Source organism: Dendropsophus ebraccatus, chromosome 4, assembly GCF_027789765.1.
Source record: "Dendropsophus ebraccatus isolate aDenEbr1 chromosome 4, aDenEbr1.pat, whole genome shotgun sequence".
NCBI lineage: Eukaryota > Metazoa > Chordata > Amphibia > Anura > Hylidae > Dendropsophus > Dendropsophus ebraccatus.
The window spans coordinates 147,422,251-147,476,651 of record NC_091457.1 but is presented as its reverse complement, the minus strand read 5'-3'; the positions used below and the strand labels follow the sequence as shown (position 1 = coordinate 147,476,651).

General features: G+C 43.3%; 2 protein-coding genes across 8 annotated transcripts; one reads left to right on the top strand and one right to left on the bottom strand.

The window, feature by feature from the left end:
- Nucleotides 1-2,489: 2,489 nt before the first annotated feature.
- Nucleotides 2,490-6,374, bottom strand: LOC138788962 (14 kDa phosphohistidine phosphatase-like). 2 transcript variants are annotated; one of them, XM_069967404.1, is made up of 3 exons: nt 6,166-6,374; nt 4,245-4,423; nt 2,490-2,690 (listed from the first exon to the last, which is right to left on the bottom strand). In XM_069967404.1, exons 1-3 carry the CDS (start codon nt 6,308-6,310, stop codon nt 2,598-2,600), a joined length of 417 nt encoding a protein of 138 aa, XP_069823505.1. In that variant the 5' UTR covers nt 6,311-6,374; the 3' UTR covers nt 2,490-2,597. The 2 variants fall into 2 exon arrangements, with proteins under 2 accessions (XP_069823505.1, XP_069823506.1); XM_069967405.1 differs by having other exon boundaries at nt 4,299-4,423; nt 6,166-6,369.
- On the top strand, nt 6,065-48,238 carry FIRRM (FIGNL1 interacting regulator of recombination and mitosis). Of its 6 annotated transcripts, none has more exons than XM_069967393.1 (24): nt 6,065-6,694; nt 12,865-12,904; nt 12,984-13,072; nt 14,800-14,904; nt 15,123-15,263; nt 17,132-17,294; nt 17,475-17,556; nt 18,721-18,859; nt 19,824-19,904; nt 22,342-22,406; nt 23,130-23,278; nt 23,973-24,084; nt 25,490-25,676; nt 27,004-27,086; nt 27,194-27,245; nt 28,881-28,970; nt 31,935-32,120; nt 32,669-32,788; nt 33,726-33,821; nt 34,295-34,408; nt 41,402-41,506; nt 41,972-42,052; nt 47,047-47,169; nt 47,838-48,238. In XM_069967393.1, exons 1-24 carry the CDS (start codon nt 6,605-6,607, stop codon nt 48,030-48,032), a joined length of 2,688 nt encoding a protein of 895 aa, XP_069823494.1. In that variant the 5' UTR covers nt 6,065-6,604; the 3' UTR covers nt 48,033-48,238. The 6 variants fall into 6 exon arrangements, with proteins under 6 accessions (XP_069823494.1, XP_069823497.1, XP_069823498.1 ...); XM_069967397.1 differs by lacking the exon at nt 6,065-6,694 and adding an exon at nt 7,363-7,445 and having other exon boundaries at nt 12,877-12,904; XM_069967395.1 differs by lacking the exon at nt 6,065-6,694 and adding an exon at nt 7,367-7,445 and having other exon boundaries at nt 12,858-12,904.
- The last annotated feature ends 6,163 nt before the right edge of the window (nt 48,239-54,401 follow it).

The following is a 54,401-nucleotide window of genomic DNA, read 5'->3' as shown; positions in this document are numbered from 1 at the left end:
AACATCAGTAAGGGCCCTATTCCACTGGACGATTATCGTTCCCATAATTGTTAACGATTAACGATCTCAAACGACCGCTATTGCGAAAGACCTGAAAACATTGACTCATTTCCATGGAACGATAATCGTTACTTATGATCGTATTTGCGATCGTTTTTTCTTCGCTATTGCGTTCGTATCTACTGCGAACGACCGAACGACGTCTTATTCAATGCGAACGATTTGCGAACGAGCAACGATAAAAATAGGTCCAGGTCTTATAAAGCAATCAACGATTTTTTAAAGCGATCAACGATTTCTTAATCGTTAACTGCATTTCAACCGAACGATTATCGTTTAGATTCGAACGATTTAACGATAATCTGAACGATAATCGTCCAGTGGAATAGGGCCCTAAAAGAGTTCTGCAAACGCTTACTGACAGGATGGGGTCCCCTTAATACATGTCCCTGATGGGAATCCTTTTTTTAAGGGGGGGGTCAGATCTCTGTGGCCCCCGCCCCCTTTGTTTTGACCTGACTTTTAATCAGAGAACCCCTTTAAGAAAAAGATATTTTGCCACAGAATATAATTCATGCAGAAAATCACAACCGCAATACAAATGGCGGGAGGTCAGGAATGTCGCTGAACGCCACCTCCTCCAACTCTGGCAGAAAATCCGACTCTTATTATTTGTTGGGAGAGAAAGACGAGGATCTCTGCTATCCAGACAGTGACACTTTAAGGTTCCTTGGTAGTCTTCTCAACTAATATTTTACAGATGACCCCAATCCATGAAAAAGAAATTGTAGTGTATGAGTTCAGCAAGTAGATGTCAGAGTTCAAAGTCCATTGATAAGACATTCAGCAGGTTGTCTTCCCTTCACTTCACCATTAGATGTCTATTGTACCTATTCAGAACTATGTATATCAGGGGTAGGGAACCTTTGGCCATCCAGCTGTTGCAAAACTACAACTCCTATCATGCCTGGACAGCCAAAGCTAAAGAGCCAAGGTTCCCTACCCCCAATGTACATAATGATAGTCGGGGTGATCTCATTCAGACTGGATGGAAACAAGGTCTGGACTTCATACTACTTATAGAAAAACTTATTAAGGGTGCGTTCACACCTACAGGATCTGCAGCAGATTTGATGCTGTGTTCAGTTATTTAAATGAAATCTGCTGCAGAAAATCAGCTGCAGATCCTGTAGGTGTGAACGCACCATAAAAGAGATATACCCATGTGGCAATTCCAGCTCTTTGCTCCAGAAAACTGGCATGCAAGCCTTGATAAATTCCCTTCGGTGTTTAGAGACTTCTGTAACCCTGAGTGCAGAGACTGTTTGGCGATTGTTCAATATTGGAGACTGAGTGTCCTATTACACTGAGAGATTTTTAACAAGTAACGACTAACGATAAATGATCGCAAAAGAGATTGTTTATCGTTAACCTGAAATCGTTAGTTACGATTGTTACTATGATCGTTTATTCCTTCTGATCCCAGAAAAACAATGAACAATGTGCAATTACACTGAACGATTAGTGAAAAAACGCGGAACTTGAGCGAACAAATGTGGAATTACAGCGAACGATTAACAATAATTTTAGGTTCAGATCTAAAGAAACGATCAACGACATATGAACGATTTTTCGATCGTTGCCTGCAAATACCCAGAACGATTATTGTTTAAATTCGAACGGTTTAACGATTTTTTGCATGATAATCGCCCCGTGTAACAGGGCCCTGAGGCTTTTTTTATGCTGGGGAACCACAAACAGCAGCATGGTCTGAGCACCCTGACCACTGCTGCATATAATTCTCATATGGATGTGTACTGCAGTTGTAGTTATGCAATTGTGTTCAGTCACCTGCTTATAAGTAGAGATGAGAGAATTTACAGTACTAGTGAAGCGCTTGTCAGCCTGCTGCCTTTAAACTCCATGCCACTCCTCCACGGGTGCCTGGAAAAGCTGGATCCTGTCCTGGGAAACTTCCAGTTTCCCTGGACTGGATCCAGCTTTTCCAGGCAAACAGAGCGGAGGGGGAGGGGGAGCGGAGTTTAAGGCAGCAGGCTGACAAGCCGACCACCGAGCCTAGTACTGTACTGTAAATTCTCTCATCCCTACTTATAATTATCTAACCATAGACATAAAGCTGTAATATCACGGTTGGCCGCAACTTTTTCCAATATTTTTTTAATGGCATACTGTGTATTTGAGTTTGCCACCCCTGATTTAGGGCACGGTGTCCACCTGTGGTAATATTGTTGTGGCAAAACTACAATTCCCATCATGCCTGGACGGTAAAAGCTTTGGATGTCAGGGCATGATGGGAGCTGGAGGGCCGCAGGTTGGACGCCCCTGATTTAGGACAATTACACACACATCAATGAGGAGGCTTGGTATGGGTGAATTATATTTATACCTATAATAGGATTAGACCACTAAGTGTGCGTTTCTTCAAGGGATTTCAGAAGACATTTTCTATGGGGAAGAAACAAACCAAATGGATTTTCAGAAATACTTTTAGTGCAAATAATTTAGAATAAACTGAATCCAGTAATAATGCAATCTGATATAGTGCAGCCTATGGGCGGGACGGATCTTATAAGGCATCACTTCTTCTCATCTGACCACACCACTTCATAGTCGCTGTACTTGTTCCTCAGCTTCTCTGCTGTAACAGAGTGATCGGCTTTTCCATATCCCTAAGAGAGAAGACACATAGCTTTATTATACAGAGACTATAAGTCAGGGCTGGGGAACCGTCGGCCCTCCAGCTGTTGTAAAACTACAATCCAGTCATGCCTGGACAGCACATGATGGGGATTGTAGTCTTGCAAAAGCTGGAGGGCCGAAGGTTCCCCATCCCTGTTATAGATCATACAAAGACCGCAGTCTACACCACACACTATGGCGTGATTCTCTTTTAAGGCCCTATTACACAAAACTATTATCGTCCGTATTCGACTGTTACGGACGATAATCGGCTTGTGTAATGGAAGACAACGATCAGCCGACATGAACGATGTCGGGTGATCGTTGCTGTCGCTTGTTTTAAACGTGTTATAGCAACAATCTGCTGCCGTTGCTCAGTGGACTCCCGCAGCTCCCCGCGGCCCCCCCCCCTGCTCGCTGCTGATGTGTGCAATAGCGGCAGCAGCGAGCGGGGATCGAGGAACAAGCTAGCAATCACAGCGCTTGTTTGCTCCTCTCCGTCGCCCTGTGTAATAAGGGCTTTAGTTTATGTTCACTCACGGTAAGGACAACGGCCGTTGTATGGCACTCAAAAACCACAGCCGTTGTTGCACAGAAAATTGCTTTTATTACAATGTACGGCTGGACTTAATTAACGTGGCAATTATCTTGACAGCCATAGCGAACAATGGCTGTTTCATAACTTGTGTGGACAATGGCCACTGTTTGCATTGACTTACATGGAACACTTTTTTTTTTTTTTCTTTTTAAACAACAGCCGTTCTTATTAGAGATGAGCGAACCGGGTTCGGGTTCGAGTCGATCCGAACCCGAACGTTCGGCATTTGATTAGCTGGGGCTGCTGAACTTGGATAAAGCTCTAAGGTTGTCTGGAAAACATGGATACAGCCAATGACTATATCCATGTTTTCCACATAGCCTTAGGGCTTTATCCAAGTTCAGCAGCCACAGCTAATCAAATGCCGAACGTTCGGGTTCAGATGGACTCGAGCATGCTCCAGGTTCGCTCATCTCTAGTTCTTATACATGTTGTGTGAACATAGCCTTAAAGGGATTATCCCACATTCCAATCAAATTTATCAAATCTATTTTTCTATAGTTTTAACAAAATCTTCCTGTTTCTAAACTGTTAATGGCGCCCTCCCTCTTTCTTACGCCATGATCACACATGGTATTTCTGTCAGTCTTTTGCTCAGTATTTTTTCAACCAAAACCAGGAGTGGGTTGAAAACACTGGAACTGTGCAATTTTGTATAATTTTGCCCTCCTGGTTTTGGTTAAAAAAAAAGACTGACGGAAATACTATGCGTGAACATAGCCTTAGAATGTTCACCTCACCATATGTCAGGATTTCTGATCTTGACATAAGGCAATGGCTGCTCAGACCATCAGCAGTGACATTACACACACAAATTTTTGAAGCCAAAACCAGGAACAGACTATAAACAGGAAAGACTGAGTTTTCTCCTCTTTTCAAAGCTTTGGCTGTCCAGACATGATGGGAGTTGTAGTTTTGCAACAACTGGAGAGCCAAGGTTCCCTACCCCTGCTTTAGATGATTGCCAGATTGCCCTTGAAAAAGCCTGAGGCCTACGTACAGTGGATTCCCCAAATACTCGGATTTTCTTGTCTTTGCTGTTGTGATCTATCTTTCCTCCTCCGAGACATTTACACGTCAAGCCCAAAGCTTTCATCTCTGGATCCAATTTCTCAAATATATGATCTGTAATAGAGAGGAGATTGTAAAAGTCTTAAATACTTAAAAAATTACCCAAAACGTTCCACCATCACTATTATCATCGCCCAATAATAAACAATGTGTAACACTGTATAAAGCCAGATTAGCCTCATTGTTTCCATTACAGAACATAGAATTCTGTGTGCGTCAAAATAAATGTATACGTTTCAGTCCATTTATTTATTTTTTTTATATTGTAAGTCAATGGGAAATTTATTCTGCCAAGTGGCATACATCATCAATATATATGTATACGTTAAAGGGCAACTCTCGCGGTAGGGGGGGGAACTGACACAGAGTCAATCACTATTCAAAATTCCCGCCATTCGCAGTCCCCGTCAGCGTCTTCGGTTCTTCTGAGAGAAAAGGCTACTGGTGCGCGTGTGCATCAGCAGCCTTTTCATTGGCTGGAGCACATCACATGGCTTCCTGCTTGCTCAGCCAATCAGGGCTTAGCAAGCTGAAAGCCCTTTTCTCTCCCATTCATTACAGAGGAAGAAGCTGAAGAAGACCAGGCCCCCCCCCCCCCTACTATAAACAGAGATCAGGTCATAAAGGAAAGACTGAGATTTCTCCTCTTTTCAAATCCATTCCCAGCTTTAGCTTTAAATTTTTGGCAAATAATCTGTCAGATAATCGTCCACCCCATTACACAAGATGACGGTTGTTACTTACGGACGTTCTTGCGCCCTGTCTTTTCCTGGTTGATAGACCAAGGAAAGACCGAACATTTTATTAAACCAAGAAATGTTCAAACGATTGATGGTGAAAATGGGTCCAGATTCTATCACACGATCAACGATTTCTCATTGGTCGTTTAATAGTCGTCTGCTATTATACATAACGAGTAGAATTTAAATCTGAACGATTTTTTTTGAACGATAATCGTCCCGTGTCACACTACGCTGATATGGATATATTCCTATCACAATATTAGACGCACGTCGCATCCCGTCCCAACAGCGAGGTCTGGTGACCCAAACTGACAGCCAGTATCAGGCTAGTGTGACCACAGACTTATGCTGCGTTTACACGGAGCGATAATTCGCCCAATCGATCGTTTAACGATTTTAAAGAAACGATTTTGTTTTTATAACGATCAGAGTTTAGATGAATAAATTGTTAGAAAATTTGTAGGAAAAATCGTTATTGCGATCGGTTTAAGATCACTTACGCCCATGTCACATATAGGGTGAATCGGTGAAAGACTGTTTACACGAAGCGATCTGCGAATTTTAACCAGACGGCTCCAGTATAAGTCTATGGGGTCGCCGACAGCGGGAGGTGGGCTGTGCTGCTCCTCCTCCTGGTTGTTTTCTGGTAAGATGGTTTTATCTTCTTTTTTACAATACACTATAAGGTAAAATGATGTCAATGCAAAATATAATTTGTCCTGCAAAAACAATAAATAAAAGCCCGGGGGGGGAAATAAAAACTATGGATCCTTGAAGGAGGAGATGAAAAAAAATGGCTCCAAAGGGTTAACGAGTGTGCTCAGACCTCAGTGGGCGGGGCAATCCTACTCTATAAAAGCAAGCAAACCCCGCCCAGAAAGTGGGCGTGTTGTGGGAGGGGCCATTCTACTGTTGAATCGAGACCGTCCCAGGGGCGGGGCTAACGGCGCGCGAGAAAAAGTGACAACTCGCAAGTGTTCACCAGCAGGGGGCGCTGTATAACGCGGCAGTGACGCTCTCAGCTCTACTATCCCCTTAGCCAGAGCCACTTACTGTGGTACTCGGCGCTCTTAGTTCCCCGCACGATATCCCGGTGACGCTCCGGTTCCGCTGACTCCGGGCTCACCCGCACCAGTATATACTTGAACAACCCGTTGGGGTCTATTAGGACCTCGGGCACGGAGTCCAGAGCGGCCATGACGGTCGCCGCCGCTCACAAACACACAGCTCGCGAGAGGGGCGGGGCTTGTGTGATCACGTGGGGCGCTATTTCCAGAACTGCCATATAAAGCGGCAGGGAGGGCGGATAGAGAACCGCGCTCCGCCTGTAATTACAGGGGACCTGCGGTTTATTGAGTGTTTCTGAACCACTGAGCTGGGGTTGGATTTGGCGCCATCGATGTCCAGTTCTCGCGGGATTTCCTCATATCCCGCGAGAGCTCGGATGGACGCGCTAAACTTGGATCTTGCCGCTGACTGAATATCTGCCGTCATGTCGCAGGCCGGTCTGCTGGAAGAGATGAGCGGATGGAGCCGGGAGATGTGTCAGAGGGAGCTGCCGGCCGCGCTGCCGAAGCTGCTCATATCCTGCCCGTAGTCATACACAGCCAGACCGCGCAGCTAAGGGTTAACTGGTGTGAGGTAGAGTTATCACGGGCTGTTGCCAGTAGCAACCAGTCACAGCGAAGCTTTCGCCTTATCACAGCGATTTAAAGGGGGTTTCCTATCTAACAAAGTTATCCAGCTGTTGAAAAACTCAAATTCCCATCTAGCTATCCAGGCATGATGGGAGTTGTCATATTTAAAGGGGTTGTCCAGCGAAAATCTTTTTCTCTCCTATAAACTGGTGTCAGAAAGTTATATAGATTTGTAATTTACTTCTATTAAAAAAAACTCAAGTCTTCCCATACTTATCATCTGCTGTATGTCCTGCAGGATTTTTTGTTTTATCAGTCTGACACAGTGCTCTCTGCTGCCATCTCTGTCCAAGACCGGAACTGCCCAGAGCAGAAAGGTTTTCTATGGGGATTCATAGAAAACGGAGACAGAGTTCCTGTCTTGGACAGAGGTGGCAGCAGAGAGCAGTGTGTCAGACTGAAAATAACACACCACTTCCTGCAGGACATACAGCAGCTGATAAGTACTGGAAGACATGAGATTTTTTTTAATAGAAGTAAATTACAAATCTGTATAACTTTGATATGTTAATTTTCAAGAAAAAGATTTTTGCTTGACAACCCCTTTAAAGTGGATGAACCATCCTGGGCCTGGGCTGAAGCACCGTCATGATAGCTATATAGCTGGACTCCTGTGCTTAAAGGGGTCCTCCAGTGGTCAGTTTTTTTTACCTTTTTAGTTTCTTATGTGGCCCCATGGGAAAATGAATTGCCCACCCCTGCTGTACATGGTCGGGGGAAGTAATGTCACAAGTTTATTTGATAAACAGAAGGGAAGGTCACTTTAAAGTCATGTCAGTGATCTATGCAGGTACAAGCAGTTGTTCTGGAGATGCACTGTAGTATTTTACTTCCCATCACTTTTAAATCCAAAATAGGAATCTTTGAGAAATCACAGCAGGGAACAACTCGGTACAGTCTGCATAAAACGCATCATTTAAAAGTGATAGGTCCGATCAGCACCCCCACAACCTAGGGTTCTGCCGGGTGCTGATAGGTTATTATTACTAGGCCTCGGTGCCTGCCCCGGAAGATCTGCCAATATGATCTGCTTTAGGCACCACCAATCTAACTCATCAGGACAGGAGCATAGATCAGTATAAGTAATCCAGTCATTGCTTATAAAAGTCCTCTAGAGCAGCGTTTCCCAACTGGGGTGCACACTGGTGTGCCGGGAGAACCCGCCAGGGGTGCTGCGGGATCCCGGTGGGAAATGTGCGCTGTCTCTTTAAGCATCCCGAGAAGCTGCGGCCGCTCATAGAGAATGACGGAGCGCTGGACTCTCCTGTCATTCTCTATGGGTGTTGGACTCATCTCTCAGCGCGCGCGCCGGGCTGCAGCGGCTGAGATCTCCGGGACCCGACCGAATCCAGAAGCGGGACCCGGCGGGATGAGGTAAGTATAGGGGTCTCTAACGGGGGGTCGGGAACCTGTCACCCCGGTACGGGGGGTGACAGGTTCCCTTTAAGTAAGCAGAATATAGGAGCAGGAAGTGTCAGCGTCCTGCTCCTGTATTCCCTCCCATAGGCTGCCGGCGCTTCATGCCAGCAGCCTATGGGAGGCCGGGACATGACCTCTCCGGAAGGCGTGATGATGTGACGTCATCACGCCTGCCGGAGGTACCGTCCCCGCGGCTCGCAGAGGAGCCCGAAGAGGAGGAAGAGCTGCTGCCTGCACAGCGCGGATTAGGTGAGTAGGATGTTTTTTTTTTAAGGGGCAGAGCAGGGGGCATTATTAGTATATGGGGGCACCTCTGGGGGCATTATTAGTTCATGGGGGCACCTCTGGGGGCATTATTAGTTCATGGGGGCACCTCTGGGGGCATTATTAGTATACCGGGGCACCTCTGGGGGCATTATTAGTATATGGGGGCACCTCTGGGGGCATTATTAGTGTATGGGGGCACCTCTGGGGGCATTATTAGTTATGGGGGCACCTCTGGGGGCATTATTAGTATATGGGGGTACCTCTGGGGGCATTATTAGTATATGGGGGCACCTCTGGGGGCATTATTAGTATATGGGAGCACCTCTGGGGCATTATTAGTATATGGGGGCACCTCTGGGGGCATTATTAGTATATGGGGGCACCTCTGGGGGCATTATTAGCTCATGGGGGCACCTCTGGGGGCATTATTAGTATATGTGGGCACCTCTAGGGGCATTATTAGTTATGGGGGCACCTCTGGGGGCATTATTAGCTCATGGGGGCACCTCTGGGGGCATTATTAGTATATAGGGGCACCTCTGGGGGCATTATTAGTTCATGGGGGCATTATTAGTATATAGGGGCACCTCTGGGGGCATTTTTTAGTTCATGGGGGCACCTCTGGGGGCATTATTAGTATATGGGGGCACCTCTGGGGGCATTATTAGTTCATGGGGGCACCTCTGGGGGCATTATTAGTTCATCACAGCAGGGGATCCTACATACAGGGGGCACAGCAGGGGATCCTACATACAGGGGGCATCCCACATTCCTACTCGCTTTACTGCACATTACACCACACAGCGCAGTTACTTTGGGAGCCGACAGGAGGGAGAAAGGAAAGGAAGTTGCTAGAAATGTGCGGAGCCTAAATTGTTTGTCTCTCAGGTTCTGAAGAGATGAAAAGTAGCTGGAAGGAATCATCATGGCGGATGGAGAGGAAAAGGAAAAGTGACTCCTCAGATCAAAGAAGACGTCACCTGTGAGTCCCTGTATGACGGTTTTCTTATTTTGTAGAACATTATTTAGTAGGGGTGCCCCGAGGAATTTTTTTTTTTCCAAGGTGTGCCCCGAGGTGGAAAAGGTTGGGAAGCACTGCTCTAGAGGGGCGTAAAAAGTGTTTCTAAAAAATTCAATAAACAGCAGATTCTCCTCTAAGCCAAAATGGAAGGATTAAAAAGTACAGATCAAGGCCACATTCACACATTGTATTCTTACAATAAACAACGGCCGTTATTGCAAGTTGCAACAATGGCCGCTGTTTATTGACAGTGTGCAATTACATTGTAGTGTATAGAACACTGGCCATAGTGTATATACTCTGTATACACTATGGCCGGTGGTCTATGTGGCTACACAGAAAAACCTGACTTTTCTAATTTGTGTGGCCGCTATTCAGTGAACAACGGCCGTACAAAATAGCCTGGGCTCACAGTGTAAAATACCGCTCCTGGCCGTACTTTACATTGTGCTCTATGGCTATTTAGAGTGCAGGCACACCTGGCCAATACTGCAGTATTAGCCGGGTGAACATTTGAGACATCGGACGTTGTTTGACACATCAAACACTGGCCGTGTCAAACAACGACTAATGTTCTTGCTATGTGTGAACATGGCCTGAAATTGCAAAAAAAAAAAAAAAAAGACAAGAGTAGGGTCAGAATAGGGCGGTTTTAAGCATATTTATTATTTTTGAAGTTTTAATAAAATCTCTATAAGTGGGTATTGCTGTAACATTACTGAGCCATATAATAAAGATTACGTGTCATTGTTACATTAGAGCGCACTGTATAAAAACCAAAGTGCCCACAGTGTGTAATGAGGGGAGCGCAGACACCATGAGTTGTGGCGATGAGCTTGTTATTCCCTATCTTATGGGAATACCACTGTAGGTTATGTTCACACACAGTATTTTAGTATATTTGGTTATTCTTGTAACTAGAGATGAGCGAACCCGAACTTTCAGTATTTGATTAGTGGTGGCTGCTGAAGTTGGATAAAGCCCTAAGGCTATGTGGAAAACATGGATATAGTCATTGGCTGTATCCATGTTTTCCAGACAACCTTAGAGCTTTATCCAAGTTCAGCAGCTCCAGCTAATCCAATACCGAACGTTCGGGTTCGGATGGACTCGAACCCGAACCCGGTTCGCTCATCTCTACTTGTAACCAAAACCAGGAGTGGATAGAAAACGCAGAAACTGCAAACCTTTCCATTCTAGTTTTTCTCTGTCAGTTCACTTCCTAATTTTGGCTACAAATACTGACAGAAACACTGGCCAAAAAAACCGTGTGAACATAGCCTTAACCCTTTAAGGACGGGGCCCATTTTCGTTTTTACGTTTTCGGTTTTTCCTCCTTGTGTTTAAAAGGCCATAGCACTTGCATTTTTCCACCTAGAAACCCACATGACCCCTTATTTTTTGCGTCACTAATTGTACTTTGCAATTACAGGCTGAATTTTTGCATAAAGTACACTGCGAAACCAGAAAAAAATTCAAAGTGTGGTGAAATTGAAAAAAAAAAAGCATTTCTTTTATTTGGGGGAAATGTGTTTTTACGCCATTCACCCTGGGGTAAAACTGACTTGTTATGCATGTTCCTCAAGTCGTTACGATTAAAACGATATGTAACATGTATAACTTATATTGTATCTGATGGCCTGTAAAAAATTCAAACCGTTGTTAACCAATATACGTTCCTTAAAATCGCTCCATTCCCAGGCTTACAGCGCTTTTATCCTTTGGTCTATGGGGCTGTGCGAGGTGTCATTTTTTGCGCCATGATGTGATCTTTCTATCGGTACCTTGATTGCCCATATACGTCTTTTTGATCGCTTTTTATTAAATTTTTTCTGGATTTGATGCGACCAAAAATGCGCAATTTTGCACTTTGGGATTTTTTTGCGCTGACGCCGTTTACCGTACGAGATCAGGAATGTGATTAATTAATAGTTCGGGCGATTACGCACGCGGCGATAGCAAACATGTTTATTTATTTATTTATTTGTTTACTTTTATTTAAAACCTGGGAAAAGGGGGGTGATTCAGACTTTTATTAGGGGAGGGGGCTTTTTACTATAAACAACACTTTTTTTTTTACACATATACTAGAAGCCCCCCTGGGGGACTTCTAGTATATACACTTGGATCTCTCATTGAGATCTCTGCAGCATAGATATGCTGCAGAGATCCATGAGATCGGCACTCGTTTGCTTTCGGCTGCTGCAGCCGAAAACGAACGAGTGCCGAGCCGAGGACGGCGCCATCTTGGACGCGTCCCCGGCCGGCATCAGTAACGGAGATCGCTCCTCCGGGACAAGGTCCCGGAGGAGCGATCTCCCCCACTAGACCCCAAGGAAACGTTGCCTCCGGTAATCGGAGGCAGCTGTCAACTTTGACAGCTGCCTCCGATTAGCTAATTAGCGGGCACGGCGATCAGACCGGCTACACGCGGCACCCGGGATCGCGGCACTTCAAAGCCCCGCTTTGAAGTGCAAGTGAGGACATATGATGTAGGGGTACGTCATATGGTGTCACTGTCGTTTAATTTTATTTTTTTTTTTTGCAGAAATCAATAGTACAGGCAATTTTAAGAAACTTTGCAATTGAGTTTATTAGCCGAAAAATGCATTTTTATCATGAAAAAGCAGTTTGAAGCTCTCCCCCCGTCTTCATGATTTTCTATGGAGAGGGGAGGGGTGGAGGGAGATGAGGCACGAAAACAAAGAGTTAATTTACAGCTACATCATCGGGCTATCTCCTCTGGTCAGCACTGACCTCTGAATACTGGTTTCACACAGCTCCCACTGTGTAATTCTTTGTTCTCTGCTCTCTGCTGGTGACTAATCTCCCCCCTCCCCTCTCCATAGATTAGAGTCCGACTGATGTAAACAAGACGAGATTTCCTGATAATGAGCAGTGAATGAGGGGGGGGGGGGGACCTGGGAAAAAAAAAATTAAATGCGGATAATGGCATATTCTTAAAATCACCTGTACTATTGTTTTCTGCAAACGAAAAAAACAAAACAAAAGTGACACTTTAAACTGACTTTATTGCCCAAAGCGATCAGTCTCTGCGCACTAACTTTAATCTGCTTAAAGGGGTAAATTGCCAAAAATGCTGCTTCCGAACATTTTTTTTTTTAAACCTTTTTTCAGATAAAGTCAAAAATGTCAGGAAAAACAAATGCATGTTAGAAGTGCATATAACTAGCTATTGGCCTTGCTGCTTTGTAAGTACCACCATGATGCCTGGGACTATCAGCTGCTGTGTTACTGTCATTTGTTTTCCACACTGTGTGAATTGCATCCTTAGAGGTTTTATGTTTTGCTATGCCACCATTCATTGTCTTCCTTAATAGTTCATACTCCATGTTTCAGTGCTCGGATAGCTGGAAGGAAAGCATACGTGAGTACATAGACAGAAAAAACACATCACAATGATACATTTTATTTCTTTTTTTGTAATGTTTTCTTCCCTCTTTTAGGTTTGTTTAAAATTGTTACAGAGATGTTTCTGCCTCATGTCAGTGTGCTGGAATTGGAACAAGATATATTCTTACAGCTTCTGCCAAAGGTAACAAACCAAGTGCAAGTCCAACACTCTTCTTGAAGGAGAAGTCTGGCAAAACATTTATTTTTAAGTATTTTATTGCCCCCCAAAACTTATACAAATCACCAATATCCACTTATTGTGGGAAATGCTCATAAAGTGCTTTTTTCCCTGCACTTACTACTGCATCAAGGCTTCACTTCCTGGATAACATGGTGATGTCACGACCCGAATCCCAGAGCTGTGGGGGCTGTGGCTGCTGGAGAGGATGATGGCAGGGAGACACTGTGGGACACAGGGCACTGGAGGGACACTGAGCATCCCCCGCCATCATCCTCTCCAGCAGCCACAGCCCGCACAGCTCTGGGAGTCGGGTCGTGACATCACCATGTTATCCAGGAAGTGACATCACCATTTTATCCAGGAAGTGAAGCTTTGATGCAGGTAGTAAGTGCAGTTTATCTGTAAGTATGACTAAAGAAAGCCAGTGAGGGAATTTACTAAGATTGGCATTTCGTATTCTCATATCAACGAATACAGTTATACTTGTAGCTCTTGACAAATTAAACATTTTTGCAAATTCATTCATTCGCAAAACTTGTCTCCTTTTCTCTCCTGATTTGCTCAAATGGTGCAAATTACACCTTAAAATGTCGGAAATGCGAAGATGTGCCATTTTGATGGGTGAAATAGTGCAGCCACTTGTCCTTTCTAAATTCATGATGGTGTCGTTTTGCTAAATTTGACATGGGGGGAAAAATGCTCCACAGGCAAAAGGCATGAAATAGACCGCTTTCCATTTAGAATACATTTGATAAATTCCCTCCATAGTGTGTGTGTGTGTATATATATATGTATGTGTGTGTGTGTGTGTGTGTATATATATATATATATATATATATATATATATATATTATAATAACAACAAGCTGCCAATAAAAAAAAGTTATCCAGGGAAATCTTTTTATTTCAGATCAGAAAGTTATAGATAGTTATATAGATTTGTAATTTACTTCTATTTAAAAATCTCAAATCTTATACATATCAGTTGCTGCATGTTCTCCAGGAAGTGGTGTATTTTCTCCAGTCTGACACAGTTCTCTCTGCTGCCACCTCTGTCTGTGACAGGAACTGAAAAGAGCAGTAGCAAATCCCCATAGAAAACCTGTACTGCTCTGGACGGTTGCTGTCTGGGACAGAGATGTCAGCAGAGAGCTCTGTGCCAGACTGAAATGAAAACAGGACATACAGCAGCTGATAAGTATGGGAAGACGTAAGATTTTTAAATAGAAGTATATTACTAATTTAAATAACTTTATGAAACAAGTTGATTTGAAAGAAAAAGATTTTTTGCTGGATAACCTCTTTAATCCTGCAGGCTTACAAAGCCACACTCCTTTTTCATTAAGCCCCACCCACTTATAAAAAATGGCTCAGGCAGCATACAAATCCTCAAAAGCTGCTAAATTGTTCCACAAATCACTGTTATCCACCCTGTTTGATCATAACCTTACAGTAATCTAGAAGGAAAATGATTCCAGCAAAGGTTTCTGTGAGGACAGTGGTTTGTTCACCAATAGCCGCTTTAATCCCAGCAACATTGCACAGATATTGATGAACACTTGATGGCCATTGCCTGTTAGCGGTTGAAGTGGGCCGGACATTGCTGTGACCGCTGATTGGCTGACAGACTTGCGTTGGAAGCGCTCTTCATAATCATTTGCTTTTCTGTGGATATTTATCCCCTTTAGGCTGTAAAGCATTTTCACAACTTAGTATTTGAAGTCTCGAGTCAGGCGTCCCAGTTATCAAGTCAGAATATGGAACTGAAGAACACGTTACGGAACATCCTCCAGGTACGTGCCATACTCATTGCTCTGTTTCTCTGCAAAATGGATTGTGTGTTTTATCTCAACAAATTTAGTTTTCAAAAATTTTTAAAGTTGAAAAAATTCAATGAGTGATTTTGAAATACAGCAGAGTGGAAAATGACATTAATATGGTGGGAAGTGGACATGATGACATAGCAATATGTAGGAAGAAGCAAACCTGTGTTTATTCTTTGTATTTGCAGGACATGGCTCAGTGGATAGAAGCATTAACAGCTTGTGTGCGCTATGTCTGCTCCATAGAGGAACCGGTGACCTACGAAAATATTCAGTCCCTTCCTTCATCTGTGCTGCAGGTTCTTATAGCGGCTTTCACCCACTGCAAGGTGCGCTGTGAATATGAACAATGACCCAATAAATGGAGTGGGCTGTGCACATGGAGCCCATTTAACCCCATAGACGCCGCAGTCGTTGCGACCGCAGCGTCTATGGGAAGATTTGATGTGTACTGGTGATCGGGCGGCAGGAGGAGGCTACAGCACGTTGCCTCCTCCTGCCGCCACTGATGTAATGCTCCCCCCAGGCCCCCCTTCCTTCCCGATGTAGTGTCCAGGCTCGCCCCACCCCGACACAAATATTTTGGCACCGCAAGGCCTCTGTGACATGGTATAATGGCTAAAAAAAACCTGAAATAAAAACAGGCCCCAAAATTCACCAGTTCTCTGTCATTTCTGTGGCCTGTGGTTGAGTCAGGTGACGCACTGCGGCCACATAGGGGGATTTATAGAAACACTGGAATAATGGGAAAAAATAGTGAGTGGTATTTCTCAGTTAGTATTTGCTGTGTTAGAAGAAAAAATTAATTAAAATGTAATATCTGCCAAAAAAGTCTGAATTAAAAATTTTCCTGAAAATTTGAAAAATCGCTGCAGAATTTTGAAGCCCTCTAACATCCTAAAAAATAAAAGGACGTTCACCAAATGACGTCCTTATAAAGTAGACATTTTGTAGATATTGCATTAATAATTAGTTCATGTGGCGTGACTATCTTTCTCAGAAAAATAGAATTTTGAATATAAAGGATTGTAAATTTTTCTAATTTTTTCGCAAATGTGATTTTTACAAAAAAACTACTAAGTTTATCAACCAAAGTATACCACAAACATATAGAGATATATGTCACGAAAAAACAGTCTCAGAATAGCCGCGATAGTTAAAAGCACCGTAGAGTTATTACTACATAAAGAGACACTGGTCAGATTTGCAAAAGAGGCCCTGGTCTTTAAGGCCAAAACAGGCTGCGGAGGCAAGGGGTTAAATTGTGCTGAATTTAAAGGGGATATGCAGAGAGCATAAAAAGTCCTACCTCCACTGCCCTCCGGCGCACCACTTCACCCTCTGCCCGTCTGTGCTAATAACTTCTGCAAACAAGAGGGGCCCGCAACACGCTCCCGTCCCCTTCTCTTTTATGGAAGTTATGAGCACACACAGGCAGAGAGAGGATATGCAGTGCCAGAGAAAAAGAAGGGAGGGCATTTTCTGCTGTCTGGATATCCTCTTTTAAATAGTGAAAGAGCCTGAGTGCCCCTTCATGGCATCCATACACCTTAGTTAAATGTCCGCAACCATTTGCTGTGTATGGAGAAACCAGACTATTTATCTGATAGCAGATGTCATAGGAAGGTAGGAATGGAAATATTAGATTTCAGCATGCTTGATCCTTTGTTTCTGCAAGATATAAAGCCCTGCTAGAGGAGTCTGGAAGTACGCTTGCCTAAGCAGCACATGCATGTTTATGGCTGAGTTAAGGTGGCCATACACCTTCAATAACTGATGGGCATTTGTTATCTCTTCTGTCTCTCAGCTGTTCTGCACAGCTGAGAGATCCTGTGTTGTCTATGGGGTGGTTTAAGCTGCAGCCAGAGAGCTCTGCCTGCGGCTTATCTTTCTGACAACAAAGGGGTGATGCAGAGATTTTTCATCATTCCTGACCTCGATCTCCACTGACATAATTTGACAGTGGACGGTTCGGGAAAGTTCCATACACCTTATGCCAACAGCTGACAAAAGTATAAAGTATAGGGACCTGAACAAGAAATGGGCCAACAGCTATGTTAATTGTGCAGAGACCCTTACATACACCTTTTTTTATAACAATAGTGGGATATATTAAGTTTAAAGGCAAGCAATAGTAATCATTACAATTCTCTTACCTGTTGGTTATTTAATTATAACCCAGCTATGTGTTTCCTAGGATTGTGATTCAGTATATTATGGGAGACTCCATCTGGTTTCAGATTTACTTCAAGCGCTTTTCAAAGAAGCCGTCTCCCTTGAAAAACAATTGATGGAACTGCTGGATAAAACTACCCTGAGCGCCTCTGCATCAGCCGATGAAATTACAGGCATGGTCTCCGGTGGGTTTTGACAATTACATATAAATATCACATGACTGACAGTGCCTGATGGATATAAGGCTTTTTACAAACTTTAGCTCAGAAACTTTTTTACATGAGAAATTACCTTGACACAGTTCACCATTTATATTTACTGTTTTATGTAGCAGTAACATTTTGGATCTTTTTTCTCCTTTGCAGTGATGCATACATTCTTAGATATTTGTGCAGTTGTCAAAATGGATGATGCCTTGCATGCAAACACCTGGAAATTTATTATCAAGTAAGTAATAAAAATCTTGTCCTTTGTTGCCTATAATGCTTGGTTTGTGGTATTGCAGAGGTGGCTTACCTTCAGCATGTTACACAACACTGTAAGACTGCATACATTTAGCATAGCATAGGGTTCTCATTATTATGTTCCAGTCACCTGTTGTCCATTACCTATGGTCATCAATGTTTGTCTGGTCTACTATAGCCTTATTGATTACCAAAAAACTTCTTTGGGTGATGATCACCCATGTACAGATGGTAAAGTAAAATGTAAACTTAAAGGGGTTCTCCCAGCTTGGACACTTATTGCCCTTCCAGAAGAAAGGAGATAAGTATCTGACCTCTAAGACCCTGGCCTATAACAATAACAGAGGTCACATGTCCTGTTAAGGTCCTTTTACAATTTGTCAGTCATGGGTATCGCAAACGAGCGCCAATTAGCGAAATCGGTGCTTGTTTGCAATGCCTTTACGCAGCACGACAAATTGTGCCCAAATGATCCATGTATCGTTTGTGCAGCCATGGAAACTGACAGCACAGCTATGCATACAGCCGTGTTGTCAGTTTCCAGATCACACAGCAGTACCCAGTGTGATGGGGTTGTGATCCAACATCCTCTTCTCTGGCTCTCCCATCCTGCTGCTGTGTCTTCAGGCCCTGCCTCCTCCGGCTGTCAATCATTCTGGAGGAGATGGGGACTGAATATACAGCGACAGGAGAGCCGAAGAAGAGGATGCTGAATCACAGCTGCTGTGTGATCTGAAACCTGATGCACGGATTTATGCATATCTGTGCAGTCAGTTTGCCTCTATCGTTATTGGACTCATGTCCTCTGTTTACACAAGAAGATTTGTGGCTGATAACGATAAATTTTAAAGCCTGCTCTAAAGATACGACCAGCCGAGGATCAGGCGATTTCCCTGTCCCCAGTCGATAACTGTCACTTTTACATGGGAAAATTATTAGCTGCAGGAGCGTTTCTTGCAACAATCCTGGCCGATAATTGGCCTGTGTAAAAGGCCCTTTAACCATGAATATATGCATGCACACTGCTGCTTCATTCATTTTCTATTGGACTGACAGATAGCAGGGTACAGTGCTCAGCTATATTTGACAGTCCCATAGTGAGTGAATAGAGATACACGTTATAACCAGATCTGTTCTGTTTTTTCAGACAGACCGTCAAACATCACACAGTGGTAAAAAATCACCTGCAGCATGATGTCATTGTAAGCTCCTTGTGTGATAATATTCTACTATCATTCCAGTCATGCTTACAGCTGGCGAGGGATATGCAGCTTACAGGAAAACAGGTAAAAAGGAGTCTGAATGGTTTCACTCAGTGAGGATAGCTCTGTAAAATGGTGCATCAGATACACAGTGTACGTTCAGTTACTTGTTCATCAGCCTGTGCATTGCCTTACACCAATTATGCTTGATACTGGCTTATACAATAGTTGTAAGTAACCATGAGGATTAATAAGAATTCCACTGTAAAGCTATGTTCACACAGCGTAAAAGTACCGTCGTTGTTGCCGATGGCTTTGTACGCTGGAACACACTGCCTTATGTTCTATGGGATCCCGGCCGGAGGGTATACACATTGTATACGCTCCGGCCAGGATCCCATGCGGTGCCGCGAAGAACTGACATGTCAGTTTTCTGCGGCCGCAATTCACTGAATTGCGACCACAGAAAGACCTGTCAGTTCACACAATGAAGCGAGCGGCTCCGGCCGCTTGCTTCAATGTCTGCTATGAGAGTTCTGATGCTGGCGCGCGTTGATGCGCCTGCATCAGAACACTGCGGCTGGAAAGATCATCCGGCCGGTACTGCAGCAGGATGATCCTTGAAGAGTCCGGATGTTCCGTGACCTGGGCGGGTCACGGAACGGCTGGTCTCTTACAGCGTGTGAACATAGCCTAAAGCTTGAAATAATGGCAGTTCTTTACCGTTATATGGCGGCCATCCACTCAATTTTACCATTGTGTGAACAAAGCCTTTCTGTGTTTTCAATCCACTTCTGGTTGAGGTTGCAAAATACTGACCAAATACTGACTGAAATATACTGTGTGAGAACCCAGCCTAACTGTGTAAATGGGGTTTCCCATGAAGCAAAGATGGTAAATTCATTGTGTACCGTATACAGTATGTATAGGAGTACAAATGAGCTGTTTTTAGGGGAAATAACCTACACACATGATGTTTGTACAGACATAGACCCTTAGTTCACTCTGTAGAAATAATGTTGCGCAAAACTGTTGTTATTTTGGCTAGGAAAATACAGACCAAAAGTTATTCCTGAAAACTGTGAAGCTGTGTCGGTTCTTTGCCAACTCCCTTGTGCACTACACCAAGGTAAGATACTTGTATCCATAGGTTATGTATGCACTTCCAGCCAAACTGAAAAAATCAAACTCCACCTTTTGGCTAGCTGTACTGAGGGCTGGGGAGTCAGAGACAGAAAAAAATGAAATGACTCCAGCTTTAAAGGACAACTCTGGCCAAAACTATTTTTTAATATGTTATTACTTATGGAAAGTTAGGCAAATTTCAAATGTACATTAATTATGGGAAATGCACATATAGGGCTATTTCCCCTAATTTAGTAGATCAGGGAGACTTCAGATTCTCTAAAAAAAAAAGTGACGTCACAAACCGGGGGTGTAATTACAATGGAGTTTCCAGCAGGGGCGCACTATATATAGTATGAGTACCATTGACTTCTATATATAGTGCGCCCCTGCTGGACACTCCATTGGAATTACAATGGATGTGTATGTAAATGTAATATACAGTGTTTTTGATTGAATACATTTATGGAATACTTTGGGGAGCAAGTGTCCTTGCTCCCCAAAGTTTTCCATAAATGTAATCAATCAGTACATCACAGTAAGCCCGGCGCTGCTCTGGACTACACTCAACTACTACTCTCATCACCTGGCTCATAGCATGAGCAGGTAATGGGAGGTAGTAGCTGGGTTATATGGCTGAGATCGCCGCCGCCGCTGATGATGCTGCGCAGGGGAGCTGCTCATCACTGTGCAGCAGCTATCATCCCTCTCTGCTCCCCCCTCCTGCTTCTTCCGGGATCCGGGAAAACTTTACACTATCTGATGGCTGACTCCTCGCCCGACCGCCGCTCTCCGATCACACGTGCCAGCGTAAAGTTTGCCCAGATCCCGGAAGAAGCAGGAGGGGGGAGCGGAGGGGGATGATAGCTGCTGCACAGTGATGAGCGGCTCCCCTCTGCGGCAGCATCAGCGGCGATCTTAGCCATATAACCCAGCTACTACCTCCCATCACCTGCTTATGCTATGAGCCAGGTGATAAGAGTAGTAGTTGAGTGTAGTCCAGAGCGGCGGCGGTTTGGCGGGCTTACTGTGATGTACTGATTGATTACATCTATGGAATACTTTGGGGAGCAAGGACACTTGCTCCTTAAAGTATTCCATAAATGTTTTCAATCAAAAACACTGTATATTACATTTACATACACATCCATTGTAATTCCAATGAAGTGTCCAGCAGGGGCACACTATATATAAAAGTCAATGGTATTCATTGACTTCTATATATATTGTGCGCCCCTGCTGGACACTCCATTGTAATTACACCCCCAATTCGTAACGTCACGGTTTTTTAGAGAATCTGAAGTCTTCCTGATCTACTAAATTAAGGGAAATAGCCCTATATGTGCATTTCCCATAATTAATGTACATTAGAAATTTGTCTAACTTTCCATAAGTAATAACATATTAAAAAATAGTTTTGGCCGGACTTCTCCTTTTAAAAAAATCTTTATAAATCTATTAAAATTTTAATATGGATTTTATAAACTTTCCTCATTTAATATATTTTATGTTTGATCCGTCTAAGGACCTTATTTATTAAAATCAGAAAAAACACTTTCACACATACATTAAGTTACACAGGGTGAAGCATTCCCTCCATGTATCAGTAATAAAGCACTGACCCTATTAGGTAGTGGTAGTCGGGGAGAGGTTGTCGGTCACTATTTGACAGTTTTTTTCTGAGCTGGAAGAGTCCATTGTGGGGGAGGGGGGGGAGGAGATCTGTGCTGTTCTCTTCCTGGATGCTGGATGATTGTATATGAGCAGCAGTGTAATATGAAGATATCCTGTGTAATATAGAGAAAAGAGGAGGAGAAGTAGTAGAATAGCACTAAACTGTCCTCAATGTTGTGTTTACTTTCTAGGAGAAGATTGTATTTTTTTTTCAGTGTGCTATGGCTGCAGCAGGCTGCGTGTGTGTTAGAGAGAGAGAGAGAGAGAGAGAGACGAGGGGCAGAAATAATAAAGGGGTATTCTGTGCAACAGTTAAAATTCCAGGGAGGGCAGAGGGTTGTGGGATCCTAATAAAGAAATCCTGTTTACCCATCCCCATGCCCCCATAGTGCAGTATTACGGCCCATGATCCCCTGCTGGGCTCCCAAATCTGTGATGTCATAGCCTGACAAGCCGATATAGAATGCAGTAACATACACAGCCAAAACCAGAAATATACCACAGGTAAACAGTCACTAATACAGGGGGATGGGCACCACATCAACAAAAACAAATGTGAAACAAATGCATGCACACAAAAAAATAATTTTAATATACTGTATATACCAAAAAGAAATAACAGATATAAAGTATATATCTTTATGCAGAAACCGTGTACCTCGACCAAATGTGAGTAAAGAAACAAGGGGAATAGAAATAATGCATAAGACCTCTCAGCGGATGCTATAAGTTATGCGTTTTAATCTTGGGATAATTTTATTTTGAAGGAATTTGTTCAATTATTATCAGGATCCTGTATTTGTCTCCATCGCTTATATCTTCAGATACATAGGTGAGTGCAATGGTTTGTTAGACTGCCTACAGTATATTAAGGCTGGGTTCACACTTATAGCGGGGTTTTGTGCTGGGAGCTTTGTCACAAGTTCTGTTTGTTGTACATTTTCCGAGCAATCCTGTAGAATAAGTGGCCACCAAATGGAAACCCTACAGACCCCAATGACGTGAGTGGTGTCTTTCAGGATCTCTTTCAGTATCTGTTAAATGGATAATCCAGCTTTGTTTTATGGCGCTGAATGGACTCTGTAATGGAGCCCCAACTCAAGTGTGAACCATCCCAAAGCACAAAGTGTACCTGCCATTCTGGAAACCTATGTAGAGATGAGTGAACGTGCAGTAAGTTCGGGTTGGCAACCTGAACACTCGATATTTGAATCCTGGTGGCTGGAGAAAATGGATGCAGCTCTATGGCTGTCTGGAAAACCAAAGGCTGTATTAATGTTTCCCAGGCAGCCCTAGGGCCTCATCCAGCTACTGGGATTCAAATACCATGAATTCAGGTGATCGCAAACCTGAACTTACTGTAAGTTCTGCTCTAGTCCTGTGTATCAGTCATGATAATTTAAAATAGGACTTATGCCCAATGAAAAACATTTAGATTGTGGCCTGGTCATATAAAAGGAAGGGTGGTCATCATTGTGAGTGTTTGCATAAAAATACTTTGTAAAGTAGACTTTTGTTGCTTATTGTTTTGGTTTTTTTAAATTTCTTTTTAAAGCTTGTTTCCTCCAAGTTTATATGCAGCGTCTATGTCTGATGTTCATATAAAGGAAATCCGCAATGTATTCCTAGTGGTTCTTGATGCACTTGTTCTCCAACTGTTGCCATCCAGGCCATTCATGGAGTTGGTCTTGAGTGAAATTCAAGGTAAGAAAAAAAAAAGTTGTCTAGTATTTTTATGACTAGATAAAGACAAGAGTCTGTCCTGAAACCTACAGACTACAAACTGGTTAACAAGAACAGTTTTGTGCTTATGTGACAATGTCTGATACATTTTGAGTATATCGCCTTTTGTCTCCAATGTCACATTAAAATACATATTAGACAGATGCGTAACTACTGTATGACTTTTATTAAGGGTACGTTCACACTGACTGACTCGCAGCGAAATCTCGCTGCGTGTTTTGCAAGATCCGCTAAGAGGCTAAGGTCCTGGCAGGTCCTGTGCTTACATACTCGCAGCAGTCTTTCAGTATGTAATTCAGCCGCCCCCTTAACACCTTCATCGGCTCCTGCTCTCTGTATACATTACCTGTGTGTTCCTCTGCTGCCCAGCCAATCAGTGTGTTGCCCAGCCGCAGCCACTGATTGGTTGGGCGGAAGAGCAGGAAGTCGGACCCCGTGCAGCAAGGAGACAGGTAAAGTATTCAAAGAGCGGGAGCCGATGAAGGGGTTAGGGGGGCGGCTGAATTACATACTCGCAGTGGTCTTTAAGAACGCTGTATGTATGCATGCACAGGACCTTAGCTTGTAGCAGATCTCGCTGCAAAATCCGCAGCGAGATTTCCGCTGCGTGTCGGTCATTGTGAACGTACCCTAAATGTGTATATTTTCCCTTTAGATCTCCCACCTGAGCATCACTTTCCTCATTGCTTGCTTCTGATAAACATTGTGAATAAACTTCCCACCCTTCCTGATGAGTTGCAGATGTCATGGTGCAAATCTTCTGAGAGGTAAGTGTATCCATATATAGGAAATATATTGGATTGTATTAACCTGTTTTAATATACAGTTAGGTTAGGTTCCCACTGCATCTGCTTTACCCTCCGTATACATCTTGAGGCTATGTTCACACTACGTATATTTGAGGCTGTATGTTTGAGGCTGTATAGCAACCAAAACAAGGAGTGGATTGAAAACACAGAAAGGCTCTGTTCACATAATGTTGTAATTGAATGGATGGCCGTCATTTAATGGCAAATATGTGCTGTTATTTTAAAACAACGGCTGTTGTATTGAAATAATGGAAGTTATTTACTGTTATATGGCGGCCATCCACTCAATTTCAACATTGTGTGAACAGAGCCTTTCTGTGTTTTCAATCCACTCCTGGTTTTGGTTGCTATGAGGACCTGACATGAGGACCAAATACAGCCTCAAATATACATAGTGTGAACCCAGCCTAAGGCTGCGTTCACACTATGTATATTTCAGTCAGTATTGCAACCAAAACCAGGAGTGAATTTAAAACACAGAAAGACTCTGTCCACACAATGTTGAAATTGAGTGGATGGCCGCCATATAACAGTAAATAACTGCCATTATTTCAATATAACAGCCATTGTTTTAAAATAACAGCAAATATTTGCCATTATATGGCGGCCATCCACTCAATTTCAACATTGTGTGAACAGATCCTTTCTGTGTTTTTAATCCACTCCTGGTTTTGGTTGCAGTACTGACTGAAATATACTGACTGAAATATACGTAGTGTGAACGCAGCCTTAAACATGCACATTAGTCCACGCAAAACAAATACTACAGAATATTCATAAGTTTTATTTTATTTTGTGCCAAAAAAAGTTATTGCTATGGAATGGAAATGTACGGATGTCCCCCCCCCCCCGTCCCACTGGAAGCAGCTTGTCAAAAAATATGTCCAAGCCCTGTATGAAAGTCATAAATGCCCCAAGAAATTCAAGAAAATATGGATACACTGGCTCATGCTTGTTGTAACAGTGGATGTCTAAATCCCTTGAAGTTCTTTGTAGGTTTTACACCTACTGCAATGTTCCCTGTACTGTTCTCCGGAGCTCTTAATGCCATCCCATACTTTGCATTTCCTGAAGGTGTATTCTTAACTTGCATACGCCGGGCAGACTGTGCCCGATTGTTGGTTTTTGTATAATATACAAAAAGTTTAAATAAATTCTTAAAAAAAACAAAAAACATGTACATTAGTCAGCAAAAGCCTAGCCTAAGCAAGCAAACAAGGTTAGCTCAAGTCCCATATGTGGAAACGTAGTATGCATATTAATTTATCAGCCATATTTTTCATGGGTAATAGATTTTTATTTGTTTGGCCCTCATTTGCCTTACATGAATTGTTAACTGTATGTTTTTGTGGATTTGTTTTAGGATGTCCATATTTAAAGCTGTACTGCAAAACTTTGCAAGATGTTCTCCTGAGATAGCCCTTCCAGTTGTTCTGCATGATGAGCTTGAGAAAGGGCAAAATCTTTTAAATCTCACTTTTTATCAGTATGTCTGCACCCGCCTTTGTGCCTATATTGTGTTACTTCCTCCAGGGTGCTTTGCTGAATTGGTAAGTCACACAATATCATGTTCAGTGCTCTGTTTTGTGCAGCACAAAATGGTTTATTATGAGCATGAATCATTTTCTTTTTATTTAAAAGAGTCTTTTTATTTAAAAAAAACTTTTGACTTATCCTAGAGCAGGGACAGGGAACCTTCGGCCCTCCAGTGGATGTAAAACTAAAATTCCCATCGTGCCTGGACAGTCATAGCTTTTCCTTTGGCTGTCCAGGCATGATAGGAATTGTAGTTTTACAGGCTGAAGGGCCAAAGGTTCCCCATCCCTGTCCTAGAGAAATGTAAATAGCTTTGATTGACCGGGTTCTGGATATTAGACCCTCACTAATCTATTTAAAGTAATTACTCAGTCAAGTGCTTTTAGTGGGGGTCCCAAAATCCAGTCCCTGACTAATCAAAACTTGACAACTTTTTTTCTACAAACCTTTTTAACCCCTTCAAGACCGAGCCCATTGATGCACGGATGTCTGGGTCAAATTAATGCAATGTTCCTCCCTGCCTTCTAAGAGCCATAGCGCTTTTATGTTTCCACCTACAGGGCTGGTTTGGGTGTCATTTTTTTGTGCCATGATCTCTAGTTTTTACTTTTATTATATTGGTGTAAAAGAAAAAGTTCGGTCGCTTTTTAATTTTTTTCTGATTATATAATTTTTTAAAAATTAGCAATCCTGTTTTTTTTTTTTTTTTGTTTACACGGTTCACCATGAGGGAACAATAATGTTATATCTTAATAGATCGGACATTTCCGCACGCTACGATAAATAAACTTTTATTGGAGGGGGGTTTATAAGGTTTTTTATACACTTTTTTTTACTGTAAATCATGCAATCATTAGATAGCATATACTGATCTATGCTATGCCATAGCATAGCATAGATCGGTGTTATCGGCGATCTATGTATAGAGCCTGTCTGAGAGCAGACTCTATACGTGGAACGCCAATCTGAAAAGAAGGAGGTAAGTGACTTACCCCCGCCAGTCGGTACAAGCGATCAGGAGCTCAGCAGCATAGCTTGTCCTGTCACTAAGTACCTTAAACGCTGCGATTGCTATAGATTGTGGCATTTAAAGGGTTAATGACAACCAGCTGCGGGATCGTAGCTGCTTGTCATTATGCTGGGCTCCCGGGACACACACTCCCTGCAGTGCTCCCGCACACTTCAAACCCCTTTCACGTCAAGAATGTATATATACATTCCTACTGCACGGGGTATGTGCAGGAGGAACATATATCTACGTATTGCTGACATAAAGGGGTTAAAAAACTTCAAAAACTTTTTGACAGGAATAATTCTGGGTTTTTGTTTTGTTTTTTTTAGGAGCACGCTCTGCTAAATGCTGTTCTAAGTGATAGAATGTTAGAGTCTCTTTTGGCAATCGACGTGTGGTGTTTCTTAGCGCGGTAAGATCACACGTCCTGTCTCTTTAGCAACCTTTTCCATATTGCATTAATATTTAGTTTTTAATAATAATAATAATACATTTTTATTCTGTTTTTAATGCATTTAGGTATGAATCTGCAGAACTCTGTGCTCACCATGTTCAGATTATAGCCTTTTTGGTAAGTAATTGTTGGGATGTACAGTTGTATAGATTCTGTACTATTCTGCTGTGTTGCTTCCCCTCCCATTATTGTTCGTAGGGTACTAACAATTGTGGGGATTGAATAATTTTTACATTGTATTTGGATGTAAAACTTATTCTTGCAATCCCAACATACTTGTAAGTACCCTATGAACTATAATGGGAGAGGTAGATGTCGCCATTTGAAATCTACAGGACTATGAGCCTTAAAGTGGAATAGCCACCCCAGTGGGGGCGATCCCAGTCAGGAACAACTTAATTTCACAATGTGATGTCAGTCCAGAATTCTTAAAATGATCAGCAAGCCGAATGCCAAGAAAAATTATGATTTCCAAAGTTACACCAAAGAACATAGGATTTGTACACAGTCTAAGTATACCTTAACCCTTAGAGGACCGGGCCAATGAGAAACCCACATGAGCCCTTATTTTTTGCGCCACTAATTGTACTTTGCAATGACAGGCTGAATTTTTTCATAAAGTACACTGCAAAAGCAGAAAAAAATTCAATGTGTGGTGAAATTGAAAAAAAAAAACCCGCATTTCTTTTATTTGTTTTTTTTTTTTTTCGTTTTTACCCGTTTGCCCTGGAGTAAAACTAACTTGTTATATATGTTCCTCAAGTTGTTACGATTACAACAATATGTAACATCTATAACTTTTATTGTATCTGATGGCCTGTAAAAAATTCAAACCATTGTTAACAAATATATGTTCCTTAAAATCGCTCTATTCCCAGACTTATAACGCTTTTATGCTTTGGTCTATGGGGCTGTGTTAGGTGTCATTTTTTGCGCCATGATGTTTTCTTTCTATCGGTACCTTGATTGCGCATTTGCGACTTTTTGATCACTTTTTATTACAATTTTCCTGGATTTGATACGACCAAAAATGCACAATTTTGCACTTTGGGATTTTTTTGCGCTTACGCCTTACGCTTAGTTTGGGCGATTACGCACGCGGCGATACCAAACATGTTTGTTTATTTATTTTTATTTATAACATGGGAAAAGGGGGGTGATTCAGACTTATTAGGGGAGGGGGCTTTTTACTAATAATAACACTTTATTTTTTACTTTAACACTCATACTAGAAGCAATCGAGTGCCAAGGACGTTGTCCCGGAGGAGCGATCCACCCCACTAGACACTAGGGAACGGCTGCATCAAGTAATCTGATGCAGCTGTCAACTTTGACAGCTGCATCCGATTACTTTATTAGCGGGCACGGCGATGGGACCGTGCCCGCTAATACCAGTGGCCCCGGGCTACATGCCGCACCCGAGACCACGGCGGTTCAGCGCGCGGCCCCGCTTTCAACACATGTACGGGTACGTCCAGGGTCGCCTAAGGGTTAACACAGTGCTTCTCAATTCCAGTCCTTAGGCCTCCCAAACAGGTCATGTTTTGAGGATTTCCCATACAAAGAACACCTGTGATAATACCTGATGCGTATAATTATATCACCTGTGAAATACTAAGGAAATCCTCAAAACATGACCTGTTGGTGAGGCCTGAGATTAAGAAGCCCTGCCTTAACATATGATTGGTGAGTCTGTCTTTGCAGGTTTTTAATCTGTATCTACCCATTAATATACATTGTGATTCTGTGCAGGTAAAGTCGAGCCCTAGGAATGCTCACCAGCTCGCTCACCTAACAGTTTTGCTTAGACGTTTACTGTTCTTGATGGACGCTGATCACCAGGTCGGTAATCCATCCCACTGTATATAAACTGCTTTTAATTTCCATGTTAACGTAAAAGTAAACCATCGTCAAAAAGACATTTCATACTGAACAGTGAAGAAAAACCATTCCAAAGATTACCTACCTAGCTGGCCAGCTAACACAATACAAATCAACCATCACCCATTTAATTTATACGGATCAAGGAATACTTAAAGTCAGCTGTCAAAGTTACCTCAAATTGGAGACCCTTAAAGGGGAACTCCACAAAAGTTTTTTTTCTATTAAAAGCACGTTAAAAGTTATATAGATGTTTCTATAAAATGTATTATCATATCTGTGCGGTTCTGCCACACTGGTAGCTGATAGAAATCCAGGAAGTGAAGAAAACTGGCCTCTGTGCCAATTCACATTTTCTCCTGCTCCCTTTGCTCTCCCACCTTAGGAGACAAATATTCCATGCCTCTGTCTCACATTGTGTGTGTTTGCTGAGGACAGGCTGATGATGCAGACAGGGGGCAGGGTGTGATCTCCCAGGAGGCTTGGTTGGATCCCCCAATCCCCTAAGTGATCCACCATCTCTGCCTGGCCAGAAGCAGCTGCTGCACTGATTTCACTGATTGTGCAAAACTCTGCAGTGAAATTAGGGCTGTGTTCACACATGTTGGAGTTTCATTGCAGTACTGCAGTGTATTCACAAAAATGATACAGTAACACAATTAAATGATGCTAAACGGCAGAGAGGATCAGAGCCAGCACTGCCAATCCCAACTGGAGAAAAAACGAGGCATAACCAGTATATCCTATGTAATATAATATCAGATAAAGTCCTTATTGTGGGGCTCAACTTCAAAGATAAAAGATGCTTGATCATAATATGTGCATGAAAAGAAAAAAAATTTAATTGAAAAAGTTCTTAACTTTATTCCAATATCAGTGTTACAGGTAGAGAATACAGTGTGCTGTGTGGTGTTACAGGTAAAGAATACAGTGTGGTGCTTAAGGTAGAGAATACTGTGTGGTGTTACAGGTAAAGAATAGAGCGTACTCATGGTGTTACAGGTAGAGAATACAGTGCTGTGTGGTGTTACAGGTAGAGAATACAGTGCTGTGTGGTGTTACAGGTAGAGAATACAGTGTGCTGTGTGGTGTTACAGGTAGAGAATACAGTGTGGTGTTACAGGGAGAGAATACAGTGTGCTGTGTGGTGTTACAGGTAGAGAATACAGTGTGCTGTGTGGTGTTACAGGTAGAGAATACAGTGTGCTGTGTGGTGTTACAGGGAGAGAATACAGTGTGCTGTGTGGTGTTACAGGTAGAGAATACAGCGTGCTGTGTGGTGTTACAGGTAGAGAATACAGCGTGCTGTGTGGTGTTACAGGTAGAGAATACAGCGTGCTGTGTGGTGTTACAGGTAGAGAATACAGCGTGCTGTGTGGTGTTACAGGTAGAGAATACAGCGCGCTGTGTGGTGTTACAGGTAGAGAATACAGCGTGCTGTGTGGTGTTACAGGTAGAGAATACAGTGTGCTGTGTGGTGTTACAGGTAGAGAATACAGTGTGCTGTGTGGTGTTACAGGTAGAGAATACAGCGTGCTGTGTGGTGTTACAGGTAGAGAATACAGCGCGCTGTGTGGTGTTACAGGTAGAGAATACAGTGTGCTATGTGGTGTTACAGGTAGAGAATACAGTGTGCTGTGTGGTGTTACAGGTAGAGAATACAGTGTGCTGTGTGGTGTTACAGGTAGAGAATACAGTGCTGTGTGGTGTTACAGGTAGAGAATACAGTGTGCTGTGTGGTGTTACAGGTAGAGAATACAGCGTGCTGTGTGGTGTTACAGGTAGAGAATACAGCGTGCTGTGTGGTGTTACAGGTAGAGAATACAGCGCTGTGTGGTGTTACAGGTAGAGAATACAGCGTGCTGTGTGGTGTTACAGGTAGAGAATACAGCGCTGTGTGGTGTTACAGGTAGAGAATACAGCGTGCTGTGTGGTGTTACAGGTAGAGAATACAGTGCTGTGTGGTGTTACAGGTAGAGAATACAGTGCTGTGTGGTGTTACAGGTAGAGAATACAGCATGCTGTGTGGTGTTACAGGTAGAGAATACAGTGTGCTGTGTGGTGTTACAGGTAGAGGATACAGTGTGCTATGTGGTGTTACAGGTAGAGAATACAGTGTGGTGTTACAGGTAGAGAATACAGTGCTGTGTGGTGTTACAGGTAGAGAATACAGTGCTGTGTGGTGTTACAGGTAGAGAATACAGTGCTGTGTGGGTGGGACCACAATGAAATGATAACGTACTGCAATTAGTTCAGTAACACAATGAAACTGCAATGTGAAAAACACAGCTGAGATGTTCTGCAACAGATTAAGGTGGGGAATGGGCAGGGTGGGGGTCTGTGATGAACAGCTGTGCATTCTGTAACCTGTAGTACTGTGTACAACTGCTCAACCAGGAAGTACAGCCACACAATACAGAACAAAACCCCCCAAAGCAAATGGATTTTTGGTAGTTTCAAAACTGGGTTACATATGTAAGCAATGCTATATGCTTCTGCAGCAGGTTTGCTGTTTTTTCTTTACCTCTCCCTGGAGTTCCTCTTTAAAATACCCACAGTCCTCCATTAGTTAGATATGATAGAGTAAGATGGTCTAAGAAAAAAAGCATACATAAAGTGTGAACAGCAAAATGAATAGGCGTTTAGTGCTTCTTTAATGTGACACTATGTTACATAAAAAAATTACATATTCTAGTGTTAGGGGTGCAAAACTATTTTTTTTTTTTTTATATATATACTCTCATATGTTCCGTGCATATTCTTGACATATGTCCAATCTACAGCAAACCTATGCAAATTAAATATACTGAAGCATCACTCTGTTCTGTATAATGATGCATCAGTCAGTACTACCCCTTTAAGAAATTCAGGTTATTACTAATAAAGGTTCTTAAATAGACATATTCTTACTTTTTTTTTTTGTAGGTGGAGTTTATCAAACTTTATTCTCCAGCACAAGTAGAGAATTTCTCGTTCTGGCTGCACGTTTCCCTATCATCTCTACCAAGTTCTCTAAGATCACAGGTAGAAGTTGGCCTGTTCACTGCAGCTTTGTCTCAATGCAGAAACTTACTTAGAGGCAAGTGTTCACTTGAGGACGCACAGCAGTTGGTAGGTTTCCACTGAACGGTTTACTGTAAAATTCCCCATTGACATTGTCCATAACATACTTGATAGTTTACTCCCATGACCATCTTCATGCAGCATTGTGTGTAAAAGGGTTTTTTATAAAAAAAAAAAAAAAAAGCTTGAAATACATAGTAAAATGTATTGCTGTGGATTACCCATGGATCTACTGAAAAACCCCAACTGCAGATTACAACACCATTAATTATTTTCTTTAAAGGGGCTCTCCAGAATTAGAGAACCATAGCTGCTTTCTTCCCAAAACAGCACCACCCTTGCTTTCAGGTTGTGTACGGTATTGCAGTAGGACAAGACTGGTGCTGTTTCTGGAAGAATACAGCTGTAGTTTTCTATTCCTGGATAACCTCTTTAATCACATAATCCTTAAAGAAACTGCACAGTTTAAGTGCGGAATATATGCGGTTTTGTTGCAGTTTTCCGCCTGATATTTGGCTTTGGGGGTCTTCGCAGGGTTCTGAATGTCATTTTGTGCACTAGGTGTCCCTTAGTTAATATATTATTTCTGTCCACAGAATGTGTCACTTTCGGCCATGTTGACGGCATGCCATTTCAAGAGGAATCTGGACGCACAGCAGCAGTCTGATGTGATAGACATTATATTTCAGCTGTGGTCCTTCGTTATTGCAAAGCAGGTGAGGACTATTTTATTTTTTTAGTGTTTATAGCACATAATGTAAATTTTATTCCGTCATAATGGGTGCGACCACCGGAAAGGGACATGTTTATATGAATACACATATTGAAGCATCTGCAAATGTCCCATCCAAATACCTACAGCCGAGGGGAGAAAAGTAATGCAACAATTTGGGCCGTACTGACTACCCAATGTTCATTATGTACAACAATTTGTTTACTTGTAGAGTGGGACTCCATTATATATTATTAATGCTATGTTTTTTAAAGTGTCACTTCACAAAACTTTTGACATGTCATAGAGACAACTGTACTGATTGGGAGATATAGCCGGGAGAATACGCGCTGCCGCGTGTCATCTCCTGGCTCTGTGTCACGTGATCGGTCGGGCTCCATTATTAGTCAACTGATCATGGGACACAGAGCTGGGAGAAAACTGGATGCAGCGCGTCTACTCCCGGCTCTATCTCCTGATCGGTACGGGTGTGATCACTCAGACCTGAACCGATCAAAACTTTTGACATGTCAAAAGTTTTGTGAAGTGACAGTGACACTTTAAATTATTTATATTTGTTTAATAATTTCTAATCTTGACAAATATATTCGAGAAATGCATCAAACTGTAACCACAGAAAAACAATGCTGTTTGAAGGCTATTGACATCTTTAAAGCAATTTCTAAACTGACTTATTATAAGATCAAAGATGAATATTGATCTGGTCATAAATCAGCTTAGAAGCTCCTTCAAGAGAGGAAGTAAGGTTGAATTGCTTGTATGAGCGACTTAGAAACTGTAAAATGCCTTGTAGTTAAACATTTTTGTAGAAGTGGTTTTGTACCATAATGAGTGCAAAGCAATAAACGAGATGCTTTTTCGCGAGATTGGAACATCCAAATAACTTTTGCGGTTTTTTTTTTGTTTGTTTGTTTTTACAGATCTCTGGACAACCTTGCTTCTTAGAAATGATTTGCCTTTTTTTGGATTTGTTTGCTTTTGTAATAAAAAAAGTAGAACCCACTATGCTAAAACAGGTACGGCATCTTTTAGTTTAACACGGCACCTATGTAAATGTACAGCCCCTACCAATGTAGTCTACCTTTACTAACATTTGTAATAGAACCTATTGAACTCCAGTGTTTTGCTGCAACTGCAGATCTCCAAACCTCATCCGCAAAAAGAACTGTTCCAATGAGTACTTGTATGTCTATGTATATGTGTGTAGATGGAGATATATACATATAGACAGATAAAGTGTTATATCCCACCTGTAATGACTAGTTGAAGCATAAAGACAAGATGAATATGCCCATAGTCGTGATATCCTTACATATCCCTCATGCAACAGCTACAGTACTAAAGGAAATTTTCATTGCTGCATCGTGATGTTCCAAGTTTTTCAGTCTAGTTTTACTGTGCAACATTCTAAAGCATGGCTTCCATTTTTTTTAGGGAACTTACCTGCATAATACTTATTTATGGAATTGTTTTATTTGTTCTCTTTAAGGTTGTTTGCTTCCTTTCATCCCTGTGTCAACAAGACTGCCCGTCACATGTGAAGTTGTCAGTCTTAGACTTTTTATTAGTCCTCGGAAGAATTATTATCCCTCAGGAGGTCCAGGTAGCTTTTACACCTAATTATAATTTTGACAGTTGATTATTATTTTTTCTTATAATCTTTGAAATCCCCTTTATGCTTTTACATAGGGCAGAAATTATAAAATAATAAAAGGATTGCACGCTTTGGTTGTATGGTACCATTTGTTTGTATGTGAGGTCCACAGCCTCATACTTACTGTGAAGCCGTAAAGATCAACAAGTTGTTACAGTAAAATTTTAAATGGTCTTCAGAATTTTCATACATGATCACTGTTACACTCAGAAGTTGAAAAAGTTATCTGGGCATAAATAAAAAGCGTATGTGCTTGGGTAAAAATAAAAAGGTATTGTACTCGCCCAACCTGATCCACCACAGCTGCCATGCCCATTCCTCACAGCTACATCATGGTTGCCGATGGTTTGCCTTCCCTACAGAAACTGCATTGCTGAGCCAGTCAGTGGCCACATTGGTGTCTTACCTCAGTGATTGGCTGAGCGGGGTAGTTCTTGAAAGGAGCCTTGCCATCAGCAACCAAAAGTAGCCAAGAGGACCCAAAATATATTTCTTGTGCCTGCCATTGGGGGACACAGCACCTGTGGGTATAGGCTACTGCCACTAGGAGGCGACACTAGACAGAAGAAGAAGTGACTCCGCCTGGCAGGCTATACCCCTCCTACAGACACCAGGCTAACTCAGTTTTAGTCTAGTGTCCGTAGGAGGTAGACACAGGTGCCATGCACCTCTTTATTATTTTAGTTTTATTTCTTTTTTCTTCTTTCCTAGGTTATCAGGGGGACCGTCGGCGTGGGCTGCCACACCAGACGTAGTCTCCCCCTGAGGGTGCACTGGAAGTTTCCACTTCCCATGCGCCAGTCACCCGTCCCCCATTGCCCGCTCCCTGCGGCAGGATGCCGGTACCCCACCCAGGTGCGAGGTTACCGAAGGGGTGACCCTGCGAGCACCCGAAGGGGGGGGGGGGGGGGTCATCCTGGCCAATAGCCTCTTCCCTACTTTCCATCACCACTGGGCAGCCACTTCCCTGCAGCACAGCCCTCCCTCCACTATCTCTCCCTGTCCTAGCTTGCCTCCTGTTCCACTTCCTATCTCCCTAGCTGGGCTGATTGCCCACCTCCTATTCTTGTAAGGGGGCAGGGCGCATCTCAGGGAGCTCCTGCAGGCAGGCAGCAGCTACATAGGGGACAGCCGGGGGTTGCTGGGCTCCTCTCTCCCCCTTCTCACCCCCTCCGGCGGTGGCGTTTTCCGGCCTAGCTTCTGCCGGAGCTAGGCCGCGTCGGCGCGCGTGTGACGTCACAGCCCGTTTTCAGCCCTTCCCGCCGCTGGCTTCTTATTGGCTACTCCTGTAGCCCCCACCTGCTCCTTCCTGTGCCCCCTCCCTGCCTCCTCGCTGCCTGTCAGCACCTCGTCTCTGCAGCCATCAGCTTGTGGCCACCTGCTGTCTTCGCTGCCTGTCAGCACAGCAGCCTTAGTTCCCTGTGCACAGCAGCAGCCCAGCATCCTGTGCAGCTATTCCAGCGTCCACCAGCTCCAGCTTCCAGCGCAGTTATTCCAGCTTGCACCAGCTCCAGCTTCCAGTGCAGCAGTTCCAACGTGCCCCAGCTCCAGCATCCAGTGCGCTCCAGCGTGCACCAGCTCCAGCGTGCTCAAGCATCCAGTACGGCAGCAGCTCCAGGGTCGGGTAGGCTCACCCAGTGGGTGATATTCCCCTCCTCCACTCCCCAGGCTAACAGCCCTAGCTACCATGTCTGCTCCCCGGGACGACCCCCCTGGGCAGCTCGCTCCTGCGGCTGTGGCGACACACTTTGCGTGTGCTCGTTGCAATAAGAAGTTCCCCTGCGGTCAGCCTGGCTCCCTCTGCCTGCTGTGCCTTAACCCTGGTGCCAACTCCCAGGAGCCCCCCCCCCCCCCCCTTTAGGTTCAGATGTAGCCTCTCCTGAGTGGGCTAGGTCCTTGTCCCAGACGACCGGTGACCTCTCTAAACTGTCGCAGGTCATGATCCATGCCATTGAGCGGTTGCCCTCCCAGTCGCCCCCAGCAGCGGGACCCTCCAGGGTATCTCCTGATTCCCCTTCCAGAGGACAATCCCATAAGAGACCTAGACTCTCTGTCTCACGGTCACCTTCTCGGTGTTCCTCTGACCCTTCTCCAGACAGATCCACTGTAGGCGGTTCCGCTTCCCAGCAGCCCTTCTCCGCAGGAGCCCTCTGACTCTGCCTCAGAGTCTGACAGGGAGGATCAGCTGGCCTCTGCTGTGCAAGCTTTGATACGTGCAGTGCGGGACACCTTGCATATTGAGGAACAGTCCCCTTCTACATCCAAGAGTGAAGTCTCTTTCAGTCGCCATAAGCGTCAGCCCTTGGTTTTTCCCGGTCATAAAGATTTTGAGGATCTCCTAACCAAGGAGTGGAAACACCCAGACCGCCGGATTCCATCCTCTAAGCGTGCCGAGGCTTTGTTTCCCCATCTGTGGACCCTCTTGTTTCACGACTTTCCAAGTCTACTACCCTGCCTCTGGCTGATGGTGCTTCACTCACTGACCCAGTGGACAAGAAAATCGACGCTTTTTCAAAGTCTATCTTTATTGCAGCTGGTTCGGCCCTACGTCCTACCTTTGCTGCATCCTGGGTTAGCAAGGCTTGTTCCTCTTGGGCCAGGCAGTTAGTCCATGACCTCTCGCTGGACACCCCGCGTGAGGATCTCCTGTCACTGGCCTCGCAGATTCTGCATGCGTCCAAATACTTGTGCGACGCCTCTCAGGAAGCCGCTCGTTTGTCTGCGCGGGCTCTAGCTAACTCTCTAGCCATCCGACGCTCTGTCTAGTTAAACTGCTGGTCAGCTGACGCCACCTCCAAGAAGGCTCTGACTTCTCTTCCCTTTGCCGGGAACAGACTTTTTGGGGAGCGTCTAGATAAAATAATCTCGGAGGCTACAGGGGGGAGGAGCTCCTTGCTCCCTCAAAACCGGTCCCGGCGCCCTCAGTCTCCCAGGCGTTCCAGCCGTTTCCGCTCCTTTGAGCCTCCGGCACGTCGTCGCCCGGCTAGGGATACGCCTCCAGCTCCTTCTAGGAAGCCCTCCTTCAAACCCCGCCCCTCCTGGCAGCCCTATTCTCAAAAAGGACGGCTCGCACCCTTCTAAGGGTCCTGCCCCCAAGTCTTCTTCCTGAGGGTCCTTCCCCACTCAGGTCTCTCCCGCAAGTAGGGGGTCGTCTGCTCTCCTTCAAGGAGATTTGGCTCGCCCATGTGTCCGATGTGTGGGTTCGGGAGGTGGTGTCTTCAGGATACAAAATAGAATTTGTATCCATCCCACCTCCCCGCTTTTTTCCATCAAATCTCCCACGCTCTTCGGCACGGCTTTCCGAGCTTTTTCGGGCGGTTCAGAATCTCCTGGCTCAAGGAGTTGTGGTCCCAGTCCCTCCCTCCGAGCGCTTCCAGAGATTCTATTCCAATCTGTTCACAGTCCCCAAAAAGGACGGCTCGCTCCGTCCTATCCTGGATTTGAAGCGGCTGAACAGGTTTGTTCGCCTGCGGCGGTTCCGCATGAAATCCTTGCGATTGGTGGTCGCTTCTCTAGAGCAGGACAAATTTCTTGCGTCTATCTGCGCTCGGCAGTCGCTCTGCTCCGCTCGGGCTCCCCCTGTTCGATTCGCCTTTGCATGCGGGTCCTGGGCAAGATGGTCTCCTCTTTCGAGGCAATCCCCTTAGCTCAGTTTCATTCGCGACCTCTGCAGTGAGCGATTCTGTCTCGGTGGAACCGGTCCCCTCTGTCTCTCCACAAGTAGATCCCCTGTCCCCTGCTGTTCGCAGGGAGTTTCTTTGGTGGTTGATGTCTCCGGTGGTCCTCATCGGTCGCTCTTTCCTCCCCCTCAATTGGCTGGTCGTCTCTATGGATGCCAGCCTGTCCGGGTGGGGGGCTGTCTTCGGGAACTACACGGCTCAGGACTCTTGGTCGCCGATGGAGACTCGGCTTCACATCAATATCCTGGAGCTCCGGGCCATCTTCCTTGCCCTGTTTCAGTGGACCGATCTCTTGGGGGTAACCCGGTCCGTGTTCAGACCGACAGCGTCACCGTCGTTGCCTATCTGAACCGTCAAGGCGGCACCAGGAGCCGCTCTGTCATGACCGAGGCCGCTCGCATTCTCCTTTGGGCGGAGCGGTTTGTTCCGGCTCTCTCTGCAGTCCACATTCCCGGGGTGGACAATTGGGCGGCGGACTATCTCAGCCGCGAAAGACTGGATCACGGCGAATGGGCTATACATCCCGAGGTGTTTCTTCAAATCTGCCGGCGGTGGGGATTCCCAGACGTGGATCTCTTCGCCTCCAGGCTGAACCACAAACTCCCCACCTATGTGACTCGAGCCCGGGACCCTCGCACGTTCGCAGTGGACGCCTTGGTGACCCCATGGGAGCAGTTCTCCCTGGTTTACGCCTTTCCTCCTCTGCCCATTCTCCCACATGTCCTGAAGCGCATAAAGGCACTCAGCACTCTTGTCGCTCCAGACTGGCTGCGCCGGTCCTGGTACGCCGACGTAGTGCACCTCCTCGCCGACGCCCCCTGGTGTCTCCCCCTGCGAGCCGACCTCCTTTCACAAGGGCCAATATTCCACACCAATTTACCTCGGGTGAGTTTACGGCATGGCGGTTAAAGCCGCGGTATTGAGGTTTCGTGGGTTCTCAGAACCAGTCATCCAAACCATGCTTAAGGCCCATAAGCCTCAGTCGGCTCGGATCTACCATCGCGTGTGGAAGACCTTCTTTTCTTGGTGTGCACAAAATAATTTTCACCCCTTGGTGTGTTCCACGCCCAAGGTTCTTTCCTTTTGCAATCCGGTCTGGATCAGGGCCTTAGTCATTCCACCTTGCATTCGCAGGTTTCCGCCCAGTCTGTTCTTTTTCAGCGGGCACTTGCTTTTCGCCCTCAGGTGAAGTCTTTTTTTCGGGGGGTGGTCCATTTGGCCTCTCCTATTCGACAGCCTGTAGAGCCCTGGGACCTTAATTTAGTCCTCGAGGTTCTGCAAGGTCCTCCCTTTGAGCCTCTACAGGAGGTGTCTCTTTGTTTCTTTTCTTGCAAAGTCGCCTTCTTGGTGGCGATTACGTCCATCTGTAGGGTGTCTGAACTGGCAGCGCTCTCTTGTCGTTCCCCTTATCTGGTCCTTCACAAGGACATGGTGGTGCTTCGTCCTCTTCCTTCCTGCCGAAGGTCGTGTCTGCATTCCACCTTAATGAGGACGTCATTCTCCCCTCTTTTTGCCCAGCAACCTCCCATCCTAGGGAACGGTCCCTGCATTGTTTGGACCTTGTCTGGGCCATACGGATTTACTTGTCAGTCACTGCTTCCTTCCGCCGCTCGGATTCCCTGTTCGTGGTCCCGTCGGGTCCGCGCAAGGGGCTGGCTGCCTCCAAGACCACCATTAGGCGTTGATTCAGGGCGGTCCTCGCAGAGGCATACCGCGTTCGTGGTAGGGCTCCTTCTGTTCGGGTCACCGCTCATTCTGCTCGGGCGGTGGGGGCCTCTTGGGCGGTTCGCCATCAGGCCTCAGTGTCCCAGGTCTGCAAGGCCGCCACCTGGTCTTCAGTTCACACTTTTTTCAAAGTTTATCAGGTCCATATCCTGGCTTCCTCTGACGCCGGTCTGGGCCGCAAAGTTCTGCAGGCCGCCGTGCGTTAGGCAGGCCGCATGGGGATTGTCATCTTCTTTCCCCACCCTCTGGGACTGCTTTTGTACGTCCCACAGGTGCTATGTCCCCCAATGACAGGCACAAGAAAAATGGATTTTTGTACTCTCCGTAAAATCCCTTTCTTGTGGCTTCATTGGGGGACACAGCTCCCACCCTGTTATTTGAGGTTGTGCTCCCGGGTTTGTTCTGTTCTTGGGTTTTTGTTCCCGGGACCAGCCTGGTTTTTTGTCTGTTTTGTTTACTACTTTTTACTGCTTGTGACTAAACTGAGTTAGCCTGGTGTCTGTAGGAGGGGTATAGCCTGCCAGGCGGAGTCACTTCTTCTTCTGTCTAGTGTCGCCTCCTAGTGGCAGTAGCCTATACCCACAGGTGCTGTGTTCCCCAATGAAGCCACAAGAAAGGGATTTTACGGTGAATACAAAAATCCATTTTTCTCTCTGGATAACTCCCTTAAAAAGGGTTTTGCTGGCAAGAATCTTAACCAACTGGTGTCAAAAAGTTAAACAGATTTGTAATTTACCTCTGTTTAAAAAATCTCTAGTCTTCCAGTATTCATCAGCTACTGTATGTACTGCATGAAGTGGTGTATTCTTTCCAGTCTGACACAGTGGTCTCTGCTGCCACCTCTGTCCATGTCAGAAACTGTTCAGAGCAGGAGTAAATCCCTATAGAAAACATTTTCTTTTACATGGACAGACGTGGCAACACTGTTTTAGACTAGAAAGTGTTAAGGATGCACCTCAAGAGTGCTGTCATTCACTGTCTGTTCCAAATTACATGTTATAAAGTTTATAGTGCGCACTGATAATCAGACACCCTGACACACTGATAATTAAGGTGGATCCCCTTTATTCAAAGATGGCAGCCAGTTTTTATACCCTAGGGGTGTGTATTCTTCTACTAATAAGGCTTGTGTCAGTACTTCATTGGCTGCGGTATGAGAACAATAACTTACGTAGGACTAGTGTTTACTTAAGCCTTATAAAATGGAAACATCTCTACTTGTTTAGAAGGTCCGCACCATATTGTAATGGCTTCCCTAAATATACAAAATATGACATCCTTAACAAAATAATACAATACAGCACTTCCTGCAGTACATACAGCAGCTGATAAGTACTAGAAGACTTGAGATTTTTAAATAGAAGTAAACTACAAATCTATATAACTTTCTGACACCAGCTGAAATCAAATAAACAAATTTTTGATGGAGTATACCTTTTAACCATCTGTCCTCATCTGAGATATATGCCTTAGATATATGTGTATTATTAGTCATCCACCATTCTAATAGCTTTTTGTTATTTTTTGTAATTTTCAGGTTGTCGTTCTGTCAAAAGTCTCCGGCTTATTCTCAATGCTTCTTGCAGATAAGACGTGGATAGTTAAACAGCATGCCTTGGAGACGTTCACACAGTTTGCAGAGGTATCCATAAATAGAGTGGTGTTTTATAGGGGTAAATTCACACAGGCGGATCCGCCAGGAGTCTCGCACAATAAATCCACAGCTAATCCGCAATACACATAGTATTCTTATTATTATTAATACGTGTATTGCGGATTAGCTGTGGATTTCTTGTGCGAGACTCCCGGCAGATCTGCCCGTGTGAATTTACCCATAAGCAGAAGTTCTGTGAATGGAGGTATTACCAGGTGTAAGTTTAAGAGTTCAATGCAAAAGGGACGTAAAGAGTGGGCAGGGGCTAGATGTGGCAATGTGGCCTCCACTCAAAGATGTACAGATCAAGAATTGGTGGCTTATACTGGCAATATGCTGCGACTTTCTATGGTGGGGTATCTGCAACTTACCCAGGAACTATTCAGACTTTTATGTACAATATATCATTAGACTTTAATGCTATTCGTTAACCAGAAGTTTTTATTTTTCTAGGAAACAAACTATGAAGAAATTGTGCCACAAAGTCTCAGTTCAGAGGAGACCAAGAACCATGTTGTGTGTTTTTTAAACAAGGTATTTCCTCCTTTCTCCCTGTATTAGTGGGCAATATGTAATGAATGTTGGGTGAAGACCTTGTGCCAACCTCACTTTCCAGACAACACCCTATATGTGTTAGAGCTTGCCATTAAAAAAGGTTGAAAAACTATTAACCCCCTATTAACTTCATCATTTACAGTTTTCACTCTGCCAGTGCATCACATGAGTATGACCACTTCCTTATGTTACCTATACTGGATTGGCCCTTTTGCCCATAAGCTAGGTATATGGGATGTCACTGAAAGGAAACCTGGTGAGGCAGGGCTCCAGATGGCGACCAAAATGGTCGCCAATGCGACTGAAATTTTGTAAATGGCGCCCAGATTTATTAATCTGGGCGCCATTTGCGACTGGCCCCGGCGGCGGCGCGCTGTCTCTTTAAGTCCGGGCCCCCGGCTGATGCGCGGCTGCCGGGGGTGTCCCGTCCTATCCCCGGCAGCGCGGCGCATCAGTGAGCTGCCTGGGGCCCTGACTTCCGGCACAGGAAGCGCACGTCAGAGACGCTTCCTGTGTCAGAAGTCATAGCCCCGGCGTACAGGGAGCTCACTGACGCGCCGCGCTGCCGGGGATAGGACGGGACACCCCCGGCAGCCGCGCATCAGCCGGGGACAGCACCTGAAGAAGAAGAGGATCGCCGGGGGAGCGGGTTGTCAGGTGAGTTTGTGTGTTTGTTTTTTTTAAATACTGCTTAGCATAGAGGAAAGGGGGGGCATCTATAATGGGGGGAGAAGAGGGGCCATCTTCAAGGGAGGGAGAGGGGGCCATCTATAAGGGGAGGGGGTATCTATAAGGGGGGGGAGAAGAGGGGGCATCTATAATGGGGGGGAGAGAGGAGGCATCTATAAGGGGAGGGGGTATCTATAAGGGGGGGAGAAGAGGGGGCATCTATAATGGGGGGGGGAGAGGAGGCATCTATAAGGGGAGGGGGTATCTATAAGGGGGGGAGAAGAGGGGGCATCTATAATGGGGGGGAGAGGGGGCATCTATAAAGGGGGGGAGGAGGGGGCATCTATAATGGGGGTAGAGGGGGTCATCTATAAGGGGAGGGGGCCATCTATAAGTGTGGGGCAAACTGGCTGCAGACACTGGGAGATAGATATATGCACAATTATTATTATCAGGGCCCCTCAGGTGTCTGTATTGTAGGGGGTCACTTGCATTAGTCACTAGGTGAGAGATATATCTATTTATATACACATCTTGTGGGGGGGTCACTATGGCTGCAGTCATAAGTCTAGCTCAGTATGTATAGACTATTGCAAGCTTTTAAAGGGAACCTGTCACCCCCGGTGACGGGGTGACAGGCTCCCAACCCCCCGTTAGAACCTATACTCACCTCATCAGAATGATGGAGCGCTGGACTCTCCCGTCATTCTCTATGAGCGTTGGACTCATCTCTCAGTGTGCGCGTCGGGCTGCAGCGGCTGAGATCTCCGTGACCCGGCCATCTTCAGAAGCGGGACCCGGCGCGATGAGGTGAGTATAGGGGGGTTGGGAGCCTGTCACCCCGGCACGGGGGTCGACAGGTTCCCTTTAAGTTCAAGTTCAGAAGAGTAAGCCTCATTAAAAGGCTAGCCAAGTGAAGCTGAAGTACTGAGTCAGACTGTATATGGTTGTCAAGTTGCAAGTTTCCATGTTGAACGTTTTCAAACTAAGAAAAGAAAGGATCTAAAGGAGGAGGAGGCTGCCGTGGCCTCTGCACACAGTAAGTCCCATTTAACATAACATTAATTTTACATGGTTTAAAATGTTGGCGACCAAATATTCTATTTGGCGCCTAAATTTTTCAGGTTAGGAGCCAATGGCTCCCAGGTAAATTTTTTAGTCTGGAGCCCTGTGAGGTCATGAGTCGGGTGTGTTTTTGTGAGGTTATAGTAAACTGATCTGAGCTTTAAGGGCGGCAATAATTATTTTTGTTAAATTAACAATTCACACATCCCCTTTGAGGTGTAATCACATGTTGTGAGAGACCGAAAACACATGATGGGTTATGAGAGCAGCTTTGCATATATATATATAAGGAGAATGCAGGATGTAAGTGGGTTTTTTATTATAGCTGGGGGCTTCACATCTGCTTTGTGTATGCACCTATTAGGCTGACTTCACTTCAGTCCCAGGAAGACCTCAGATTGTTGTTCCTGACTTTTCCATGCGAACATGGCACTTCAGGCAATTATCGCTTCATGTAATAGAGACAATGATCGGCTGATCGTTTCTTTAAGCCCAGAACTAAAATCATTGTCCGCTGACCATGCATTGCTATCTGTAAGAGATGCACGACTGGCGATTGCCCAAACAGTTAATATATTACCTGTCCACACTCTTCTCTTGCGCTTTGCAGCTTCAGGTGCTGGGACACATACAGTGTGCAGGAGAAGACCTGGAGCGTAGACAGGTGGAGTATTAACTGTTTGGACAAGGGCTCTACAGACATTGCTAACAATGTTCGTGGAACCCTTGCTAAACGATTATTGTGCCGTCTAAACGAGCACCGATCTAGCAGATTGGAGCTTATTTACAATATTGATCAGTCCTTCATCAGTTTATAATAGGAGGACTCTAAGGGTCCTATTAGATGCAGCAATTTTTAACAATAAACGATCACAAACAAGATAACTTATTGTTAACCTGAAATCACTCACCATATTACACAGAACTATAGTCATTAGTTATGATACAATAATCGCCCCATGTAATAGAGCCCTTAGAGGGACCCCATCCCCGGACAGTCACTCCATTCGTTGTCCATTACACAGCTGGAGATAGTTGAGTGCAGTCGAAAGGGGGAAGATATATATATATATATATATATATATATATATATATATATATATATATATACACACACACACACACTCACCAGCCACTTTATTAGGTACACCTGTCCAACTGCACGTTACCACTTAATTTCTAATCAGCCAATCACATGGCGGCAACTCAGTGCATTTAGGCATGTAGACATGGTCAAGACAATCTCCTGCAGTTCAAACCGAGCATCAGTATGGGGAAGAAAGGTGATTTGAGTGCCTTTGAACATGGCATGGTTGTTGTTGCCAGAAGGGCTGGTCTGAGTATTTCAGAAACTGCTGATCTACTGGGATTTTCACGCACAACCATCTCTAGGGTTTACAGAGAATGGTCCGAAAAAGAAAAAACATCCAGTGAGCGGCAGTTCTGTGGGCGGAAATGCCTTGTTGATGCCAGAGGTCAGAGGAGAATGGGCAGACTGGTTCGAGCTGATAGAAAGGCAACAGTGACTCAAATAGCCAACCGTTACAACCAAGGTAGGCAGAAGAGCATCTCTGAACGCACAGTACCTCCAACTTTGAGGCAGATGGGCTACAGCAGCAGAAGACCACACCGGGTGCCACTCCTTTCAGCTAAGAACAGGAAACTGAGGCTACAATTTGCACAAGCTCATCGAAATTGGACAGTAGAAGATTGGAAAAACGTTTCCTGGTCTGATGAGTCTCGATTTCTACTGCGACATTCGGATGTTAGGGTCAGAATTTTGCATCAACAACATGAAAGCATGGATCCATCCTGCCTTGTATCAACGGTTCAGGCTGGTGGTGGTGGTGTCATGGTGTGGGGAATATTTTCTTGGCACTCTTTGGGCCCCTTGGTGCCAATTGAGCATCGTTGCAACGCCACAGCCTACCTGAGTATTGTTGCTGACCATGTCCATCCCTTTATGACCACAATGTACCCAACATCTGATGGCTACTTTCAGCAGGATAATGCGCCATGTCATAAAGCTAGAATCATCTCAGACTGGTTTCTTGAACATGACAATGAGCTCACTGTACTCCAATGGCCTCCACAGTCACCAGATCTCAATCCAATAGAGCATCTTTGGGATGTGGTGGAACGGGAGATTCGCATCATGGATGTGCAGCCGACAAATCTGCGGCAACTGTGTGATGCCATCATGTCAATATGGACCAAAATCTCTGAGGAAGCTTCCAGCACCTTGTTGTATCTATGCCACAAAGAATTGAGGCAGTTCTGAAGGCAAAAGGGGGTCCAACCCATTACTAGCATGGTGTACCTAATAAAGTGGCCGGTGTGTGTGTGTGTGTGTGTGTATGTATATATATATATATATATATATATATATATATATATATATATATATATATATATATATATACACATATCACTTAGCAGGTCAAAATATTAGTTATATCTTCCTGGAGCTAATAAGTATCACTGACTGATTAGAAGATTAAAATTTAACTTTTATTTACTTCTATAAAAATCAAACAAAATAAAGAAAACCTACGCGTTTTTTGTTGCAGTGTCTGTATATATCTTCGCAGCTATCTTGTAGCGTCTATTCCTTGTATCCATATTGACATCGCTACACACTTGTATTGCACTTATTACATAAGGGATAGTATTGCACCAACGATTATTGCACCAATAATTGTGAGATAAATAAACTTGTGCAATAATTTTGTCCCCATTCACACAGTAAGGAGGAAAGACTGAAAAAGAAACAAAATAGAAATATTACTTAAAGGGAAAAAGGTGCAATAATCTACACTGTGCAATAATTATTGGTGCAATACTATCCCTTATGTAATAAGTGCAAGACAAGTTTGTAGCGATGTCAATATGGATACAAGGAATAATCGCTACAAGTAGCTAGATAATGGCTACGAAGATGTATATGGACATTGTAACAAAAACTGTGTAGGTTTTCTTTATTTTGTTTTGTTTGATTTTTATAGAACTAAATTAAAGTTAAATTTAAATCTTCTAATCAGTCAGTGAGATATATATATATATATATATATATATATATATATATATATATATATATATATTATACACACACACATTTGTATTGATGTATTTATGTACTTTTTTTTAGATTAAAATTATTTTCCTGTTTTCATTTTGTTTTTAAAATACAAAAATACTTAGATGGGAATATGCACTTATTTTGTTATGTTTCTTTGTAGAACATTCTTTTTACTGAAGAAAATAATAGGAGATTGAAACGACTTAAAGATGAAAAACAAATTTTAGAGAATTTTTTTGGCAAAACTACAAAGAAACACAAAGCAGAATCAATATCCTTAGAGGTGAGTATTGTTCTGTATAACTGGATAAAAACTATTAATGTTACCATATTTCTGAATGTGTTATACACTAAAATAGTATTCCAGAGAACAAGCAAAAAGATGGCTGTTCTGCTCCTCTTCAGGAAGATGTTACTCCTGCCTCCTGGCTGTGTATTCTTATGTACTGCAGGCTCTAGTGATGATCATGTGGCCGTCACTAGAGCTGCAATACACATGAATACACAGGCAGGAGTTGTCTTCATGTGTATTTCAGCCTCTAGTGATGGTTACATGAATAATCACTAGAGCCTGCAGTACATATGAATACACAGTCAAGAGCAGGGAGTGGTATGTGACACCTCTCCAAAGAGAAGCAAAACACCCATCATTTTGACAGGTGTTCTGCTCCTCCTAGAGGGTTAAGTGGTGATGCTTTGCTTTCTTCTCTTGAGAGGGAAACTTTTTATTTTTGTCCATTGCACATTTACTGTATTTTTATTAGAAATTAGCCAATTTATGAGTGAATACATTTACTTATTGTGTTAGCAATAGTACACAGTGCAAGGCATAGGTGGTGCTAATATTAACATGGTATTCCCTGGTATTTTTTCTTTTGCATAAATGTACCTGCTTGTTTTCATCTTTTAACCATAAATTTCATCTTTTAACCATATTTTTGCACCCGGCAGCCTTCCGCAAAGCGTCCTCGGCGAGCTGCATCCACTGATGAAGACTACGACACACACATCAAAGCAGCGGAGAACTCTTTAATGTCAATACAGTCCCTATTACAGGAAAGCCCCATACCACACTGGCTGCCAGAAAAACTCTGCAGTATCCAAAGCCTATTAACAAAAATACAGAAAACAGCAGAGAAGTTATAGCATACAGTGTTACACAGGTCAGCGCATTCATTTACTGCTCCTTTTAGGTATTTCAAAGCGTTTGTATGTGGGAGACAAATAGAATCCAGAATATATAACAGTTGTATCAACTGTGTTTATTGACACTACTGCTGCTATAGGTGCTCACATGGTGGATATAAGCTTAGGAGAAAACAACATTGTTGAATAAAATTCTTAGATTTGTATATGGAGTTGTGTTTCTTTTGTGTAAAGGAAAAAACTAAGAAAGCAAAGAATCTGTAGCAGCCTCACATAGTGTATATGGAATGGTAATCATTGTAAGCGATCGCCGATCTGCTAGTGCCTATTGCACGGCTCCATAATTGTACAGCAAGGGCTGCACGGACATCATTAGTGATGTCCGTGCAGCTTTTGCTGGTATAGAAAGTAATAAAGTATATACATAGAATATATATGGGTAAACAAGGGAAATCAGCTCACCTCTTGGTGTATTGTTCGGGGTCTCCAGCGTATGCGAGAGGGTGCACGGTTCCAGGCGGTGGCTGTCCGTCAGGTAAGTAAATGGTTGCAAAAGGGTGATGAGGATCCAGCACTCCAAGAGGTTTAAAATTCAAAAACTTTTATTAGAACATATCTAAAAAACAGCTGAGCAGCTCATGCTGTGTGGCCTGAAAGACTGACGCGTTTCGCGCATGCGCGCTTAGTCATAGTCTAATGGTCAGAGTGTGACTAGAGATTTAAAAACAAGTAATGGCCAATGAGAATGTTTCCCCATGCACGTGTGTGCAGGTGGGGTGAATAAGTGCAATCAGTGATGTACTCGCTTGAACACTGTTAAGTTAGTTCAATGGTCAGTCAGTATTACAAAGTACAATGAGTGTCTGATTCCACCAGACATGATGTTGTAAATTATAAGTAAGCTATGATCATACAATACAGATAAAGGGAGGTGGAGTGTGGTGACACATTGTCCACATAGGAGCGTGTTTGGCGATCAGGTCGTATTTTTTTTAAAATGAAATGAAAAAATGTGTAACTCTATCGCATGTGAAACGACCAAGCCGCACAGTCTGAACTACGCTCTAAAAATGGATATCATGAAGACAAATAAATGATTAAGTTATAGAAATAATACTTGTGTTTAGTTGGCATGTTTGAATGGCAATTTTTTGGCGTGTCTCCATGATGGTTCTAAACATGTGTTGAAAAATGTAACCCTTGACGATGGATGAAAAAAAACATATGAAGTGAAAATGTATATGTTTATGTATCCTGATGATTATGCCATGTCCGCATATGAATGAAGGCTGAAAGCTGAAAGCTGAAAACAGGTGTGTAGCCTGATGGCAAAATCTAACTGTTTGAAGGTATGGAATTGTATATACAAAAAATATATGTGTCTAATGAATAATAATAAATGAATAAATCATAAATAATAAATATTAAATATTGAACATTAAACATCAATATTAAACATTGAATATTAAATATTAAACATTAAATACTAAATATCAGTGTGTCCCACCCAGATTACATGTTAATGCATAATCCGATGGTGAAATCTAAAGTGTATATGTCAATAATAGATATATGCATGACCACAAACACATGTATATGTGAAAAATGTGGGGGTGTATACACAATGATTAAGCCACGGTACTCAATAATAAGGAATTATGAATGTTCTAAGAAACAAATAAATAATGATGATAAATAAATAACAATAATAAATTGGAAAACTGTAAATGTTCTGAAAATTAGTAAATAAATCATAACAAGTAATAACTTATGATGTGTCCATGGTCAAGAGAAAACATGCTAGTCAGTTCACATAGTGATACAGAAGATCATTCTTGTAATTGAGGCCAAGTGGGCTTCTTGTGTCCAACTTGAATATGTATTCAGCTTCCTTGTTGCGGAGTAGTTCTTGTCTGTTACCGCCTCTCTGGGGTATGGTGATATGTTTAATCCCGTAAAAGATGAAGCTTGAGGTGTTTCCATTGTGTGCATCTATAAAGTGCTTTGTCGCACCGGAGCAGTTCGAGTTGGAACCCTTTTTGATGTCGGTTAAATGTTCGCTGATCCTTTTTTTTAATTTTCTTATCGTGCAACCGACATATTTTAATCCACACGCTCCACACTCTATGATATAAATGACATGATCCTTTTCGCAATTAATAAAGTCACTTATGTTGTATGTTTTTGTATTGGTACTGTTAGTGTATTCTTTGGTGTTTTTGCAGTGTTTGCACATATTGCACCGAGGTAAACCACACTTATAATTTCCTTTGGGTTTATTTTTTTCATTTGTGTGTGTTTTAGCCACAGGTAATGTGCTGGGGGACAGTTCATCCCGTAAGGTGCGTCCCCTACGTGCTACACAGCGTATCCCTTCATCCAATATTGTATTGAGTATTGAGTCTTGTCTTAGGATGTTAATATTCCGCTGGACTATTTTAGTGATTTCCTCATATTCCATGGAAAATCGTGTGGAGAAGGTTATAGGTGTATGAGTTGTTTGTTCTTTATGTTGTTCCTCTTTCTTTCTTTCTTTTAGTAGGTTAGATCTATTTTTCTTTTGTACAATTTTCTTTGCTCTTTCCAAATAATGTTTTTTGTAACCTCTATCTTTCATTCTAATACAGGCCTCTTTAGATTGTTTCAGGTACACATTAGGTTCCGAGCAGACCCCAACTAGAAGAGATAAAAAACTCTGCACAGGAACATTCGGACACCACAGAATATCAGAATCTTAATGATAAAATGCAGCAAAAGATTCAAGAAATGGAAAACTATATCATCTCGGTAAAGAAAAACAAATTTAAACGTGATAATGAAGATTATTCTATGAATCAGGTTTACACATGGAAACAATTCCGCCCCTTCAGGCCACGGCCAATATTAAAAAATAAAAATAAAACACCAGAAAAAAATTTACATGTTAGTTTTTCACAAACGGACTCAGAGAGATCGGGGGAATCCGACAATGATTTAACATCAGACACAAGCACAGAAAGCACTACCATTACTAAAAGAAAGAACCATAACTATAAAGGAAGAGGGGAGGGTGCACGGTTGAACATTAATGAGTTTACTCCGACTAATTCACGTACAAGACAGGGACAATCACACCAACAACAAAACAGAGGACAAACGTCAAAAAACGATGTAGGAGAGGAGGAAGAAAACACAAGAAAAAAAAGCACCAAAAAGACATCAACGAACAAGAAGCATTAAATGTACAAAAAGCAAACAATATGAAAGATGAGGCTAACCTAGACAGTATCATAAACTATTCAATGAAAACATTGACCACAGACCACATCAGAGTTCTCTCCAAAGGACTTTCCTTTGTTCCCTCCACCCATTTTGATTTATTTGATACATTAATGGACATAAATCGCCTAGCAAGAACCCTTACAGTCAGGAGACATTTCTATACAGATAATGAAAACCATGCCAATGCAAGTAACCACATTCCACCAAATGAGTTCGCCAGTCTTACCTTTAGAGAACAGGTAGGACTGGCAGAACTACAAGACATGGAATATGAGGGTAGATTGGGAACCAATGAAAGTATACATAACATGCCCACTCATTATTCCAATCCCAACTTCTACCCTCATAAATCCAGAGTTCCAGCATTGGACGATTTTCAACACACAATGGAAAGGGACCTTCGGAAACTATTTGATGTAACCAAGACAACAATGACACAATTCAATGTCACCTCAAGAGAACGTGAAGCTATACGTGATCTTAAAAATGATGAGCAATTGGTCATCAAAATGGCCGATAAAGGGGGGAAAATTGTCATCTTGGATAGGGGCTTATACATCAAGTTAGCCTATGACATATTAAATGATTGCGAAACATATCGCAGACTCACACATGACCCTACCCCCTTGTTTAAGACCTCCCTGTGCACATTGGTGGAAGAGGGGGTGGCCCTGGGCATACTGCGCGACAGGGATGTGGCAGGCCTTGTCCCGGGATGTCCCAGAATTGCCACCTTCTATGGACTCCCCAAGGTGCACAAGGAGATCTTTCCTCCTCCACTCCGTCCCATCATCTCAGGGGTGGGATCGTTAGGAGAAAAGTTGTGCGAGTGGGTGGATAGCCTGTTACAACCGTTGGTCCAGCGGGTTCCAGGCTATCTTCAGGATAGTGGCACGGTCCTCCGGGCCTTTGATGGTTACACTTGGTCGGATCAGCACCAATGGCTTAGTTGTGATATCACAGCACTTTATTCTTCCATACCACACAATCAAGCCCTGGAGGCTTTAGCCCATCATCTATATAAGTACAGTAATTACAGCTGCGACCTGAGGGAATACATATTGGAAGCCACATCATTCCTCCTGCGACACAATTATTTCTCCTTCAATGGTGAATTTTTCCTACAAACCAGAGGCGCCCCCATGGGGGCCAAATTCTCACCTACTCTGGCTGGACTGTTTGTTGCGTGGTGGGAGGAGAAATACATTTTCACCAGCTCCAATCCATTCTCCCCTGCCATACGGTGGTACGGTCGTTTCATCGACGACGTGCTCATCGTGTGGCAGGGGAGCACATCAGATGTCACCGCTTTTGTTGATTATTGTAACAAAAACGATAACAATCTTAGATTTACCTATGTTACAAATCCAACAGACATATCATTTTTGGATATCCATTTAAAAGCGGATAAGACCACAGGCTTGGTCCACACGTCCCTATTTCGCAAGCCCACGGCGGGCAATACAATACTGCATGCGGGAAGTAGTCATCCTTCACATACAGTTAGAGCAATACCAGTAGGTGAACTCACCCGCATAAAGAGGGTCTGCTCGGAACCTAATGTGTACCTGAAACAATCTAAAGAGGCCTGTATTAGAATGAAAGATAGAGGTTACAAAAAACATTATTTGGAAAGAGCAAAGAAAATTGTACAAAAGAAAAATAGATCTAACCTACTAAAAGAAAGAAAGAAAGAGGAACAACATAAAGAACAAACAACTCATACACCTATAACCTTCTCCACACGATTTTCCATGGAATATGAGGAAATCACTAAAATAGTCCAGCGGAATATTAACATCCTAAGACAAGACTCAATACTCAATACAATATTGGATGAAGGGATACGCTGTGTAGCACGTAGGGGACGCACCTTACGGGATGAACTGTCCCCCAGCACATTACCTGTGGCTAAAACACACACAAATGAAAAAAATAAACCCAAAGGAAATTATAAGTGTGGTTTACCTCGGTGCAATATGTGCAAACACTGCAAAAACACCAAAGAATACACTAACAGTACCAATACAAAAACATACAACATAAGTGACTTTATTAATTGCGAAAAGGATCATGTCATTTATATCATAGAGTGTGGAGCGTGTGGATTAAAATATGTCGGTTGCACGATAAGAAAATTAAAAAAAAGGATCAGCGAACATTTAACCGACATCAAAAAGGGTTCCAACTCGAACTGCTCCGGTGCGACAAAGCACTTTATAGATGCACACAATGGAAACACCTCAAGCTTCATCTTTTACGGGATTAAACATATCACCATACCCCAGAGAGGCGGTAACAGACAAGAACTACTCCGCAACAAGGAAGCTGAATACATATTCAAGTTGGACACAAGAAGCCCACTTGGCCTCAATTACAAGAATGATCTTCTGTATCACTATGTGAACTGACTAGCATGTTTTCTCTTGACCATGGACACATCATAAGTTATTACTTGTTATGATTTATTTACTAATTTTCAGAACATTTACAGTTTTCCAATTTATTATTGTTATTTATTTATCATCATTATTTATTTGTTTCTTAGAACATTCATAATTCCTTATTATTGAGTACCGTGGCTTAATCATTGTGTATACACCCCCACATTTTTCACATATACATGTGTTTGTGGTCATGCATATATCTATTATTGACATATACACTTTAGATTTCACCATCGGATTATGCATTAACATGTAATCTGGGTGGGACACACTGATATTTAGTATTTAATGTTTAATATTTAATATTCAATGTTTAATATTGATGTTTAATGTTCAATATTTAATATTTATTATTTATGATTTATTCATTTATTATTATTCATTAGACACATATATTTTTTGTATATACAATTCCATACCTTCAAACAGTTAGATTTTGCCATCAGGCTACACACCTGTTTTCAGCTTTCAGCTTTCAGCCTTCATTCATATGCGGACATGGCATAATCATCAGGATACATAAACATATACATTTTCACTTCATATGTTTTTTTTCATCCATCGTCAAGGGTTACATTTTTCAACACATGTTTAGAACCATCATGGAGACACGCCAAAAAATTGCCATTCAAACATGCCAACTAAACACAAGTATTATTTC

Coding starts and splice junctions, on each gene's coding strand:
- LOC138788962 (XM_069967404.1), bottom strand. CDS start 6,310: ATGGCCGCTCTGGACTCCGTGCCCGAGGTCCTAATAGACCCCAACGGG. Junction 4,424..6,165: donor TAAGAGCGCCGAGTACCACA/GTAAGTGGCTCT, acceptor TCTCTATTACAG/ATCATATATTTGAGAAATTG. Junction 2,691..4,244: donor GGCAATCATCTAAAGCAGGG/GTAGGGAACCTT, acceptor CTTCTCTCTTAG/GGATATGGAAAAGCCGATCA.
- FIRRM (XM_069967393.1), top strand. CDS start 6,605: ATGTCGCAGGCCGGTCTGCTGGAAGAGATGAGCGGATGGAGCCGGGAG. Junction 32,121..32,668: donor TTGAGGACGCACAGCAGTTG/GTAGGTTTCCAC, acceptor TTCTGTCCACAG/AATGTGTCACTTTCGGCCAT. Junction 34,409..41,401: donor TTATCCCTCAGGAGGTCCAG/GTAGCTTTTACA, acceptor TGTAATTTTCAG/GTTGTCGTTCTGTCAAAAGT.